We start from the raw sequence: 72,089 nt of genomic DNA on the forward strand, positions 1-72,089 counted from the left end.
AGCTTTTGTTTTTATTACTTAGTGTTTTGATTTCTATCATCTTTTTATTCCGCACAATTATTAATCAAACATTGTTATATTTTATCAAGTTAGAACTGTTTTTAAAATCTGGAAAAGTAGCCAGAATTACATTCAACCCCCCTTCTGTAATTCTTGTTGTATTGTTAGGGAATAACTTATTTAAAAGTTAATAATTATAGTTATTAAGCAAGAATACAGATTAGTATTTTCAGATTTAAGAAGTTATCAAAACATGCTTTTAAATAATTAAATTCAAATGAGGACTAATAAGACTTAAATTAATAATTAGAACAATATAAAACTATATCGTTTTAATTATATTCGTGTATAACCAAAGTGATCCCATTTGGTTATATTTTATATAGTATTATATATTCATAGACATATTATACATATATAATATATTTATAATTTAAATCTTACGATTGATATAGTTTTAATTGATAGGGAATAAATAAATCATGATTACATAGTTAATGTTGCACTAATTGCATATGAATTGGGCTGCAAGGCCCAATAAGAAGATGTATGATATTCAGACCCAAGGGGTAACACATTGATCAGGCCTGATGGATCAGATCAGGCCTGATGGAACAAAGAAGGCCCAAAACCCTGATTATTAATTAATTTCACAATTAATTAATAAGGGAGAAAAACAGCTATTAAGATAAGTCCTGGTGGGGATATAAATCCTTGTAGATTGGCCTCCAAGGAACCTCATGGGATAAGGAATTAGCTTCCTACTTCCTAGGACTCCAAAGTCCATCATAATTCAGAGACTTGACCACCAAGTCTCCTATACCAAGTCCAACTCAAGGACTCCCAACATCTATATAAGGGGCCTCACCCCACAGATCAGAACTATGTTTTAGGCTTAGTCCTTGGAGGACATGAAAGTCACTACGTCCTTGGTGAGCCCTCGCCGCTATAGCCCCGGGGGCAAGTATCACCAAGAACTGAAAGGAATATGTCCTAAGTCCAATCATGTATTAGGATTTAGGAATAACTTTTTATGTAATCTGTTTTGATTTCATTGCTATTAATAAAAGACTTGTTTTATTTTTATTACGGGCTTTATCTATTTAAGTGTTTAAATAAGATATACCATAGTTTAGAGTAAAGCTTTTTATGGATTATGATGAGATCATAATAGTGAGACCTAAAAGATGATAACTCTAAACTTAAATAGTTCCTGGTTGTAGGATTACTAACTGGTAACTAATAATCCGCAAAGATCGGTACATACTATGCTTGCTTCATTATGAAATATGTCTGTTCTCATAGACATTTGTGTGGTGACACTATAGCTAGTATGTAGGTGCTTATTAAAGAATAAGTTCACTGAACATGACTCGCCCAGCTGAACAACTGATGGAGTTCACTCACGTGTCAGCAGTTGTTCACATAGTGATAGTTGTACAAGTATCCTTAGACTTGAGGTCATCATAGTCATCTTGTGTACACTGAACTATGCTTTGGTTTAGTTCTTAGTCTCCAGGGACAATTATTAGGGCTCTACTGGGTATAGGAATTTGTACACGAAGATAGTGTATGATCAATAAAGGATCTACCCCTTCCAGTGTAGGAAGCGAATGTTCAAGGCTGATCCACTTATGCTAGTTCAGGAATCTCTGGCCAGAGTGAATAAAATTAGAAAGGAGTTTCTAATTTGCATAGAACTACGCATAGTAAATGGTTAGCAAGTGATTAAATTAGATAGGCTTGACACGAGATCCATGCCTTGTATTTAATCGGGACATTGTAGGGTAGAAGGAGTTTATTGTACGGTAACTATTCACTGAATAGGTTCTTGGTATTCTAAGCAGTGAATTCATATTATCCGGATAGTCGCGATATGCTGAGAAGTATCCCTCACGATGTAGAATAAATGTGATTAATTAATTAATCATATTTAATAAATTAGAGAATTTATAAAAATAATGATAAAATAGTTTTATTATTATTTATTTCTACTACCGGCTTAATATTGAACCTACAGGGTCACACCATAAAAAGAGAACGATTTAATGGTGGAGGAATTAATTAATAATGGCTGATAATTATTTATTTATGAAATAAATAATTAATTGGAAAATTTAATAATTGATTAAATGAGATTTAATTGATTATAAATTAATTAAGAAAAGTTCTTAATATTATTAATTAAAGGATTTAATTTTTGGAAATTAAATCAAGAGAGAGAATTATTTCTAAAGTGTTTAGAAAAAAGGATTAATAATTAAAAGGTGTTTTAATTATTAATGAGAATAATAAATGGGATAATAATAATATTATTTATGGGAAAATTTCAGCTGAAAATTTTGCCTATAAATACACTATTATAAACCCTATTTTTATTCCAACCCCAAAAACCCAAAAAGTTTGGAAAACCCAATTCTCTCCTCCTCCTTCCTCCTCCTTAACATCGTTTTCTTGGTGGATACCGGTGGAGTGCTTCACACTTGAGGAGCAACTGCTAAGGATCTCTGATCGTTGTCTCCGAATTATTTTAAAGGTTAGATTCGATCCCCTCATTTTTACCACGATTTATATGCTTTTATTTGGATTTTATATGTGTAAAAGTGTTTTGCCATGCCCCCGCTGCGATTAAAATCCAACAATGGTATCAGAGCATGGGTTGTATGCATATAGATCTGTGGTAAAAATTTCAGAATTTTATGTGCTTGTATGAATTAATTATGATTTTTACAAGTTATATTATGGATTAATTTTGTCTGATGAGAAATCGTTTCTCAGAATAATTTTGAATGTTGACCTGGGTTCTACAAGTGTTGTAGATCGTCTGGGTATTTTTTTCATAATTTTATGATGTATAGATTTTTTATTATGAATTTTTGAAGTTGTTACAATTAAAATTCGTAATTAAATAATCATATATATATATGAATTATAAATTGTATATATATATATCTGCTATATACATCTGCTGTTGTTGTACTGCTGCTGCACGGAGAAAGAAGAAAGACACGTCAGAGGTCTGACAAGGTACGGCGGCACACTAATCGAGAAAAGGCGGCTGCTGTAAAAGAAATGAAAACTAAAAGGGTGTCGCGCATTCCGGGAATGCGTTACACCCTGTGGCGCATTCACGGAATGCGTTACACCTTTTAATGGCTTAAAAGGGTTGTAACGCATCACCGGAATGCGTTACAGGGCTTGTAACGCGTTCCTGTAATGCGTTACAGCCCGACTGTCCATATTAAAATTGATTTTCTGGGAGTTTCGTAACTCCGTTTTGGGCGTGCAATATACCGTTGGATTCGTTTTTCCGAGACGGATCTAATGGAGTGATTAATTTTAGTTTATATAAAAGTTTTGAACTGTTTATATTTCTGAAAGTGTTTTAAAGCTGTTTTTAACTGTTTTAACTGCTTTTAAATGCTTCATGTGATACATAGAGATGTATAATGCTTAGACTAATGTGCTAGATGATATAACATGCCTACCTTGATGTTTATTCATGTTTATATATGTGATATATGCTTAGTTTATCATGCGATGATAGATTTAGGTGAACTTAAATGAACATAAGGCGTTTGTTAGACAACCTAGTATAGTGAAATTGTTTCATAACCTTAATAATAATATTATGAATACAATCATGAGATTCTTGTGTTTATGAAACACGTAATTGAATATGAATTTTCGATATGAGAGAAAGGAAGATTCTGTCAACAACAGATTTCTATCTGTAAGAAAGGGTTATTAAGTGATGCCTCTTGACAATGCTCCACCCGATCTGAGAATCATCTGATTAGTGATTATTGATTTGAAATATTTAATTTAAAAGGAAAAATCTCTTTATAATATGATTATGATTGTAACGTAATATAATCCCTCTAAAATTAAATAATATCAAGTAGTAATTGGCCAATGACACAACGGGCTTGTGTCGGTCATAGCCTTCCAAAATGATAGAAAGTAGTTCTTATTTTTGAATCATTGTCGGTTCGTGCTACAGCCGAGGGCTTTGATTTCGAAATAAGAAATACTTGTCTATTACATAGAGATGTGTACATTGAATAAGAATCTAAAGGTCGGTACGTGCTACAGCCGTGGGCCTTTGGGGACTGATTCAACTGTACGGAATGTTGGGTTTGACTTGACTTAGAATATTGAGTTTGTCGTGCCACAGCCGAGACTCAATTATTCAAGAGGCTAAAGTTTGATTAGGGAATAACATAAGATGTAATTGACAAGAGTTGTCTGCCTATTGAAAATTACATGGTTGTTCGTGCTACAGCCGGGGTTGTGTAATGGAATGTAGGATCCCTATTCCCACTAGCATTATGAATGCTTAATTTTTCACGTAGGGGGTTGAATAAATTAGGTAAACTAGTGGGAGCCACTTATGAATAAAGACCCGATTCATATAGTGTTTTAAAATGAAATCAAATATTTGCTAAGTGTTGTTATGTGTTTATCATATACAGATTTACAATATACATTATGTCTTCTGCACTATCACTAATGAGCATACTGGATGCTCACAAATTGACTAGTCCTAATTATGCTGACTGGCTTCGAAACTTGAGAATTGTTCTCAGGATTGAGAAGCTGAAATACGTGATTGACTCACCTAAGCCTACTAAACCTGCTAGTGATGCACATAATGATGAACATGTTGTGTATCGTAAGTGGATAGATGATGCAAATGTTGATCAATGTATCATGCTAGCTTCCATGAACATTGAGCTACCGAAGCAACATGAGCATATGGATGCTCACACTATCCTCATGCATCTACAAGAGTTGTATGATGTGGTGGGGAGGACAGCTCGATATGAGATATCGAAGGAGCTGTTCGGTTGTAGGATGTCTGAGGGATCATCTGTGAATGACCATGTACTTAAGATGATCAATTTGATTGAACGTCTTGGACAACTTGGTTTTGCCATGGATGGGGAGCTGAGCCAAGACTTGGTCTTGCAATCGCTTCCGAGTTCGTTCTCGCAGTTTGTTGTGAACTTTCACATGAATAAGTTGGATGTCAGCCTGCCTGAACTCCACAACATGTTGAAGACTGCGGAATCGAATTTTCCCCCTAAGAAGAGTTCTGTTCTTCTAATTGGTGAAGGTTCCAATCCTAAGAAAAGGAAGAGGAACTCTTCCAAGAAGAAGAAAGTAGGTGAAGAAAAGCCGGTTCCACCAAAAGCTGAAGACCCCAAGAGCAAAGTTGTTTGCTTTCACTGTAATAAGGCGGGGCACTGGAAGAGGAACTGCAAGGTTTACCTTGCAGAATTGAAGAAGAAGAAGGGTAGTGAGACTACCGCTTCTGATTCAGGTATGTTCATGATAGAAGTGAATATGTCATTAAATCAAATTTCTACTTGGGTATTAGATACCGCCTGTGGTTCTCATATCTGCAATTTGTTGCAGGGACCAAGGAGAAGTAGGACTCTTGAGGAAGAGGAGGTGATTCTACTGATGGAAATGGAGCAAGAGTTGTTGCTGTAGATGTAGAATCATTTCATTTACATAGGCCTACGGGCAAGACTATTGTTTTAAATAATTGTTATTTTGTTCCCTCGATTGTGAGGAATATTATTCCCATGTCAGACTTGGCTGGATTTTGATTTATTATTGAGAATAATGAATGTTCTATTCTTAGAGATAATATTCTTTATGAACGTGGTGCTTTAAATAATGGTCTGTATATATGTGACATAATTTACTTCAGATTGAACAAACTAATAAAAGAAAAGGGATGATGAAAATCTCACTTTATAGTGGCACTGCAGTCTCCATTTAGTAGACATGGAGAGAGGACTGCAAATTTGCTAGGAATGGTACACACAGATGTATGTGGACCAATGTCTACGCAAGCCATGGGTGGATTTTCATACTTCATTACTTTCATAGATGATAGATCTAGATTCGGATATGTGTTTGATGAAACACAAGTCTGAGGCCTTTGAAAAGTTCAAAGAATATAAGTATGAAGTGGAGAAACAACCAAACATAGTATTATAACTCTTCGATCAGATCGAGGTGGTGAATACTTTAATGGAGTGTTTCCAGATTATCTCAAAGTAAATGGTATAATCTCCCAGTGGACGCCTCCAGATTGGTATCTGAAAGGAGAAATCGAACTCTGTTAGACATGGTTCGGTCCATGATGAGCTATGCAAATCTTCCAGTATTCCTATGGGGTTATGCATTGGAAACCTCAGCATATTTACTGAATAAGGTGCCTTCCAAAATCTGTTCCTCAAACTCCGTATGAGATATGGAAAGAAAGGAAACTGAGTCTTAAACACGTTAAGATTTGGGGATGTCCAGCTTATGTCAAGAAAGTTGACCCAGATAAGCTGGAATATCGATCCGTAAAATGTAGTTTTGTGGGATATCCTAAAGAGACTTTAGGGTATTAGTTTTACACCGATCATCGGGTGTTTGTCTCCAGACATGCTACCTTCTTGGAAAAGGAGTTTATCCTTGAAGGAAACAGTGGGAGCAAAATTGAACTTGATGAAGTTCAAGAAGCACAAACTACTACGGATCAAGTGGAAACACCTGTTCTGACTAAACAACCTTTTATGGAACAGCCCACTCATAGATCAGGGAGAGTGTCTCGCCAACCTGAGAGGAAATATGGCCTTGTCATTGAGAATGACAATGAGTTGTCGATCATTGATGATGACGACCCTGTGACCTATAATGAGGCTATGAGTAGTGTTGACTCAGAGAAATGGCATAGTGCCATGAAATCTGTAACACCCCCAAATCCGGGGTCGGGGATCCGGGTTGTCACGAGTTCCATTTCCCTTAATAACACCCAATATTAATACACAATCAACTACTCTGTACTGTGACCCCACAATAAACACACACACCACAAGTTATAGTCTCAGAGATGAATATCCAAAAATAATCACAAGTCATTTTATTCCACAATTATATGTCAATACACCTTAAAAAGGTTTCTGAATAAATTTACATTTCTTTGCCATTATTATAATTCATAATTATACATAAGTCTGGTACATCATAAGTTGAAAGCCTAGCCTATTGGTAGTTCCTACCTCAGCTACAGCGACATCAACGCCTATAGGAAACTGCGGAACGTTTCCTAATCGCTTGCGAATCGGGAGCTTGGTCATGTTCATCTTTTCTATCTGTTGTTGTGTGATGAAAGAAGAATGCAAGGGTGAGCAACAAGCCCACCAAAATAATATGTATAATGATTAACAATATATGAGCCTTCTCATAGTACTCATGAAAGTCTTGGTCAAAAGAAATGAACCAAGTTTGATATCTTAATGCGATGAAGTCGTAAAATATTCAGTATATATACATATATACTTTTCAAAATCTTGGAAGTCCTCTTCCATACATAATATACACAGAGTTCCAGTTTGTAACTGTATAAAACTATCGTTGCAAGGTGATCTCATATATTTAACCTTGACTCAACATTTTTCTGAAAATCTTTGACATGCATAAGATAATCATTTACTAGATATAAGTTTTTAAAAGATGAAGTTACAAGATACTCCAATATACTTATATCTTTTCCAAATACTACTTGAACTACCACCGTTCAAGTTATAATTAGTTCAACAGTTCATCACATAGATGAGACTACAAGATAATACTTGAATAGATTCAATCTTTAAAATATCATCAAAATAAAATGAAGTTATGAGATACTTCATTTGATGCAAACATGATTTTGAAAACTTGACCCTGCCAACACTCAACAATCGCCCAACCGTAGCCTTTCTATCGAAGTGCTCTGGGTAGTGTTGCAGAAATATCCAATTGGATGATGAACTCATTACGGGAGTTTGTCGCGCCAGGAAGACCACTTACGATGATCAGTCGTAGTAGTACAACCCCACCATTTTCTACATGTAGAGGAGAACCTGTCGGATTTACTTGTCAACCGAACACTGAACTCCTAAGGAATGGACCGCCTTAGCGGAACTTCCAAGCCATTTAGGCCAATAATATAAGGCTGGGCCGGCGCTACTCGGCCACTTACGCCACTCCTAGTTTAGATGAAATCCATGACTCTGAAACGTAAAGCTCGTCCCCACTTTCCCCAAGTAGAAACTTGTTGATACGGCTCCATCAAGAAGTCGTATCTAGTTGGAAAGGAAAACTCACCGATATTTCCCAGGCGATGCTTGTTAATGGATTAACTTGTTCCAAGAATTTTATTTCCCGAGTGTTGGGTAAGTAATCAAAATTCTTTTATCGAGACAGCAACCTTGTTGCGAATATAATACACACCACAGAGCCGGATCCCTCAGGTTTTGAGCGAGTATTTAAATCCCTTTTTTTTAAAAAGGAAGATCTTAAATATAAAAATGAGTTTTGGGATCCGCTCTAACTTTTGAAAATCATTTTAAAGACTTGAAAACACTTTAAAGAGTGTTTGGAATGATGCTGATTTAATGAAGTAAATCAGTCTCAATATAAAAGAAATAACTGAATATTATTATTTAAATAATATTCCCATAAAGAATAATCTTTATAAAATAATTGAAGTAGAAGTTTTAAAACTCTTACTTGAATGAAAATTAAATAATCAAAGATATACTTTATACAAAAGTACTATCTTTATTTGAATAATCGAAAATAAGTTTGATTATCGAAACATTATTCTTTAATAAATTAAAGAATATTATTAAATAATAAGCGGAGTCATAATACCTTGAATGAATATTATAAATAATATTCATTAAATAAAATAACTGAGTCATACATCCTCAAATGAATATTCAAGTAATATTCAATAAATAATATAAAGGAGTCATAAGTCCTCGAATAAATATTCAAGATAATATTCATTAATAAAATAAAGATAAAGTTATCAAATAAACCTTATTCGATTAATAGTTTTGAAAACTATGACCGTATATATATAAAAATATATATATTATACTCGGGAACATCGACTCCCGGTTTAGAAATATGTTCAGCTTTTATCCCCTTTACTAAGGGTAAACTCAAATACCGCTTATCTCTAGCATAGGTATTATGCAACTATAAGCATTTGAACCAACAGATATATAAACCAAGAATATAAATCAGGCATGCATATATACCATATCACATGCTACAATATATCGCAAGAATTTGCTAATATAACCATCATGCATCTATTACAAGATAATGCATATACAAGTATATACATCACAACAACAGTATAACGGGTAGAAAACTTGCCTGAGCGACTGGGGGTGATAAAAGGCTCGGGACGAGTTTGGTAACCTATAAACAACAAGTAAGTTGGAATTAAACCAAAGTCACTTGTAAATCTATACTTTAACTAACTTAGACTCTAACGCTTGTTTTGCGCTTACTGATTCTCTTAAGTTACTCGAGTACCCTCGGCTCCACCATTTTTAATAATTTAACCATTACGAGTTTTAAGGCAATTCCTTCGCGAGTGTCTTACCAACTGCCTAACATACTTAACATAATTGTTTCATACATTAATTAACCCTTTAAGGTCTTTAACCTATGTTTCAAAGTAAGGCGAGGGGAAATGTTTTGTTCGCGAAACGCCGTTACTTAAAACGGTCGTTTTTCCTAAACCGTACATCGGAACCAAACGAACTACATATCAAAATGAAGCTCGTAACATGAATTATCTAAACATGGCAATGGTCAAAATCTAGCAGGGGGTTCTCGGGTCCTAATGTTATGAACAAAAGCAGTCTAAAGTAAATCGGACATTACGACGGCTATGTTTACGCGATTTCCCAATTTTATACCCTTCCAATTCAACCCATAATCAAGCCACAATCACATCCCAATCCAAACTCCATCCATACCACATCCTAACAGCCCCAATCAATTCAATATTAACATTTATACTTATGCTTAAGCTTGAATTTAACTATACTTAAGTTCTTTTAACCAAAATAACAAGATTCACCATCCATTTCACTACCACTCCAACCCAAATTCTAAACCAACAAGCATTAAGCTACTATATCACCATAACAACTAGAATCATCCTATTTAACAAAGTAAAGCTAGGGTTTGGAGATGATATACCTTCCTTGAAGTGGTGTGAGTAGCTAGGAAGCCTTAAGAAGTCTTGAGATGACTTAGGGATGCTTGGATCTTAAAGGAAAAACAAGAAAATCAAGTTAAAATTCTTGAAGTCACTATTCATTGTCTTCTTCATTGATATCTTGAAGAAGATTGTGAATGATTTGGAGGCTTAAACTCATAGAATAGCCATAACTATATATAAGGAATACTAGGGAATTATCTTACCAATTTAGGAAGCCTTGAACTTGAATTTTGAAAATTGTTTTCTTTGAAAATGGCAAAAGCCGAGAGCAAAGGGAGGATGAAGGAGAATTTTGTGTTTTTGTTTTGATGAAAATGAATATTTTCTTGGTTGGTTGAATTAGTTTTGTTTTGTTTTAGGTCAATTACCCATTTACCCTTGATTTTGTGTAGTTAATATTCCACCACATTTCCTTCCCTCTTATGTCATGCTTGCATCACTTTATGATGTCATCACCCCTCCTTTGTCCTCTTTCTATTGGTTGGATGACACCATCCTCTCTTATCCCTTTGATTAACTTCCTAATTGTTTGCCTAATGACTGCTGATCTGTTATACGGTTCGCTTAACTTTCGTTTTCGTTTATCGTTTGAGGGATCATACCCGGGATCTTATTACTTAGGTTCCCTTAACCTTTCTCAATATATTATATTCCTTTTATGATCCTCTCTTATAATCCTTTAATTTAAATCCTTTTTATCCTGTTACCTTTTACTTAATTCTTTCCGTATCTAGTGGATTTCCGGGAAAAACCAAAGTGTTCGGAATTGGATTCTGACGATCTTTACATACACTTATATACCATATAGAGTACTAATAAAATCTCAGAATATCCATAACAGAACCCCTACATAGTGTGGCATGAAAAGTTTTCTCATTCAGCTAAAACACTATTCATAAGGGTTACAAAAAGTTCAAAATTTTGGGGTTATTACAAAATCCAGAATGGAATCTATGTATACGGTATACAAAAGATAGATTATAGCAGATGGCCAGGTGGAGACCTATAAGGCCAGGCTTTTGGCAAAAGGATTCAAACAAAGGCAATGGATTGACTTTGATGAAACCTTTTACCTGTAGCCCTGTTATAATCAGTTCAGATTTTGCTTGCGATTGCTGCTTACTACGACTATGAGATCTGGCAAATAGCCAGATGGTTTTCTTTCCAAGAGAAATGAAAACCTAGTGTGTAAGCTGCTGCGAACCATATGTGGTTTAAAGCAAGCTTCTCGAAAGATGGAACATTCGTTTTGATGAGACAATCAAAGAGTTTGATTTTATCAAAAACGAAGATGAACCATGCGTCTACAAAAGGGTTAGTGGGAGCGCGGTAACATTTCTTGTATTGTATTGAATTAGAGTTGACACACATAACAACATAGCAGACCCACTCACAAAGCTACTTTATGAAAGTCACTTTGATCGTCATAAGACAAGATGGGTATTAGATACCAGAGTGATAGGTTTTAGTACAAGTGGGAGATTGAAAGGAATATGTCCTAAGTCCAATCATGTATTAGGATTTAGGAATAACTTTTTATGTAATATGTTTTGATTTCATTGATATTAATAAAAGACTTGTTTTGTTTTTATTACGGGCTTTATCTATTTAAGTGTTTAAATAAGATATACCATAGTTTAGAGTAAAGCTTTTTATGGATTATGATGAGATCATAATAGTGAGACCTAAAAGATGATAACTCTAAACTTAAATAGTTCCTGGTTGTAGGATTACTAACTGGTAATTAATAATCCGCAAAGATCGGTACATACTATGCTTGCTTCATTATGAAGGATGTCTGTTCTCATAGACATTTGTGTGGTGACACTATAGCTAGTATGTAGGTGCTTATTAAAGAATAAGTTCACTGAACATGACTCGCCCAGCTGAACAACTGATGGAGTTCACTCACGTGTCAGCATTTGTTCACATAGTGATAGTTGTACAAGTATCATTAGACTTGAGGTCATCATAGTCATCTTGTGTACACTGAACTATGCTTTGGTTTAGTTCTTAGTCTCCAGGGACAATTATTAGGGCTCTACTGGGTATAGGAATTTGTACACGAAGATAGTGTATGATCAATAAAGGATCTACCCCTTCCAGTGTAGGAAGCGAATGTTCAAGGCTGATCCACTTATGCTAGTTCAGGAATCTCTGGCCAGAGTGAATGAAATTAGAAAGGAGTTTCTAATTTGCATAGAACTACGCATAGTAAATGGTAAGCAAGTGATTAAATTAGATAGGCTTGACACGAGATCCATGCCTTGTATTTAATCGGGACATTGTAGGGTAGAAGGAGTTTATTGTACGGTAATTATTCACTGAATAGGTTCTTGGTATTCTAAGCAGTGAATTCATATTATCCGGATAGTCGCGATATGCTGAGAAGTATCCCTCACGATGTAGAATAAATTTGATTAATTAATTAATCATATTTAATAAATTAGAGAATTTATATAAATAATGTTAAAATAGTTTTATTATTATTTATTTCTACTACCGGCTTAATATTGAACCTACAGGGTCACACCATAAAAAGAGAATGATTTAATGGTGGAGGAATTAATTAATAATGGCTGATAATTATTTATTTATGAAATAAATAATTAATTGGCAAATTTAATAATTGATTAAATGAGATTTAATTGATTATAAATTAATTAAGAAAAGTTCTTAATATTATTAATTAAAAGATTTAATTTTTGGAAATTAAATCAAGAGAGAGAATTATTTCTAAAGTGTTTAGAAAAAAGGATTAATAATTAAAAGGTGTTTTAATTATTAATGAGAATAATAAATGGGATAATAATAATATTATTTATGGGAAAATTTCAGCTGAAAATTTTGCCTATAAATACACTATTATAAACCCTATTTTTATTCCAACCCCAAAAACCCAAAAATTTTGGAAAACCCAATTCTCTCCACCTCCTTCCTCCTCCTTAACATCGTTTTCTTGGTGAATACCGGTGGAGTGCTTCACACTTGAGGAGCAACTGCTAAGGATCTCTGATCGTTGTCTCCGAATTATTTTAAAGGTTAGATTCGATCCCCTCGTTTTTACCACGATTTATATGCTTTTATTTGGATTTTATATGTGTAAAAGTGTTTTGCCATGCCCCCGCTGCGATTAAAATCCAACAAGAACTACGTTTTTTGACTTGATCCTTGGCAATCAGCAAGGTACGTAGGCATCTTGTTAAGGCAGATTGAGTCACGAAACACAAGAGCAGTCCAATCGAGCCTTAAAGCTCATGTTCCTTAATAATAAATACAGCAATCATATATATTAGTTTTTATTCCATAACATTTGGCGCCGTCTGTGGGAAAGCACAACAACAACCATGGCGAGAACACGGAGAACAACTAGAGCTCTGGAGGAAGGAACACCATCGGGGACAACCCAGGTGATTTTGTCAATCGTGGAGATACCCCCTCACTCAACTTATGCACCTACCCAAGGGGAAGCCCGGATAGGGGCAACTCAACCTCAGCTACAAGGGACGATTCCCCCGGCTATTCAAGGTACGAATCCCCAAGTTCAACAACTACATGCACCTGCGAACTCTCGACCCATTGGGTACGAGTATTCAACTGTTGTGACCACTAACCCCCTTATGGGATGCCCCTTCACCCTGAGGTTGGAGGAAGTGGACATGCCGGACGGAGTGAAGCACGAGGGCGATCACCCCCTACATATGAGGTTTGGCTCCTATCCCTGAGGATCAGGAATTTTCTAATCCTATTTTAAATGTATGATAACCCCAAGAAGGGAGGATCTGGGCAAAAGTTCACTGAATACGCTAAGCTGAATGCTCGTGGAAGCCAGATCCTGATGGAAATCAAAAAAGATCGAGATATTCGTTGGCCTAAGCCCTTGAAGGCCGGTCCTGCTAAGCTAGATAAGAGCAAGTATTGCAAATTTCACAAAGATGTTGGTCATGACACCGATGAGTGTAGACCGCTGAAAGATGAAATAGAGTTCCTCATTCGAAAAGGAAGATTGAACAAATACACTGGAGAGGGAGGGGATAGGAATAACAATGGAAGGAAGAACTTTGAAGATCGTAGGAGGGACCAAGACGATCAGGGGCGGAATCCCCAGCCTAGAGGACCGGTTATAAACACAATTTATGGAGGGCCGCGACCTCGAGGGCCTGTGATAAACACAATCTTTGGAGGACCAACTGCTGCTGGATTATCCAAAAACTCCAGAAAAGCATATACTCATGAGGTTATGCATATTGTTGGAGAAGCCCCGAAGAGGGCCAGGACAGAAGTAACATTGGCTTTTGATGATTCTGACCTAGAGGGTGTGAAATTTCCTCATGACGACCCGCTGGTCATAACACCGATAATAGGAAATAGCCCGGTCAAGAGGGTCCTTGTGGATAATGGTGCTTCAGTGGATATCTTGCTCCATGACACCTTTCTAAGGATTGGATATAACGACTCCCAATTGACCCCAACCGACATGCCGATATATGGATTTGCGGGAGTAGAATGTCCCGTGGAAGGAATAATCAAGTTGCCAACCACCATAGGTCAGGAACCAAGTCAAGCAACACAGATGTTGGACTTTGTGGTGGTAAAGGCCAGTTTAACTTATAATGCTATCATGGGGAGAACAGGGATACATGCCTTCAAGGCAGTCCCTTCTTCCTACCATTCAGTTATGAAGTTTCCCACCTGGAATGGGATTGGAGAAGAGAGAGGAGATCAAAAAATGGATAGAAGCTGTTATGTAGCCTCCTTGAGGGCAGATGGAGTTGGGGGGCAGGTTCTTCTATTGAAGATATGGATATCCAAGAGAATGATGAGAAAAGAGGAAATCCAGCAGAAGACTTGGTTTCGATTTCTTTAGCCCCCGAGAATCCTGAGAGGATGACTTTCATTGGAGCCACACTTGAGGAGCCCCTTAGAGGGAAGTTGGTGAGATTTTTGCAAGAAAATAGTGATGTGTTTGCATGGTCAGCAGCTGATATGCCAGGCATAGACCCGAAGCTGATTACTCACAAGTTAAACGTGGACCCAAACCGGAAGACAGTGAAACAAAAGAAAAGAAACTTTGCCCCGGAAAGATAAGAGGCTATAAAATAGGAAGTAGAGAAGCTCTTAGAGGCTGGTTTCATTGAGGAGATTCAATTTCCAGAATGGTTAGAAAACCCTGTAATGGTGAAGAAGGCCAATGGAAAGTAGAGGATGTGTATAGACTTCACTGATCTGAATGATGCATGCCCTAAAGACAGTTTTCCGTTGCCAAGAATTGATACTTTGATTGATGCCACTGTTGGGCATGAGATGCTGAGCTTCATGGATGGATTTAGCGGACATAATCAGATTAAGATGCACAAGGATGACATTCCAAAGGTATCATTCATCACTGACTTTGGTGTTTATTGTTATCTTGTTATGGCATTTGGTCTTAAGAATGCATGAGCCACCTATCAAAGGTTGGTAAATAAAATCTTTAAGGATCTTATTGGTAAGACTATGGAAGTCTATGTTGATGACATGTTAGTCAAGAGTCTAGTAAAGACTGATCATATAAACCATTTGAAGGAAGCTTTTGAGGTCCTAAGGTACCACAAGATGATGTTAAATCCTACAAAGTGTGCTTTTGGAGTAGGATTTGGAAACTTTTTGGGATTGATGGTCTCCAAGAGAGGGATCGAGGCTAACCCCGATAAAATAAAGGCAATCCTGGACATGGAACCACCAAAAACTATCAAGGATGTTCAGAAGCTCACGGGAAGGGTTGCTGCGCTGGGACGATTCATCTTCAAGTTAGGAGACAAGTACTTGTCATTCTTCAAGTCACTAAACAACATTAAGGACTTTGTATGGAATGAGGAAAACCAGAAGGCATTCGAAGAATTAAAGAAATATATGGCCCAGGCCCCGTTGTTGGCCAAGCCAGCTTTGAATGAAGTTTTATTCTTGTACTTAGCTATTTCAGAAAGTGCCTTGAGTGCTGTATTGGTTAAGGAGGAACTGAAAATCCAGAAATCCGTATACTATGTCAGCAAAATTCTGCATGGTCGTAAGTTGAATTATTCAATTATTGAGAAATTTGCTCTAGCCTTGGTGATGGTTTCAAGAAAGTTACGTCCTTACTTTCAGGCTCATCAAATTGAGGTGCTAACAAATCAGCCCCTGAGAAGTATCATTCATAGTCCTAAGGCTAGTGGGAGGTTGATCAAGTGGGAAATAGAGCTGGGAGAGTTCGACATTAAGTACAAGCCGCGGACAGCAATAAAAACCCAGGCATTAGCTGACTTCGTGGTGGAATGTACCATAGCCAACCAAGAAGTCGGGGGGCAGGAAGATACCATACCTCAAGACAAGGATGTTGATAATAGGGACAAAGAGAAGGATGATAAGGAGAAAGAATATTGGGTTCTCTATTTTGATGGAGCATCAAAAACAAACTCAAGTGGAGCAGGATTGGTTTTACAAAGCCCTGATGGGTTCTTGATTGAGTATTCCATGAAGTTAGACTTCCCAACCACAAAGAATGAGGTAGAATATGAAGCCCCGATAGCTGGCCTCGGCCTAGCAGGGACACTTAGAGTCAAGAACTTAAAAGTCCGTGAAGACTCGAAGCTGGTCATATCCCAGGTAAAGGGAGAGTTTGAGGCAAGGGATGATACGATGGCTAAGTATGTCCGCCTAGTAAGGGCTGTGATGACCCAATTAAATGAATGCCATATTGAGCACATTCCAAGGGAGGAAAATGCTAAGGCAGATGCATTATCAAAGTTTACTTCATCCGAGATAGAAGAAAGTTCAAGAAGTGTGTACTTCCGCGTTTTGAAGACACGGAGCATAGATGTTAAGCTTGTAGCTCCTGTAGGCCTGGGGACATAATGGATAGATCCCATTAAGGCCCACATTCAAACCGGTTGGTTTCCAAACGATGCTACTGAAGCACGAAAGTTAGCTGTTCGGGCACCAAGGTACTCTTTGATAGATGGGATTTTGTACAAAAGATCTTTCGTGGTTCCTTACTTAAGGTGTCTCAGGCCCGATGAGGCACGCTTGGCTCTTGAGGAAGTGCATGAAGGTATTTGTTGGTAACACTTGGGGGGGCAGGGCCTTGGCTCATAAGATAACCCGTTTAGGCTTCTATTGGCCGGAAATGATGGTTGATGCCAAAGAATATGCGAAGAAGTGTGACCGTTGTCAGAAGCATGCACTGGTTGTTAGACAACCCCCCGAGATGCTGACCTCTATCAACTCGCCCATCCCCTTTGCTATGTGGGGAATGGATATTCTGGGACCTTTCCCCATGGCCACGGCACAAAGGAAGTTCCTGATTGTAGCCATTGATTATTTCACTAAGTGGATTGAAGCCAAACCCTTGGCCAAAATCATAACTAAGCAGGTTGCACAATTCCTGTGGGAAAATATTATGTGCCGGTATGGAATTCCCCGTATCCTAGTCATCGACAACGTAACACAATTCAACAACGAGGAATTCAAGAAGTACTGTGAAGAAACTGAAATTGAGTTACGGTTCACCTCTGTGGCTCACCCACAAGCCAATGGGCAAGCGGAGGTAGCAAATCGAATAATCCTGGATGGACTAAAGAAGAGGATCGAGAAATCGAGGAATAATTGGGTGGATGAGATACTTCCAATACTATGGGCCTATAGGACTACCTGTAGAGTCACGACTGGGGCAACTCCCTTCATGTTAGCATATGGGGCAGAAGCAGTTGTTCCCGTGGAGATATCATATTCCTCTCCCAGGATTCAAGCTTTCAATGCTGAGGAGAATGAGGAAGGACAAAGGTTAGCCCTGGACTTAATTGTGAAGTGCGAGATGAGGCACATGCGAAGATAGTGGAATATCAGAAAAAGGCTTTATTTTACTACAACCTAAGGGTTAAAGAAAGGTTTTTCAAGCAAGGTGACCTAGTCTTGAGAAAGATAGAAGCTTCCAGTGTGGGACAGAAAGGGAAGCTTGCCCCGAATTGGGAAGGGCCATACAAAGTCAAGAGTGTTCAAGGTAGAGGAACCTACAAGCTGCAGACTATGGATGGTTTTGAAGTCCCGAGAACTTGGCATGCACAAAACCTGAAGGTTTACTATGTGTAGGGCAACTGAATACGATTCTCACTTATCAAGATGACAAGTAGATTGAAAAGCACCTTGAAGCTTTGCTTGCTTAGGATTTATATGTTCTAGTTTTATTTTGAGGTTTATTAAGACTCGTGTAAGGGATGAATCCCAAATAATTTATGAAAATTCATAAAGTTTTCGAAATATGTTTGAATGTCTATGGCAAGGCAAGTAAAACCAAATGTGTGAAATGCAAGCATAAAATCTGATAAATAAAATAGATCAAATAAATATTACAAGAGTTTGATAAATAAAGTCTCGAAAGTAAGATAAAGTAAACAAGCCACGCAGGGCTGGAAAAGCTCTAAGGAGCTTAGGTGCCCTCGACATCCATATCGTCATCCCCTCCGCTCTCGCTAGATGTCTCTGTCGTCTCGGAGGAGGACGAAGAGCTGTCATCCTCAGCAGGTCTGGAAGAAGACTCGGGAGGAGGAAGAAGCGGGTCCTGAGGGACGTGATCCGAGACAATTACTCGAGTGTGAAACCTCTGCAGCAAAGCCTCGTCATCAGGGCAGACATAGTCCGCCGGGTTAATGTCAGGACAAGCCTCGTTCACGGTCCCAAGGGCCGTGTCCCAACCAGTCCAAAAAAACCCGGGGAAGACTGAGTCATCCCTTATCCTCATAGACTGGGCAAACTCCTCCGAGTCCATATAGTTATCTATAGCTTTATCCTTCTCTGCCCGAAGCACCACCAGCTCGGCGTTAGATTCTCCGAGTTCTTCCTCCTTGCGCTTGAACTTCTTCTCTAGAGCAGCATACTTCTTCTGCTGCCTCCTGAGGGCATTGTCGGCCTTGTCAAAAGCCCGCTTCCATGACTCGGCTTGCCTCACAGCGCCTTGAAAATATATGTTAGACTGAAATAAAACAATTAACAAAGTGTAAGGCAGGAAAATGCTACAAGTAAGAAAGATAAGTTCAAAAAAAGAAGAGGCATACTGAAGCCAGATACTGAGCTCCCATGAGCTTTATCATCTCAAGATCAGGGGTGGCCACCACATCAGTAAAATCCTTGGGAGTCACGCCATGGTAGGACAAATCCCAAGCATGCTTCGTGGATCCAACCACGGTATCCCCTCGGCGGAATCCCCAGAAAGGCTGGAAGGCGCCTGTAGCAGCAGTAGAAGGAGCAGCAACAATAATAGGAGCACTGTGGCCCTCAGCTCCTTCAGCTGAAGCCTCCCCCATGGGCTTCTTGTGCTTTCTCAAGAAGATAGGCTCCGTGGCCTTTCCTCGAGTGTCCAGGCCCGCAAGGCGAGCTTTCTTCATTCTAGCAGTTTCCTCAACGAGGGGCACATTTTCCTCATTGATCTCCTTGACAGCTGCAAGACAAGACAAAAAACAAAATAAGTGGTGTCAATAATGCATGAAATGAAATAAAATGGAGAAGGGAAGAAAAATACCCTGTTGAGAAACAGATGATAGTCCCATATGAATGAGGGAAAATTCCTCTAAGAGAGTCCAGCTGGTAGTAGTGCCGTCATCCCGAGTTAGCTCATTATAAATATTAGTTTCCTCGGGAGTTAAGTGAATGGATTTGAGGCTACCATCATTAACCTTCCCGAAGGAAGATCTGAATAGCGTGTCCCAGTTGTCGTTCTCCCAACGTAACCCGACGAAACTATTCCTCCAATTTTGGTTATTATCAGGAATGGAGGCGCCGTTAAAGATATGCTTACATTTGGGTCTTTGTTTGACATAAACCCAACCACAATTACCAGAAGCGCTATTGTAACATTGAAAAACCTTCCTAAAAACAGCTACAGAAAGGGGAAAACCTTCCCTAAGGCAGCAAACCATAAAACATAAAATGTTCCTCCAAGCGTTTGGAGGAAGCTGACATGGGTTGATTTATAAATAAGCCAGAAGATGAGGAATGAAGGGATGAAAAGGGAACCTAAGCCCAGCATCGAGGGCATCTGTATAAATAAAAAGTGTGTCGGGTTTCTAGTGGCAAGTACGGTCACCCCCAGAAACTGGAACTAATCTAAGAGGAGGAAGGACGTTATAACGTGCATTTAATTTATAGAAATCTATGTTGTGCCAGGTGTTACAATGGTTAAAAGAATCGAGATGTGCAGTAGAGGGATATTCATCCCCTCTAGTGTTAATCATATCGATTAAAGATATGTATGAAGAACGGATCTCGATATCCTTACCTCGTTTTAAAGCCGAGGCTATCTTGGCCGCCCTCTCGGAATTCTTGTCAGCCATGAGTAAAGCTGGGAAAAACCTGGAAACCTTGGAAGGAAAGGTGGCTGGAAAACTAAAGGAAGAGAAATGATTGAGAATTGAAGATTGTGTGAAGAGGTGAAATGAGAGGTGTGAGGAAATCACACTCTCATCCCACCTTTATATAGCCAAGAAGGAGGTGATTTGGGCCTTGAAAAGCCCATTTGGGCCCAAAAATGAGAAGGTTCTGGAATTATCCAGGAAATTCAGGGAAAAATCAAGAGAAAAACTTGAATTTTTGAAGATTCTGGAAGAATCCAGAAAAACCTTAGAAGAGTTTGGAATTTGGGCTCAGAAATGAGGCCCAATTCTAGAAAAATCTTAAAAAACCCAAGGCCCAGTACCAAGGCCCAAATACAAAAAGCCCTATTTGAGGCCCAAATGATTTTTTAGAAAAAAGGGGTGGAGCCCGGTTAAAACAATGGGCCAATTGCAAAACCTAGATGGACCTAGAAAAATGGGCCCAAAATTTTGCTATTGAAGCCCAGAAAAAAGGCTGCTAAAAACAGGCCCAAAAAAGGGGTTGGCCCAAAAGAATCCAGCCCAGGTTTAAGGGCCCAAATCCAAATTACAAAAATATATGTAAAAAATTAATATATTCAAGACCCATTCGACCAGGAAATATAAGGAAATCCTGATCGAAGCTCCTGAGGTCGAAATCCTGTCGATCAAAGCTAAAAAACAGGCTTAATTCGACTAGAATTTGGACCCATTCGACCAGGAAACACGAAGGATTCCTGATCAAAATCATTAAGGTCGAAATTTTGTCGACCTGGGCAACCAAGGGAAGTTAATTCGGTCAAAACTAGGGCTCCTGACCGAGAATCCTAACCGAAATTAATTTCTTACTCGAAGATTTCTGCTCTAAAAAAAAGGAGAAAATCCTGGCCGAAATTCGACCAGAATTCCTGATCGAAAGAGCCCTCCTCGAAATACCGTCGACCAGGGCTGAATGAAGGATAATTCGACCAGGATCCTGGTCGAATGAGATTTCTTGTCGAAATATGTAAAAAAAAAAAGAGGAAAAAGGGGGAAAAAGAAGAAAAATTCCTGGAAAAATCCAGAAAATTAAGGAAATTCCTTAAAATGTTTTCTGAAAAATGTTAATATTTTCAGAAAATAAGGAATAAATCCAGAAAATTCAGGATAAATCCCAGAATTAAGGGAAAAATCCAGAAAATTAAGGATAAATCCCAGAATTAAGGGGAAAATCCAGAAAATTAGGGAAAATCCTAGAATTGAGGGAAAAATCCAGAAAATTAAGGAAAAATCCCAGAATTAAAGGAAAAATTCCTGAAAATTAAGATAATTCCTGAATAAAAGGAATACAAGGAAATCTTTGTAAATGTGTAGGTCGCTCCACACATTACGCAAAAATGATACCCTGTAAGGGAACGAATGAACTTAACTTCTGTGAAACGTAGTCAATGTTTCCCAAAAGTTGGGGGGCAAATGATAGGGAATAAATAAATCATGATTACGTAGTTAATGTTGCATTAATTGCATATGAATTGGGCTGCAAGGCCCAATAAGAAGATGTATGATATTCAGATCCAAGGGGTAACATATTGATCAGGCCTGATGGATCAGATCAGGCCTGATGGATCATATCAAGCCTGATGGAACAAAGAAGGCCCAAAACCCTGATTATTAATTAATTTCATAATTAATTAATAAGAGAGAAAATAGCTATTAAGATAAGTCATAGTGGGGATATAAATCCTTGTAGATTGGCCTCCAAGGAACCTCATGGGATAAGGAATCAGCTTCCTACTTCCTAGGACTCCAAAGTCCATTCTAATTCAGAGACTTGACTATCAAGTCTCCTATACCAAGTCCAACTCAAGGACTCCCAACATCTATATAAGGGGCCTCACATGTGGCGCCCCAAAACCAGGGGTCAGGAGTCTCGGAAGCCACGCTATCTAAACTTACAAAACTCACACTACGATATATAAATACTCACGCTTCACGACCCCACACTTAACACACACACACTACAGGTTATTGTCTTGGAAACGAACCATCATTACTAGAGAAATTTTATTACAACCCAAATATAATTAGTCTTACCGGGGGTGACCTTTAAGTAAGGTTAATCCGCCGGCCGAATATACGTTTCTTATTTCTTATCTTACATAAACCATACTTATAAATAAGCCGAACTATAAACAACTGAAAACTAATCCAGCTTATTCCGACTACCTGAGGTACTGCACCAAACAATCTACGGAACAGCTGGCCATTTCCTACCCATTTCCTGGCTGTGGTTCTCATGGCAGGCATCTTGATTCACTGTTGTGTTGTGTCAATTTAAGAAAACAAGTGTGAGCTAAGATGCTCAACATAATAATGTACAGTATGAAAATGACTGTATAATAACATCATATATTATATATATGTTTTATTTAAAAGTAGATTTCTTGGTGTCCCGCACCTTCTTATGAAAACAATTCTTTTAAGGGGGTTTTATAACCTCCGAATACCTTAATAGTAATCCCAGCACCTAGGCTTGGGTTACGGTATTGCATATCAATTCCAATTGGAAGAGTTTGGACATCTCACAGGAGCCACCGTATACGATGATCAGTCGTCCTATGGAAGTAACCTTCTTTACTAGTAAAAGGACGAATACCGTCATCTCTCGGGTATCACCCTGGCCGCATTCGGGCTACGTGTCCCATTTTCGGGTATGCACATACTTCACAAGTTCCTGAGTACACAAAGTACCTTCGCCTGTGGTACCTTTGGTAGCCCATCCAGCACACATAGTACCAGAGTCTACCCCTCCATTGTCCTTCAACATAATTCTATCAATCTCGGGAACTTGAACCACATCGAAGTTCCCCAAGCGTTTTGCTTGTTGATAGAGATAGTTTATCTTTTTAAATATAAGTGTACATATATGTATATACGTACTTCCGAGAATTTCGGAGGAAGTACTAGGGATGTGAGTTGACCGTTGTCAACAGATAATTAATAAGGGGAAAAGTTTCTTCTTGAAACTATATTTAATATAACAATAAGTCGGAATAATATTCACCGATGATCTGAAATTATTCGAATAACACTTCTAAATCAGAAGGTATATCAGGATCTATGATCTTTCAACCAATAACAATCCTTAATAAATAATCATTACTTAAATAGTAGTCTATAAATAATTTAAATGATAATTGATATTAATCATACCTCGAATGAGTTATTCTCTAAAAGATTTATTTAAATAGTATTCCTCAACTAGTTTGTGTTTACATAATTAATAATCTATCATGATTAATCGGGTTTGAAATAAATAAACGTTGTAGTATACTACTCCTATAATAAAGGAATACGTATATAATATTTAATATCCGAATCAATAAAATATAGTTGAGGGAATATGCTCGTTGGGAAATCATTTTAAAAGTTCGAGGTGTTTTAATGTTTCGTAAGTGGACGATGAGTCCCTTTAAAATGTACTATTATCGACTTATATCCGCCCTATAATATCTCCGGAATGATTCCCGGGTTTTATCTTAAATCCCGACCGACCCTCGGTCTTATATAATACATTACGCTTAAAGCGAAATAACATTTCACGATATATACTTAGCGTACAACATCGCTATATTATGCGAAAATTCAAAAACTACGTATCATGGCAAACATGGTATTTAAGCGATGATAGTAAAACAATCCTTTCACAACACAACAGTAAAAATGGAGTTGGGTTTGTAAACTTGCCTGGGTATCTCGAGGTGGAGGATACTCTAGGTTCCGCTCAAAAATCTATAACCATAAACATATTTCATTTCGTTAGGTTCCGTCCTAACTTATGGTAACTCGCACTCATGTGCTACTCATTATACACCCTCTCAATTCATACTACCCTTAACATTTTTTTTAAGACATAAACACTTTATGGTCACTTCATTTTCCTAAGTATCTTAGTTCATTCTCAATATCGACGTCGGCTCCGCTTAAGGATTCTTACGGTATCTACTCGCGCGGTCTCGACTCCGACATTTTTATAAAATTGAGAAATCATTATTTTCACTTGAAATTTTATGACAGTTAGGAAACTCCATATGTTACTATCTGTAAAAAATTCATGATTTATTAATACTTTTAAGCCTATCCTTTATATTTTCAAAGTTCGTGATTCGTAGCAGTTTTTGTCGCGTAAAACACTTTTACTAAAACGATCATAACTTTTGATCCGTAAATCGGAATTAAGCGATTCAAGCGCCTAAACGATCCTGATAACATTTTCTATCTTACACAAAGGTTATTTCTCAAGAATCTACAGTTTAAAACTTCGAGACTTTCTGCAGAAACCTAAAGTTACGGTTTGTTGGTTTTAACGAAGTTACGTTTACGATCGGGGTTTCGTTTACGCCTTAACTATCAACACAACCACCAACAATCATCATATCATCATCAACACACAAACTCCTCTCAAGAACATCATGTTCTTGAGGCAACAATAACCAACCTTAATCTACTTAGCTTAATCATCAAGGTTTCATCAACAACACTTAGTAAGCTAGGTTTACTAACACCCACTAAATGGATCTTAAACATGAACCTTAAATAAAGTTAGGCCAAAGATTTTTACCTTTCTTGAAAGCTTGAGATGTGTTCTTGAAGATGGTGGAGGCTTGTAAGTGCTTGGTATGATTTTTGGAACCTAAAACCACCATTAAAATCAAGAAACCAAAGAGAGGTTACTATTCACACTATTCACTAATGAGTTTCTTGAATTTATTCCAGCCATCAAACGTTGATAAAAAGAGATGAAAGATTTTTCTTACCTTAATTTAGTTGCTAGGAGGCTTGGGAAATAATTTTGGGATTTTAAAAGAACTAGAGCTTGGAGTTTTGAATTGCAATTTCCCTATTTTCTTCAAAATAGCCGAATGGGAGCAAATGGGGGTGGGGGGTATTTATAGCACTTGGTTGCTTCTCTTGGATGATTTCTAGGTTGCTTCTTGGAAGGTGACTTGATATCTTTGCAAGTTGATCTTTATTCTTCCTAGGATAGCTTAGGTTTATTCCTTGTCTCCAAATCCATGGACATATCTTTGTAGCTTGCTAGCTTACAAGCTAAACTACAAGGTTAGCTCCTTAGCACACTATTTGCTAGCTAGCTTGGTCATCCTAGGGTTAGCTCACTATTTGATGAAGTAACCATGGTTAATTCCTTACCATGGTTTAGTTAGTGCGTTACGTTTAATTAATCGTTTACGCGTTCTCTCGGTTACTTAAACGTTCTCCACAATACTTATTCGTAAATGGTTCGCAATGTAATTCTTTTCGTATTTATTCCTTATATTTTTATTTCTCCTAATTGAATATAAATCCGTAGGATTTTAATCACGTAATTATATTGTGATTCCCGTAGTCCTTGATAAGTCGTAATTACGGTCGTTTTTCAAAGTTCGTTTTCTTCGAAAACTAATAGCGTTTACATACACTCATTTGGTACGTATAGTTGTAATATCGATTCCGAAACTCATTTTTTTATGCACTATATAGTGTGGGCTCAAAAGTTTTTCCCGTCTGTCAGGGTTACTATTCATTAAACATTTTACAGGGTCTCAAAAATTTGAGTTATTACATCACCCCACAGATCAGATCTACGTTTTAGACTTAGTCCTTGGAGGACATGGAAGTCACTACGTCCTTGATGAGCCCTCGCCGCCATATCCCCAAGGGCAAGTATCACCAAGAACTATGTCTTTTGACTTGATCCTTGGCAATCAGCAAGGTACGTATGCATATTGTTAAGGCAGATTGAGCCACGAAACACAAGAGCAGTCAAATCGAGCCTCGAAGCTCACGTTCCTTAGTAATAAATACAGCAATCATATATCTTAGTTTTTAATCCATAACATTAATTTTTAAATTTTATAAAATAAATTTATATTTTGATATATTTATTGGCTTATGTACTTTTGTTATTTTTTCTTATTTGTAAATTGCATTATTGGATTTTCAAGATGGGTGTCTCCCTTTCAGGTAGTAAAACCTTATTATTTAAATTCCCACGGTCATTCATGCATGGCCCAATAATAATTTTTTTAAATATAAGAACTCCTTATTGTAACATCCAGGACATAGCGTGTAATTATTTTAACAATAAATGATTATTATATGATTGTTATGTGAATTTTAGTGAATTATCTGATGATTGATAATAATATTTGGATGTTATATGTTAGGTCACACACATTGTAGAAGGGGGTTGAATACAGTGTTTACTACAATCAAATCGAATATAAGAACTCAAGTAACAGAAAACAGATTTTATTCAACACAATAAACTCTGTTACAAAGAACCTTCCTCTCTCATTGATGAACAAATTATCACGAGAGCTACTAGGGTTACAATGAATAATAAACTCGATTATGATAACACATATAGTGTAAACCCTATGCCTGTGTTTATATACTACACAGTTACAAGATAATCTTCTAATTGATATCGAATACAACTATGCTTCTTAATATATATCAATCAGTTATCTTTTCTTCCAAGTATTCTATTTTTCATAGAATTCTTCTCCATGCATATTTCTTCTTATGTTTGTCTCGATCTTTTTTCTTTTCAATCAGCCACCTTCCTTATCTGAACGTCTCCTTAAGTCCTAATATTATCTCCTGATAAATATCTCCTGATAACTTAAGTTCTGACAACTTAAGTTCTGATATCTTAAGTCCTGACTTCAGTATAAGTACTGATTTCCAGTTAAGTACTAATTTGTCCTGTTAAGTAAGATCTGAAAACTAAACACAAATCATATTAGACATGACATCTCAAATATATCTAACAATCTCCCCTAACTTATAAATTAGCATAATATACAATTTTAACAGATATTTGATGATGTCAAAAACATTAAGTGCAAATGCATGAGAATTTGACTAGATAACTACAACTTACAGTCCTTACAGCTTTACCATCCTCAAGGTTTGATAACAGCTTCAGTCTGTATATACTTCAGAATTTAAGCAGTTGTAGATCTTTGACTTGGCTTCAATTTCTGATCTCTTTGATGTCAGGAGTTGTTCTGAGATAGTTCTTCAACAAACATCTCTCAGCATATTCAATTTCATTGATCATTCTCCTTTTAGCATTCTTCAGTTCAACTGTATCTTCACCAGTTTGAAAAATAGCTGCCCTGAGATCATTTATCTTAGCTTTCCTTATATCCTGATCTAGTCTGATGATGTAGGCTTTATCAGACTTAAGATTGAATTCAAGTCCCTTAATCACAGAAAATGTAGTGATGATTTTAGCAGTATTAGGCTTCATTTCAACAATTTCTCCACTGTGAGATCTGTACTTGGGACAGTATGGGCTGTCAGACTTTACAGAATAAAGCTTCTTCTATCTCTGAATATTTGACTTTAAACACCCTGCAGCACCATCTGTTGATCTGTTTTTAACTTGAAGCAAAAATAGAACATGTTCCAGTTCTTCAAAATACTTCAATGAAATTGCATTCTCCCGGATCTGGAATACCCTCCCATCTGTCATAAAGTATAACATGATGTCTTCTTTCAAAATAGAATGGTAAACCATTTGTACAGATTCAAGTTGATTCAATCTCTCAGGAGTTGCTCCTACACCTGGTTCACTTAAGGAAGTTGGATCATTGGTAGTATTATGTACTCTCTTCTCTTTAGAACTACCCAATCCAGATTTGTCTCTTGCTTCAAAACCATTTAATGTAGTCTTCAAAGATTGAGTCTGTTGAGCTTAGGTGAATCCTGGTAGTAGCATCTTTGAAGATTTAACATGAGCAATATTAGAGGTTTCCTTATCTTCTGATATCAAGCCAACTTGAGCTATGTCAGAGGTTGCTTGCTTCACTATCATATCAGAACTTGCTACTTCTTGACTCTGATCAACTTGAGCTATGTCAGAGGTTGGTTGAGAACTCTTCCTTTTCATTAGAGTAAGACTAGCATCTTCTTCAAATATTTCTTCATCCATGACTGGCACATATACCTTTACAGGTTCATCAACTTTTTCTTTGCCCTTGGATCTTGGATCTACCTCCACTTGTGATTTGGATTTAGCTGCCTCAGAATTTGTCCTTTCTTTAATCACAAAACCCTTAGGTTTTGGAAGTTTCTTTTCAACAACTAAAGCTTTAGATTTTGAATTAACTTTTTCTGCTTTAAGTCTAGCTTCCTCTTCCTTTAGACTTTCAAAGTCCATTCCAGGATTTTCTTTAAGAAATAATCTCTTTGAAATTTCTTCATCAAGCTTCAGATGTCCAGTAGAACTTATCCTTTTATCAGTATCAGAACTTATTCTTCTCCCAGTATCAGAACTTGTTCTTTGTGTAGAAATTTCAGTTGTCTTTGATGAAGAACCTTTACCACCTTTTCTTTGACCATGACCTCTACCCATTCCAGAGTTTCCCTGGTCATCTTTTCCATCATCATTACCCTTCAGTGATTTAATAGATTTGCATTTGGACTTAATTACTTTCTCCCCCTTTTTGGCATCAGCAGGTAAAAGAAGAGAGACAAGCAATTCCACTGAGGATTGGATCTCATTGAGTTAAGTTTGCTGAGAAGCTTGATTCTTTAGAATTCAGAATCTTGTTGCTTCTCCTGAGTCTTTTCAATAGACCCAATTCGGTCAAAGGCTGGCTTGAAGAATCTGTTCTTTTCCAATTTTATGTTCATATCTTGCTGGATCAGAGATTCTTGAATTTTATTCACCTTGGCATGAGTAATTGAATGTTGACCTTGAAGGTGTCTAGTACTCATTGCAGTAACTCTCAGCTGTGCCTTGAAATCATCATGTATCAGCATTTCATCAGCTTTGGCAAGGTGCTCAGCAAGAATTTTTTCAGAAGGAACAAAACTAACTGTGTTCCATTCCTTAGTCCACTCCTTTCCTCTAGGAGTTTCACTCCAAGGTCTGGTGTATCCCCTCTAACAAACTTCTTGACTAAATCAGCTTTGCATGGAGCTTGTTGAGGTGCATGTCCAGATGGACCAGCTGCATCTAGTGGTGGCCAAGCGAGTGTGCCGGACGTGCCGTGCCGGCTTTTCAGCGGGCCGAATTCCTTTACACATGACTCGTAAACGGCACGTTTGACTGTACGATCCGTGCCGGGTTAGTGCCGGTCCAGCAAAGTCGAGCTCGCGTGCAGCTCGTGAATTTTACGAGCTACACGGGTCAGGTTGATGTATGACAGTAGTGTAGAAATTAGCTGCTGGTTGGCGGGGCGGGGTGAGTCAAGCGGGGTGAGACGGGTTAGTGAACTCAAAAGTGAAGGCTGTTCCTGTTTCAAAGCGTGTTAATTTTTTATTATTTAAACAATATATGTATGCTTGCCAGTTGCCACTTTCCAGTTGCATATATCATTGATTAAAGATAAAGATTATATTTATCGTTTATATTGAATGAGCATGAGTGCATGACCAAGATAAATGTTAGCTTAGAGAAAACTTGTGGTCTGAGTTGTTCTTTTTAATTGGCAGGTTTTGTCCAGAAGTATATATTAACGAGAAAAGACATTTAATACAGACTTGTGTTGTGATGGTTATAGACAATCAACAACATGAATGGGTTCAGGCGGGTTAGCGGGTTAATGCGGGTTGCCGTGCCGTGCTGCTCGCACGTGCCGGTTTAATCTCGTGTCGTGCCGCTTTCCCGAGCTGTGCCGTGCCGGTCCACGGTTAGTAAAAACTGAAACCGTATTCGCTTCGTTACTTTACCCGGTCTGTGCCGAGTTAAACTCGTCCCGTTACGAGTTGAATTTACACGATTAATAAAGCGAGCCGGGGCGAGTTCGGGCGGGTTGAACCACCCGTGTGGCCACCTCTAGCTGCATCAACATCTAAATTTGTATCAGCTTCACCAGTAAGTTCAGCATTATCAGCATCAGAACTTACAGAGCCTGCAGCATCAGCATCCTCTGATAGAATAACAGTATGTGAGGCTATAGATGCTTCAACATCATCCTCTAAGTTCTGATCTACAGCTAAATTCTGATCAACAGCCAAATCTTGATGCCCACCTAGAATCTAATTTTCAACATCCAGATTCAGAATTGGTGTGGTTGGAATATCTTCAGTAAAATCAGCATCATGAATTGGTATTTTTGGTGGAGTGAGTTGAGTTGGTGGAGCTTCCAAGTACAGAACCTCAGGTACAATCAAGTTATGAATATCAATTTCAGCACTTGTACCTGGGTCTTCAGTATGTACTTGATCAATTATTGGAGACACGGGAGGTGTAGGCACTTGCTCTGGAATATCCTCTTATTCTTGAATAGAAGACTTGTGAGCTGATTTAGCAATAGGAAGTAATTCAATTATTATAGGTTCTGTTGGGATCAGAGATTCCTGACCCCCTTCCTTAGCTGCTTCTTCCAGGGTTTCTTCAGAGTGTGATGATACACTTACATCCCTCCTGGCTCTCTGCTTTTTAAGTCTCTTTGCAGAATTAGAGACTTTGGAAGCTTCATCATCAGAATTTAGCTTTCTAAGCCTTTTGAGGGGCCTAGAACTCCCAATTTCAGTATCTTTCTGAGAAGAGATCTTCTCAGCTTCTACAACAACAGGTTCTGATATGGGAACCTGTTCCTCATTATCTGACTCATCTCTCAGAACAATTCTCCTTCTCTTCTGTTGAGTCTGAGGTACTATCTTAGTCCTCTTGGGTTTGGAAGATGATGGCTTCACAGGATGTGCTGATGGTTGAGATTGAGATGACTGTGATGGCTTGAAATATGTCCTGATAGATGGTTGAGTAGGTTGAGGTTGAGAAGTTTGAGGTTGTTGTGTAGTTGTGGTATGTTCTGATGGATGTTGTGTTGGCTGTGATGTGTTGGTGGGTTGGAGATCAGAGTAAACAGATATGTATATTTGTGGGTCAGCATTTACCAGAATTTGTTTTACTAACTGAAGAATTTGTAAGGGTCTCTGCACTTGTTTCTTAATGTTAGCATTTAACAAATCATTAAAGGCCCTTTTTGCAAGCTTAAAGGGTGGAATTAAATCACTGGTAGGTTGGGGTTCATCAGCACAACCGAAAGTATATATAAGCTGACAAAATCTAGCAAAGTATACTACATTTCTATCCTCTGTCATCCTATCCCCTATGAAACCTGGCACAGCACTTGCAAAACCAAAATGAGTTTGATGAATAAGGGCATACCCGATTTGTTGAATCATGATGGGAATAGCATCAAAGTTGGATCACTTGTTGATGAATGCCTTAGTGATACAATCAAAGAAAAAATTCCATTCCTTTCTAATATTTGCTCTTTTCAGTTGACCCAGCTTTCCCAAACTTTTCTCATAGCCCAAACTGGCCTTGAGCTGCTATAAGACAGGATCCTCCACTGTTGAGAATGTACAACCTTCAGGTAAGTGGAGAGCTTTACGAACTGCTCCAGGAGTAACCACATGCTCGACAACTCCTTATGTGAAAACAATGCTTGGAGTACCAGTAGCACCACCATCATCAAAAAGCCCAGTTCTCCAAAATGTCAGCACTTGTTGGCTTGAAATTCTTTGAGATTGGGTCTAATAAATCTCACTATGAGCAAATAAATCTTGCACAAAGTACAGATCTGATGGAGCTTCAGCCTTATTCAAGATTGCAGCATAGTTATTTGGTACAAATTTGGCTCCATCAACAATTAAATCCTTGGGTGCCATCAGAAATAAGTGAGAAGTTAGAGTGCCTGTAAGGTGTTTGAGAAAATGTCTATAAAGAAAACCGTCAGAAAATTTGAGAGAGAATAAGAAAAGAAAGAGAGGAGAATAAAAATGAAAATAAAAGATTTGAAAATCTTTTATCTCTTTTACTTAGACACCCCACGTGACAGCAATTAATAAGAAGTGGAACAGACGTTTACACCTGTCAGGCATGCAGCAGTTAAGGCAAAAGTTAATGGGCACGATAAATAAGTAATAATTATATTGCACGTTCAGATTTTTAAAAAAAAAACGGTTCCCACTAAACAAATGATTATGACTGCTTTATCTCACATAAACCAATATTCTGAGAAAATATGACCGTTCAAGTATGACTTAAAAAATAAACCAAGTAAATTAATACTGCCACGTCAGCAACAAAACTTGATTTTTATCAGGATTTAAAAGTCATCAGAATATGGCACCTTTACTCGAAAAGTGAATGTTTATTCCTGTAATTCTTCACACAAATACTGATATGGGTACATCAGAATTTAATCATCAGAACTTTTATCAGAACTTGTCCTCAGAATTTATGCAACTGACACTATATTGTTCATCTAAAACAACATTTATCACCACAGTAATTTTCATCATTCATATGGAGTGTATGTGTGTGCAATAAGCTAAATATCAGACAAAGAGTAAAGTCTGATTCACTTTAGTACATCTTAGAAGTAAGGTATAACTAAGAACTTTGCTCAAAATCTGTCATTATTCTGAAGTCAACTGTAGAATGAGTTCATGCATGAGTCCACCTCAACTGTTTTGTGCTCATTTTATGCATCTTTTGAAATTCTTTTTACAATGGCTTCTCAGTGTAAGTGAGTTATAACTGCTTATCAGAATTTATGCTATTATCAGAGTATTTTTCCAGTAATCAGAGAATGTGAAAAGTCACCAAGAAAATTTTATTTTGCTTTTCTAATGCATATTACTTAATACCAGCAATGCACTTAGGTCTTCCCTTCTACATTTTTACTCTAGATCTCAAAAGAGTACCTGATATTTATTTCTTTTCTTTTCTTTTTCTTTTTCTTTTGATAAGTGAGGCTTATCAGCACTTAGTACATCCATCAGATTTACTAACATCAGAACTTAACAGATAAGAAGCACTATTCTAGTTTTTGACTTAGTAATAAGATACACAAAGTAAACTTCAACTAAGCTCAGTATCAGAATTTGCTAGTGTTAAAAGATTTCCACATAAACAATTACTTCATACATGGGATCGTTAGTATATTAAAGACTACTAGGTCAGCATCTAGCACAGTTATCCTCATTGGATTGAATAGTCACAGAAACATTCATATCACAATCAGAGTTTAGAAATTCACATCAGACAACAATCAGCACTTAGAAAGTTTCAAATTAAGCACAGAATACATAAAGATAGTAATATCTGTAAATACTGATCATAAAGTCTGATGTATCAGAACATAAACTAAGCAGATTTAGAGAAAGAACCTGAAACCATTCCAAGTTCATTTACCAATCTTGTAAAAGTAGCTTCATACAGTGGTTTTGTGAAGATATCTACTAGTTGTTGATCTGTTGGGACAAAATGCAATTCTACTGTACCTTCATCCACATGTTCCCTTATGAAGTGGTACCTAATGCTGATGTGCTTTGTCATTGAGTGTTGAACTGGATTACCTGTCATAGCAATAGCACTTTGATTATTACAGTAAATAGGGATTTTAGAATATGTTAACCCATAATCCAGTAACTGATTCTTCATCCAAAGAATCTGTGCACAACAGCTTCCTGCAGCAATGTACTCTGCTTCTGCAGTTGATGTGGAAATTAACTTCTGTTTCTTGCTAAACCAAGAAACCAATCTGCCTCCAAGACATTGGCAGCTTCCACTTGTGCTTTTCCTGTCAATTTTGCATCCTGCAAAATCTGCATCTGAGTAACCTATTAGCTTAAAGTCTGATTCTCTAGGATACCACAATACCAGATCAGTTGTACCCTTAAGGTGCTTGAAAATTCTTTTCACAGCTGTTAAGTGAGGTTCTCTTGGATCTGCTTAAAATCTTGCACAACGACAGGTAGCATACATTATATCAGGTCTACTTGCAGTTAGATAGAGTAGTGAGCCAATCATACCTCTGTAATCAGTAATATCTACTGATGTACCAGTATCTTTATCCAATTTTATTGCAGTGGCCATAGGAGTGGATGCACTTGAACAATCTTGCATTCCAAATTTCTTCAACAAATTTCTGGTGTACTTAGATTGACAAATAAAAGTTCCTTCTTTATTCTGCTTGACTTGAAGGCCTAGAAAATAGCTAAGTTCTCCCATCATACTTATTTGATATCTTGACTGCATTAGCTTGGAAAACCTTTTACAAAGTCTGTCATTTGTAGAACCAAAAATGATATCATCAACATATATCTACACCAAAAGTAAGTCCTTTCCATGGTTGAGATAGAACAATATTTTTTTAATAGTGCCTCTGTTAAATCCACTTTCAAGAAGAAACTGAGCTAATGTCTCATACCATGCTCTTGGAGCTTGCTTAAGGCCATAAAGTGATTTATCAAGTCTGTAGACATGATAAGGAAATTTTGAATCTACAAAACCTGGAGGTTGTTCAACATATACTTCTTCTTCTAATTCTCCATTAAGAAAAGCACTTTTTACATCCATTTGAAAGACTGTAAACTTTTTGTGAGCAGCATAAGCCAAAAATATCCTTATGGCTTCCAATCTAGCAACTGGTGCCAATGTTTCATCATAGTTAATTCCATCATGTTGAGAATATCCTTTTGCAACCAGCCTTGCTTTATTCCTTATAATTATGCCATCACTATCAGTTTTGTTTCTGAACACCCACTTTGTACCAACAACAGATCTGTTCTTTGGTCTTGGCACTAGGGTCCAGACTTTATTTCTTTCAAGTTCATTTAACTCTTCCTGCATTGCTTGCACCCAATCAGCATCTTGAAGAGCTTCTTCCACTTTCTTTGGTTCAGTTTGAGAAAGAAAAGAGTGATAGAGACATTCATTTGATGTTATTGTTCTAGTTCTTATACATGCTTCGGGATCTCCAATAATCAAGTCAGGTGTATGTGCTTTAGTCCACTTCCTTGCAGATGGAAGGTTATCTCTAGAACTGGATGCTCCCCCATAATTCATGCTATCTCCATCAACATTTTCTGATGCTCCCCCTGAAATTATGCTCTCTGAGTTGGATCCTTCAGAATTTGAGTTTCTAGAATTATCAGAACTTAAGTTTCCAGAATTATCAAAACTTGGCTCATCAGAACTTGATGAATCAGAACTTGAAGAGCCTGTTCTAGATTCTGATACTTCTTGAGATGTGGTTGGATCTTCTACATGCTCCCCCTGTACAGGTGCACTTTCATTTGGCATAGTCACCACAGTTTCAATAACATCAGAGTTTAATCCATCAGAGTTTGTAATATCAGGATTTAGACTGTCAGGATTTACAGAATCAGAATTTAAAACTTTATTCTCAAATCTCAGCTGATCATGATCATTGAAATCTTCAAGTCCAATAATCTTCTTATCATCAAAAGAGACATTGATAGATTCCATGACAACCCTTGTTCTTAAATTGTAGACTCTGAAGGCTTTTGTGGAAAGTGGATATCCAACAAAAATTCTCTCATCAGCTTTTAGATCAAATTTGGATAGCTGTTCAGGATGAGTCTTAAGAATAAAACACTTACATCTAAATACATGAAAATACTTCAGATTTGGCTTCTTTTTCTTCACCATCTCATATGGTGTCTTTCCATGCTTGTTAATAAGTGTTGCATTCTGAGTAAAACAAGCAGTTTGCACAGCTTCAGCCCAAAAGTAGGTTGGTAACTTTGCTTCGTCAAGCATAGTTCATGCAGCTTCAATAAGAGTTCTATTCTTTCTTTTAACAACTCCATTTTGTTGTGGAGTTCCAGGAGCATAGAATTCTTGCTTGATTCCATGGTCTTTGCAGAACTCTTCCATGATCAAATTCTTGAACTCAGTGCCATTATCACTTCTTATGATTTTCACAGAGTCTTTGACCAATTTATTTAGTTGTTTGACATGATCAATCAAGATAGATGCAGTTTCACTTTATGGTGCAAGAAATACACCCATGTGTATCTGGTGAACTCATCCACTATGACCATAGCATATTTCTTTTTTGCAATAGACATGACATTCACTGGACCAAATAGATCAACATGTAGTAGGTGATAAGGCTCAAGAATTGAAGATTCGGTCTTGCTCTTGAATGAAGATTTCCTTTATTTTGCCTTTTGACAGGAATCGCAAAGGCCATCAGGAGCAAATACTGATTTTGGCAGTTCTCTCACAAGATCTTTCTTGACTAGTTCATTTATATTGTTGAAATTTAAATGAGAGAGTTTCTTGTGCCAATTCCAGCTTTCTTCAATTGATGCTCTACTTAACAGACAGATTGCAGAACCATCAGTATTTGTTGAAAGCCTGGCTTCATAAATGTTACCATGCCTATATCCTTTCAGAACAACTTTGCCTTTAGATTTGCTAACAACTTCACAGTGTTCTTCAAAGAAATCCACATGATAACCTCTGTCACAGATTTGACTAACACTCAGCAAATTGTGTTTAAGTCCTGAGACTAGAGCTACTTTTTTAATGATGACATTCCCAAGATTGATATTACCATATCCCAGAGTTTTTCCCATATTGTCATCTCCATAAGAAACACCTAGGCCAGCTTTCTCCACAAAGTCTGATAGCAGGGCTTTATTTCCAGTCATATGTCCTGAACATCCACTGTCCAGAACTAGGATGTTTTTCCTGTTGCCCTGCAATCACAAAGACCACTAATGATTAGTTTTAAGGACCCAGACTTGCTTGGATCCTTTGGCCTTATTAAGTTTGTTAACATTTGCAGCGGATTTAACATCAGAGTTTATGTTAACAGTTTTCTTATCAGAATCTACAATATTAGACTTTGCATCAGAACTTACACTAGAAGGAATAATGCTAACTTTCTTTAAAGAAGGTTTTATTTGATAATAATCATAGTACAAACTATGATATTCCTTACAAGTATAAATGGAATGCCATAAGCTACCACAATGAAAACAAGGATTTTGTGGCCTATATCTAACAGACTGACTCTTAACTCCTGATTTTGAAGGTAAGGAGTTTATATTCTTATTTTTCCTGCAAAAAGAAGCCAGCTGGTTAGAATTTCCACAGTTATAATATTTATTTCTAGGAGCATTAGGAACAGGCTTATAATCATTGCTTTTATTCACACCTTCCTTTCCATTCCTATTTTTCCTAGGTGGCTTTACCTTGTTTACATTCTTAACATCTTTCAGCTTATGCTTAAGCTGCTTCTTTGTCATTAAGCCTATGTTAACTTCAGTTGGCTTATCCTGTTTTGGTTTGTCAGAAGTTAATTTCTCTTTAACTTCTGATTTATCAATATCAGACTTTACAGCTACAAACTTAACAGGATTTACCTTTGGCTTTTGTTTAACAACTATAGGCTCAATTTCTACAGTTCTTTTATCATTCTTATCATCTCCATAACCTAAGCCCTCTTTCCAGTTTCCACTACTTAACAAATTTTGAGTTGTTCTGCCAGAGTTAGTCCAAGTCCTGATAATCTCTCTTTCCTTTTCTAACTCTGTTTTTAGAGATTCATTCATTTTAAGCACTTCATCTCTAACATAGAAAGCATCATCTTTATCTTTCTGAGTTTGATGGAACATAACTAACTCTTTTTCTAAATAATCATTCCTCTTTTTATCAGTAAGATTTTCAAAAGTTAATCTTTCACATGTTAAATTTTGATCTCTATAACTAATGAACATGGTTTTAAGATATCTTCTCAACTCAGTTATATCATTAGTATGAAAAGCATAAGTTGTTTGAGGTACCTTTAACTCAGCAGCTTCAGAGCTGCTATCAGCATTTGCCATCAAGGCATAGTTCACCTCACTTTCAGAATCTGAAGTGTCTGACCAGCTTTTCTTCTTTGTGACAAGAGCCTTGCCTTTGTCATTCTTCACTTTCTTGCAATCAGGAGATATGTGGCCTTTCTCACCACAGTTGTAGCATTTAACATTTGAGTAATCTCCTCTGTCAGACTTTCCTCCTTTGCCTTCAGATTTTCTGAAACCTTTCTTTTCAAAACTTGCACCTTTCCTGGAAAACTTCTTTCCCCTTCTGAATTTCCTGTATGCAATCTTTGTGATTTCTTTCACCATAAGAGCACACAGCTTCATCATCTCTTCATCAGGGTCCATCTCAGATAGACTTTCTGTTTCTGAATTCTCATCACTATTAGAACTTGGTGACTCAGTATCAGACTTTGTGATGAGAGCCTTTCCTTTGCCTTTCTTTGAGACAGCCATTTTAGGGGATTCCTCATCAGCCTTAAGAGCAACTGTCCTTGACTTTCTCCCATGCCTCTTGCTTCTTTGATCCATCTCAAGTTCATAAGTCTTGAGTATACCATAAATTTCATCAAGAGCATAGTTGTCTCTTATAGTTGTGGCCTTCAAATACCAACTTTCAGGAAGAGCTAAAAGGAATTTCAGATTATTATCTTCAAGATCATATTCCTTATCCACCAGTGACAGATCATTCAAGAGTTTGACAAATCTATCATATAAACCAGTCAATGACTCATCAGGTTTTGAGTCAAAGTGCTCATACTCTTGAGTGAGTATAGTCCTCCCGTTCTTCTTAATTGAGTCAGTTCCCTGGCATCTTGTCTCCAAGGCATCCCATATCACCTTTGCAGTCTTGCAGTTAATTACCTTGTTTGATATGACATTATCAATGGCACTGTGCAGCAAATGTCTTACCTTTGCATCCTTTGTAATAGATGAGATATCTTCAGCTGTATATTCACTTTTCTCCTTTGGTACAGTCTGTGATGGCTGATCTGCAACTACAACAGAGAGCTTGGTTGGCTTGTGTGGTCCTTCATTAATTCTGTCAAGGTATTCTGGATCTATAGCTTCCAGAAACATAGACATCCTCACCTTCCATATAGAATACTAAGAAGGTTTCAGTATGGGAACTCTAATAGTCTCATATCAATTATGAATTTGAGTCTTTGGAGTTTTTTCAGTTTTGGTGGGCTTGGTTGGAGTTTGTGCTTCTTCAGACATGATTGTTTTTGGATCTTTACTGTATGTATATTGTTTCGTTTCTCTTTGGATACTGTTAGTTGTTAGATGGCGTTGGTTCTTTGCAGTTGTTTGCCTTTGGTTACTGATACGTGTCTTGTAAGTAATACATGGTAAGATCTAAATCATGCAGTGGCACTGAATGAGAAAGAATGTGTCTATTTACAAGAGCCAAGCTTCGGTTCTTGATAAGTATGCAGCTGCAAACTGCAAGGTAACGAAATTCCTTCCTATCGTTATAATCTGTAACTTAAATCTCAGTGAAACCAAAAAAAAGTTGTTTGTGAACTACTATTTGTATTTAAATCTAGAGATGAAAGGTCCTGTTATTTATTAAATATAATTCTCCTGCTTCCACTCCAGACATGCTTCAGATGCTTATGGACACAAATATGGATGCTTTAGATTGGCCCAATATAAACGATTCTAATACATCAAAATAATTTCCATAATTAATTAGTCATGATCATACATAGATTTATTTTATTTTTTTTACTTAACTTTGTGATTTTTTTTCTATAATTGTAAAAATTGTAGTTTACAGAAAATAAATGACACATCTAATATCTCATGTCAAGTATAGTCTATGAATAATAACAAGACTTTTGAATTTTGTCATTTAAAACACCCATGACAAACTATGCAGATTGTCGGTGTCTAACAACTCATATCTTCTGAACAAGAAAATTAGGTCAAAGCTTTTGGTGTTTTTTAGTTGGATAAGATTAACAACTCACACCTAATTTTTCATTTTGTTGTATCACAAGATCCTCTCATGACAATATATAGTTCAAGAGTAAAAATGATATTCTATTTTTTGCTGCAGTTTGATACGATTGTGTCCAACAACATATATGGTGATATATTATCAGACGAGGCTTCGATGATGACTGGTGCATTGGGATTGCAAGTACAAGACTAATGCATCACTTCCTAGCCAGATATTTATGATTTATAAATATATTAGTTCTCACATTTGTACTAATAAGGTGTTTAACGAGCATTTTAGGTTAGATGAATGTTTGTTATATGTGTTATTGATGTAATGGTTGCTTGATTGTAATTAAATTGAAAAAACATGTTTCTTATTTTTGGGAAATTTAAAAATAAATCAAATAATTCCTATCAATTTTTCATTATTAAAGTATTGTCGGTGAGGCCCACTGGTGAGGCCCACAATATTCTACTAATTGTCAAACACCTATTGCAACACTGGTCAACACCTATTGCAATCCCGGTAACGTTACAGTAGCATGTTTCTATAACAGATAATCAGGCGTTGCAATAGGATGTGTCGGGGTTGTAATAAATTGTTTTCCCAACGGCTAAAATTGCAATCCCCTAAAAGCGTTGCAATAGTTTTTTTTGCACCTATATCAACGGTTTTTTGGTTTTTAGCAACGCTGATTGAAAGTTGCAGTATGTAAACTATGGCGTAGTGCGTGTTTTTTTGATAAAAGAAGTTGTTTCTCGTTTGCATGAAACTTTTATATCAAAGTTTCGGATAACAAAATTTTTTTTAGTTCAACAAATAATTGGTAAATTGTCACATAAAATTTTGTTTTTGTTTACATTAATCTTACAAGAATTCAGAAATTTAAAAACAAATTATTAAATTATAAATTTCAATGGGTGTGTGTGCTTTTTCAAAATCAGTTTCACTATTGTCAGTATCCCCTCCATCCTAATATATATTAGTTTGTTTGAATAGCACGATTTTTAATAAATTAAAACTTGACTTCAATATTAATCACACAAATGAGGTAATGGGTGTTAAAATAAGTGTGTTATATGAACGAGTGATTGTGATAATTTTAATAAGCGTTATAAAGAAAAGATTCATTCTTTTTGGGATATTCAAGAAAGAAAAAAAGGTCTTACAAAATGAAGGATAAATTTTCAGAATAATTATTTTAACTACCATTGAAATACTTAACTGATAATGGAGTATTTAATCGGTTAAAATTGTCCATTTTTTTTAAATAATTATTTTAATTAATTTTTTAAAAAAATAACGATTATTTTAATCATTTTTTCTATATAAAAATTGGACGGAGGGAGTAATTATTAAAAATAAATCTGAGACGTTAGTTCCGACAGAGTTGTGAAGAACTGAGACTCCCCTCCAGACAGCCCCAAAATCACCGTCATAACGGCAAGGGTAATACCCAGAGCAGGCTCTTTCCTTTTGTGTCGAAAGTGATGTATACACACAAATAATATTACAAAACATAATAATCCTACGAAATATCATCTCTCCCTCCTTAAAAAACATACATGGTCTCCCTTTGATTATAAATCTATCCTCAGCTCTTTCATTTTATCAAACAAAACGCGTCCCTCTTTCTCTCAATAACCCCACAATTTATATAGTTGCGTATGTATGTATATGTCAAACTGATAACATTGACAAGTTGAAAGAAGGGAAAAATATGATGAAGAGTGTTGTCAAGATTACTGAAAGTCCTAATCTTTGTGGATCTTTAGTTGTTCAAGCTTATCCTAAAAGGTATTCTTCCAAGATCCCATCTGATTTAGTCCTTTTCTTGGGTCTTGGCTTCATTGATTGGTAGATTTTTAACCCTCTTTTAGTACTGATTATCATTTTTTTTTGCTATCGAGTTTCTTTTGATTTTTTAAGTAAGCCCTTTTGTTTGATTGTTGTTTCGATGACTATGGATTTGATTCAGCATGTTTCTGTCTTTGGAGCACTTTATATGCAGATACTTAAGATGGGTTTTGATATACACCTTTTCTAGTGTGTCTTTTCCCCTATTGGGTTTTCGGGATTTTGTCGAATTCTGTTTGATTCTTACTGTAGAGTTCTAGGTATAAGTATTTTGGTGTGTTTGGGGATAATTGAGAAATTGAGGGGATAATATGATTAAATCTGTAAGTATTTTGATTATATTTGTGTTGAGATGAAATTTTTGGAATCACAACTAGGATTAGCCCTCCGACGAAGGGAGACCTTCTGAGATGGGAGATTCTCTTCTCACTGCTTTGTCTTTAGAAAATCATTACCCGTCAACCCTTTTATCCATGGATTCAAGTGCATCTTCGTCACATGACGAATTAGACCTAGAAATGAGTCGTCACGTTGTTCTCCCCCGTCCACCTGATATTAATTTACCCCTTTCGGCTGAACGAAGCCCCCCTCTTCAACCATGGAATTTGGAAGTCTGTGATGGTCTTGATGTTGGACTTGGGACCCAAATGTATGAGGCTGAAACTTTTCTCACTGTGCCTAAGGTTGGACGAAAATGCGCTAAAAGGGTAGATAGCATATGGGGTGCGTGGCTCTTCTTTAGTTTTTATTTTAAGCCTGTTTTTAATGATAAATCCAAGGCTAAGCTTATCAGAGACAGCAATGGGCTATCTGGATTTGATAAATCAGATCTTCAGCTTGATGTTTTTTTGGTTCAGCATGATATGGAAAATATGTATATGTGGGTTTTTAAGGAAAGGCCTGAAAATGCATTGGGCAAGATGCAACTGCGAAGCTACATGAATGGGCATTCACGACAAGGAGAGCGTCCCTTTCCCTTCAGTGCTGATAAAGGCTTTGTTCGTTCTCACCGCATGCAACGAAAGCACTACAGGGGACTTTCTAACCCGCAGTGTGTCCATGGCATTGAGGTGGTTTCATTACCCAGTCTAATGGGTCTCGATGATGATGAGCGCAGAAGGTGGATGGAACTCACAGGTCGAGATTTAAACTTCTGCATCCCACCTGAAGCGAGTGATTTTGGGTCATGGAGAACACTACCAAACACCGAGTTTGAATTGGAGAGGCTGGCTCCTGTAAAGAATAACAACACACACTCCAGCTCAAAGAAGTTGCTTAATGGAGCAGGGCTTAACCTTTCAACACAACCATCCAACCACACTAATGGAGATGTCATGGATGTGTCTCCTCCTAGCAGCAAAAGGAAAAAAGATTTTTTCCCACATGGAAACGATGATGAATGCTATTTAACTGTTAATCCTCCCGAGCAAGTGCCAAATTTGGAGATTCATTCCAATGAACCACACTGGACGAATGAATTTACTGGTGTAATGAGTAATGTTGTTGGACCGGTTACAGCTGCGAAATCGATTTATGAGGATCCAGAAGGATACTTGATCATCATCAGCTTGCCTTTTGTAGATCTTCAAAGGGTTAAAGTTTCTTGGCGGAACACACCCACTCATGGTATAATCAAGCTATCCTGTCTCAGCACATCGCGTATGCCATTTATTAAAAGGCGTGACAGGACCTTCAAGCTCGCAGATCCATTTCCAGAACATTGCCCCCCTGGAGAATTTGTAAGAGAAATCCCTCTGTCGACCAGAATTCCAGAAGATGCAACTATAGAAGCATATTATGATGGACCAGGAACATCTCTTGAGATATTGGTTCCGAAACTACGTGAAGGACCAGAAGAACATGAGGTGCGTGTTTGCCTCCGCCCTCACCTTGGTGGTAATGATCTTATGTTAAAGTGAGACGTGATGTAGCAATATGTAATCAGTAGTTAATCGTAGTGGGTGGTGCTTTATTATTAACAAACTCTGCACCGCACAATCTAAACTATGCATGTATCTCACAATTATCCTGTAAGCTATTATGATATTTTGCTATTTTATCATCTGGTTTAGCATGTTTTTGCTACTGCTCGTTATGCATCATGAATTTATGGGCTTAATCATGCAGATGATTCATATGATAATCACATTCAGTCATGAAAGTGATAACCGATGATTTGTCCTTATGGTAAGATACACGAACTCCAAACCGCTCGTGAAAGTATTATTTCTCCCGTCGGTGAACAATATTTCTGAACATTTTGGGAAGCCGCGTAGTACATAGGATAGTCTAATAAGAAGATACGAGAAAATTTGGGGATCAAAATATAACATTTTTTGGTTAAATGTTTTGACCAATTTAGTCCAAGTTTTTCATTTTGTGACGTGCGGTGTGGGTTAATTACCTATCCAAAATTTTTGTTTTGGTTTCAGTGAACAAATATTAACTGAAACAAATATTAATTGAAATGGGATGAAATTTGTTTGTTCGTAATTTTTATTTTTTTTTCATTTGATGTAGATAAATATTTTAAGGCATTCCTCATTCAAATTCAAAGTCCGGGCTCAAGACAAATAGCTCATTTCTCCCTGAAACGTCATTTCTATCTAATAGTTCTTACAATGTACAAAACCAGTTTGAGAATCTCATCAAAACCTTAAACTACTCGATTACACAGCGTCGGCGTGGCGTAGCTCTGTCTAAAATTATAAATTGGGTGTTAATGTCTGTACACTGATGAAAGGGTCAGAATTTAAAAGGAGTAAGAAACATAAACCATCTTATTGTATGAAGCTTAAAAGTACACATCGCTCCTCAAACAAGTTATCAAAAGATAGAGGTATAAATCGCTGCTCACAACTAATATCTTTGACCGTTCAAACCTTTGTCAAAGACTGTACAAATTATCAAAAAATAGAGGTGGCACAAAAACACCAACTAATCCTTATAGGTATTTGAAAACATAAAGAACCTGCAGTAATTGGATTTTAAAATATGAGACAATAATATAAATAGATCTATCTTTAACCAGAAATTAAATACTTAATAATTCTCAACTTACAAAAGGAACATCCTAACAGAAAAACAAAAGGAACTTGCCTTTACCAATCAATTTGATAAAAACTCTGGGTTTCTGTCAAAAAGGGGTTCCAACATTATGGGACTGCAAACTGTCAATACCACTCAGTCCCACAATTGTGAGATATTAATTCTATTTAGATTCTATGCATTTTAAATATATCCGTAACTCACTGCAAGGAATCAATTGCTCAAACCAGTAGTCTTGAATAAATCCAGAAATTCCAACAAAGTTTCTTCTTTATATCATCAAATATAAAGAACCCGGTTGACATAATATTGGAGATGGATATCAAAACAGATCCATCTCAAAACCAAAAAATAGAAGTTCGTTAAACTGTCTAGAACCAACAAAAGTAAATTCAGAAAGTAGATTAAAACACTGGACTATAAATTTAGTCGACCTCCTCGATCTTGGGACCAGCACTGCTGCCGCCACCTGAAGGAATGTCTTCATCGTCCATGGGAACTCCACCTTCACCACCCTGGTACATCTTTGCTATGATTGGGTTGCAAATGCTCTCCAACTCCTTCATCTTGTCTTCAAACTCATCTGCCTCAGCTAGCTGGTTGCTGTCCAGCCATTGGATGGTTCCTTCAATGGCATCCTCAACTTTCTTCTTATCATCTGCAGAAAGCTTGGAAGCAATCTTCTCATCCTTCACTGTATTCCTCATGTTGTAAGAGTAATTTTCCAAGGCATTCTTTGCCTCAACCTTCTTCTTGTGCTCTTCATCTTCTGACTTGTACTTCTCAGCTTCCTGAACCATCTTCTCAATATCCTCCTTTGATAGTCTACCCTTGTCATTGGTAATTGTAATCTTATTCTTTTGGCCAGTTGTCTTATCCTCAGCGGAGACATTCAGAATACCATTGGCATCAATATCGAAGCAGACAGTGATCTGGGGCACACCTCTGGGAGCTGGAGGGATGCCAGAGAGCTCGAACTTTCCAAGCAAGTTATTGTCCCTTGTCCTTGTCCTCTCACCTTCAAAAACTTGAATCAAAACACCAGGCTGGTTGTCAGAGTAAGTAGAGAATACCTGCTCTTTTTTGGTGGGGATAGTGGTGTTTCTTTGGATCAAGGTAGTCATGACACCTCCAGCAGTCTCCAAACCAAGGGAAAGAGGGGTGACATCTAACAGAAGAAGATCTTGCACCTTCTCATTGCCCTCACCACTCAAGATGGCCGCTTGAACAGCAGCACCATACGCCACAGCTTCATCAGGGTTAATGCTTTTGCACAGCTCCTTCCCATTGAAGAAATCCTGCAATAGCTGCTGAACTTTGGGAATCCTAGTAGAACCACCAACCAGTACGACATCATGAACAGTGCTTTTATCCATCTTGGCATCCCTCAAACACTTCTCCACGGGCTCCATGCACTTTCTAAACAGATCCATGTTCAATTCTTCAAATCTAGCACGGGTAATGGTTGAATAGAAATCAATACCTTCAAAAAGGGAATCAATCTCAATAGTGGTCTGAGCAGTAGATGAAAGAGTTCTCTTTGCTCTTTCACAAGATGTCCTCAACCTCCTAAGAGCCCTGGGATTTCCAGTGATATCCTTCTTGTTCTTTCTCTTGAATTCCTGAACAAAATGGTTGACCATTCTGTTGTCAAAATCTTCACCACCAAGATGAGTGTCACCAGCAGTTGCCTTGACCTCAAAAATACCCTCCTCAATAGTTAGAAGGGACACATCAAAGGTACCACCACCAAGATCAAAAATCAATACATTCTTCTCCCCAACACTTGTAGCCTTCTTGTCCAGACCATAAGCAATTGCAGCAGCAGTAGGCTCATTAATGATACGCAGGACATTAATACCAGCAATGACACCAGCATCCTTGGTAGCCTGACGTTGTGAATCATTAAAGTATGCAGGGACAGTGACCACTGCATTCTTAATAGTAATACCCAGAAAGGCCTCAGCAATCTCACGCATTTTAATCAGAACCATGGAAGAAATCTCCTCTGCTGCAAATTGCTTATCCTCACCCTTGTAGGATACAGTAATCATGGGCTTTTCAGCAGGTCCAGGGGTGACTTTGAAGGGCCACAACTTGATGTCACTTTGAACTGAGGCATCAGAAAACCTCCTACCGATCAACCTCTTAGCATCTATTAGCATCACAAGACAACATGTTAGAACTTTAAAAAAATCAGATTATCTACATACGTAAAGAATTTCTAACCAAATTTTAACTTTGTCAGTATGACAAATATATAAAATACATACATATATGACTTAATGACCTTTTAAACCTCAAAGTTTGCACCAATATACCCATCAGCTGTAGTTCATTACCCCTTTTTGCCCCTCAGGTATCATTTTAACATGCACATATGAATATATTACTAACATTGATTCTGTTATACACTACAAATAATAGATGAACAGATGAAGGTTTCAAAAAGAAACAAGAGTAGCATAAAGGTTTCAACAAGTGGGATTACGTTACATATACAACCTTTCAAAACTTTTAAAGAAGTTGAGAACAAATTTGATCAAAAAACAAAAAAGTTGTAAAAAAAGCTTCAGTCTTAAGCTGCAAGATGATTACTTTAATAAAAAATAATAATTAACTTTTGACCATTTAAATCCCAAACACGTATATTTTTATTTTTGGACAATTCAGATTTCTGCACCAGCATCATAACTGCAATGTTATAAAACGAAATCATATCTATAAATTCCTCAACTATTTATCAAAAGGGCCAGCTAATTTCTCATTACGCTAATAAGACAGGATTTGATAAGACAGCATAACTCTAATCCGAGACCAAAAAGGTCTAAAGAACACCCACAGACATTATATCTGACCAAGTTAAAATTACACTAGTACTAAACAACAGTAAATGTGGTTATCACATCACATCCACATCAATAACAACAATTAGAGCATAAACAATACGATATTTAGATTTAGCAAAAAAAAAAAAAAAAAAACAATACGATATTTAGACACAGTTGACCAAGTCAAACAATGCTACACATGCATCCACGAAAACAGGTTATCAAGCTTCATAGATCTACATTACATTACATGCCTCAAATACATCTAAAACAACAGATGTATACATACAAATACACGCACAAAATCATACATTTAAAGGGCTAATGAGCTTACCAAAAACAGTGTTGATGGGATTCATAGCGACCTGATTCTTGGCAGCATCACCAATCAAACGCTCAGAATCAGTAAACGCAACATAAGACGGCGTCGTTCTGTTCCCCTGGTCATTGGCTATGATTTCAACGCGGTCGTGTTGCCAAACACCAACACAAGAGTAAGTGGTTCCCAGATCTATTCCGATCGCCGGACCCTCTCCTTTTCCGGCCATCTCTAACTCAGAGTATTAGGGTTGCGGCGATTGTTTTAGTTAGGAGGAGGGAAAAGATATAGGCTAGGGTTTGTAATAAGAGTGAAAAGACAGGGTGTTAAGGTTGTTTATATAGGTAAGGTGTTTGTGTTGGGGTTACGTTGGGGGGTTCCAGAATGTTCGATGACTTGTGTTCACAGCCGTTGGATTGTTTTGTTAAGATTCTACGGTTTCAAATTGGAGTGTAGGTCAGACCAAAGAATATACAACACCAACTTAAAACCCATGCGAATTTATTAATATTTTCTATTTTTTATTCTTTATGGTTTTACTACAAGCACTGTTCTAAAAAGCGGGAATCAGAATTGTTCGGTGGAGGAGTGGAGGAACCTTTCGGTGATTAATCGGATTGATTAATCGGAACATTAATCGTAATAAATTTATTTAATAAATAATAAAAAATAATTCTATTTAAATGTCATTAACCTTCCATAAGATTTACAAAAATAAAATCACATATCATTAATTCAGTATTGATGTTTTAATAGTAAGATTTATAAAAAAAACTACCATCACGAGTTCATAATTGATATTTAAGTAATTTATACTAATTAATTACTCTGACTACTCACTAATATTACTTGATAATTAGAAATTACTATGTACAAATTCAAATCTTAAGATTTTAAATTACTACCTTCTTGCTATTTAAGTGTTAATTATTGAATAAATTTAGAATACCTCAAAATTGTGAATCTATCGAGCAAACAAGTTGAGTATTGAGATTTGAGAATAATTCATTACGAATTTGTATAGAGGATTTAGGGATATAAGAATATACGATTGTTTATGTGTGTAAAAGAGTCAATATGTTAATATATTATTATTAATATTAATTATTAAATGTTAATGATTATTTAAAAAAACTTTATTTTTTTTAAAAAAATTATTTTTTTATTAATTTCAAACTTTGACCGATTCGGCCGATTTTTGACCCAATTCGGCCGATTTTTTCAGAACTGCCCGACTTTTGACCGATTTTTCAAAAAACCGTACTTTGACCTGATTAACGATTAGTCGAGACGGGACCCGTCCGAACTCCGATTAATCAGCCGATTAATCAGTCGATTAATCCGTTAATCGGCCGATTTTTAGAACACTGACTATAAGCAGTGTTGTCAAAAGCGCATTAAGCGGACGCTTAACCGAGGTAAAAGCACTTGGATTAATGTAAAATCGGATATTCAAGCGTTTAGTAAAATTTAAGCGGGTTTAAGCGCCTCTAAGCGGAATTAAGCGGATTTTGACCGCTTAAGCGGTTTTGACCAATTAAATGGGTGATTAAAAATGATTAGAAAAAGTTAAATATTATTTTTTTAAAAAGTGTAATTTGATATTTTTAAATATTATTTGTATTTTTTAAGTTGATCGTGACTTTGTGAATGATTATTTTATTGATTTATTATAATACGTGAATGTTATCTCTGTATTCAAAAAGATATTCATTATTTTAATGTATTTATATATAAATACACATATTTTTTTTATTATCAGATTAATTGTCCACTTTTAAAACTGCTTAAGCGTCTGCTTAAGCGCTAGAAGGTGAACTCACCGCTTAGATTCGATTTGCGCATTTTACAACACTGACTATAACTAGCTTTATAACCCGTGTAATGCACGGGCATGCTTTAGATTGTACTATTTGAATCTGTTTTCGCTGTAATTGTTGATTATATATTTATGTTGTTATAAATAATTTATTTGCTTATGCATATGAGCATGGGTGATTGAGATATGTTTGTATTGGTGCATTAGCAAAAGGTAATAAATTATGTTAGTATACATTTTTTGTCAATTCATAATTAATGGTATTTGTAATATGTTAATGCTTAAAAAGTAAAATAAATACAAGTGAGTAAGTGTGCATGATTATATCAATCACTCTAAATTATTAATTTGTTTTTTTTTTAATTTTTTAATGTGTTTATATGTTATAAATGTGATTAACGAGCCATACTATATAGGCAATTGGCGTCAGTATTGTAAGTTTACTCACAGAATTACATGTGATACTCTCCGTCCCCATAACTTTCTATTTTGGGATGTTACAACAAATTGTTAACATTTTCTAAAATAACATATAATTTTTATATGGCTCCAAAATTTACCCTTGATTACTTAACTTTTCTTTAACATAATTTATTTTTTAAATATCCGTGTCTAACAATGATGTTAACAACTTATGGGACGGTGAGAGTATATGATATATATTATAGAATGATTAATAGTGAAGTATAAATCGTACATATCTGTATAATAGTTTATTTTTTATGTCTTTGAATTTAATATATATTTTATCATTTCATGACGATGTTAGATTGATGACAAATAAGAATATACGATTATGTATGTGTGTATGTCCCTATATCAATATATATAGAGAGTTGTATCTTTATTAAGTTATTTGTGATGGTCTTCTTAATTTTGTGTGTTGTCAGGAATTGTTGTCGGCAATACTTTTGTAACTTATGATCGCAAGCATGAGAAAATTGGCTTTTGGAAAACCAATTGTTCTGAATTATGGGAAAACCTTAATATTACCGGTGCTCCTTCTCCAAAACTTTCAGTTGAGAGCAAACCAAATTCTACTATAGTAGTGCCACCTGCAATGGCTCTGATGGGACCTTCACATAATATTATTCCAGGTAAAATAAGCTTCTAATTTTGTGTCCTTGTGCTTCCAGATCTATTAATGATATTATGCTAAATACAAACAGAATATGAGATTGGAGGGTGATAATGTATAAGTTCATTTAAGTTTCAATCCTAGGGATGGTAATTTATAATGATCTGATGGATATCCGATCCGTACCGTTCCAATTGGATTTTTCTGAACACGAATTTTTCGGGTTTAGGTTTGATTTTTAAACCTAAAATAATTTCGGGTCAGGTTTGGGTTTAGGTCATACCATTTTGACCCTGACCCAAAAACCCGTTTCTAACACACCCGAACCCAAAACCCGTATTAAAACATAAATAATATATTATATATTATATTTTAAAATATGAGTATGTATCTATGTATGTAATGTGTGTATGTGTGTGAATATGTATGCATGTATATATGTATATATGTATGTATATGTATATATGTATGTATGAGGATGATGTTAAATTGATGACAAATAAAAATATATGAGTATGTATGTGTGTGTATATGAGTATGCATGCATATATATATATATGTATATATATGTATTTATTAATTTATGTTTGTATGTATGCATATACGTATTTATTAATGTATTTATGTATGCATAAATTAATTATATGAGAATTTAATAATTTTTAATAAATAAATGATGAGATATAATAAATAGTATTATATATATATTAATGATTCGTCAATTAATATGTATATTAATTGTAAGCAATAAGTATTATATAAACTTTAATAGTCAACTAACAAATATTAATTGTGAGAATAAATGTAAAATAAATATTATATAGATATTAAATAGGGGCATAATCGTCATATGTAATAATATGTGAGTATGTATTTATGTATGTATGTGTGTATATATATGTGTATGTATGTATATATGTATGTATGTATATATGAGGACGATGTTAAATTGATGACAAATAATAATATATGAGTATGTATGTGTGTGTATGCATGTGTGTATATGTGTATGCATGCATGTATTAATATATATATATATATATATATTGTATGTATGCATCTACGTATTTATTAATGTATATATGTACGCACATATTAATTATAAAATAATTAATAATTTTTAATATATGAATGATGAGATAAAAGAAATGTTATATAGATATTAATGATGCGTCAATTAATATATATATATATATTTATATTAACTGTGAGCAATAAGTATTATATAGATATTAATAGTAACTAACAAATATTAATTGTGAGAATAAATGTAAAATAAATATTATATAGATATTAAATAAGGGCATAATCGTCATATGAATTAAATTGCTCATCAAACCCTCTGTTGTTGTATTATATATATAATAGATTTTAATTCATTCAATTAAATACTAATATTTATTTTATATAAAATTATAACATTATTTTGAGCATGTTTCATATTAAATGATCTATACTATACTATAATAACCGGAATGTGGTATAATTTGAGATGCCTTTTTTTGGTTAGTTTGGTTGTCCCCGTTTCAGATCTTTTTAATCAAGTGATCATGACCGTTACATTCAAATACTAAAAGAATATACACTACTCAAGCTCCCAAGTTCGAATCCCGCCAACAACAAATATTTTTATTATTATTTATACAATAGTAAAGCTCCCAAGTTCGAATCCCACAAACAGCAAATATTTATATTATTATTTATACACTACCCAAGATTCAGTTTCGAATCCGCCAACAACAAATATTCATATTATTATTTATAAATATACTAATTAAGTAATGATAAAAAACTTATTATAATTTTCAATATTATAAAAATATTAATGAAGACTCGTGCATCGCACGAGTTGTAAAGCTATTATAAAATAATAGGTGTTTGATGATGTATAATATGTACATGTGTTGTTATATTAATAAAATAATACAAATTTTTAATCTAATATGTTTTTGTTAGAGATTTCAAAGTTTTTATTATTTTCTTTAAAGGATATAACGGTTGTGATTGAGAGTGATAATCAAAATCAAAAATAGAAATAATTCAAATTACAAATTATAAATTTATCAGTTATTACTCCCTCCGTCCCACTGGATTCTTTACATACTTTTTCCTCGTATTTCGCACGCATTTTAAGGTTATTATTAAATATAGTTCTATAATTTATTTTTAGAATTTTCTTTTTCTATATAAAAGTTAAAACATTATATTTTATTTAAAATTTTTTAGGGAACCATGTTTTACAGGAACCTTAAAATGCGTGTCGATCCCCCGTCCTCCAATGTAAAGAATCCAGTGGGACGGAGGAAGTATTATTTAGTATAGTTTTAAACCTGAAATCTTATTAATTTTTTTGTTGGGGATCTACATAATCGTAGATAAATTATACTAAAAACAATAGCCGCATCATGAAAATAATTTTTTTAAAAAAGTTTTTATCGTCTAACTAAAGGGTATGCAAAGATGTCCCCGAAAATTTAGACAACAAAAAATTAATGTCTGTAAAGGAAAACCTACTCCAAGTCATCCGATCACCTAAAAAAATAAAAAAATAAATATAGTATATATATTATGAGAAATTTAAAGTAAAATATACGAAAATAAAATGACAAAAAAGAAAATTCTCATTTAAATTAAAAATATATATTAAAATTCTAACCAAAGAGAAATCCTTTTGGTTAGACATGTAATTGAACTTTAACTACTAAAATTTACAGATATTACGATCGGCCACCTTAAGTGGTACTAGTTAATATATTCTCAAGATTATACATTGTTAGATATTAAGTTCAACAAAGAAGTTTACAATTTGTAAAGATATTATGTTAGTAGAATGAGAACAACAGGCACAACAAACACAAAATTTCAAAACTCACTTAATTTGTATTAATTAAGTTTGTCTTGCTATAAATTCTAAGTTCTTTAAAATAAAAGAACTCAACTTCTTTCTTGAGAGAGTATAAGAAATTTTAGATCTGTTTGTTATGTTTTTAAAAGCAAAGGACCAGTGTTTACTTTATAGATTAGCAAACACATGTTTACACGGCATGCAATAAGGTGTACCAAACCCTTTTATAAGTTATCTCCAATTCATTCTTTTTTGGCTCAGTAAATCCTTGCAAATCTTGTAGTTCTGTGACCTTCCTTTGTCAGTTAATCTTGGCCCTTGATCTTGCACATTTCAAGCTGCTTTTGTAGACTTTTCAATCTAAGTGATTAGATCGTTTGTTGATTAATAATCTTGAATATTTAACTTGTCTGCATTCTGTACCCGAGGTTCATATCGAGATCTCCAGTTTGTTCTATAGAGAAGTGACATCTCGATAAGTATAATGGCTTATCGAGATCTCTGAGTTCTCTATAAGTGTCTTTGACTTGTCGAGGTTTCTGAGTTCTCTATAAGTGAACTTGGCTTGTCGAGGTCTCCAAATCTCTGCATGCAGAAATGACTTGTCGATATCTCTGAGATCTATATATATATTTTGACTTGCATATATCTCTGAGATCTCTAAAGATAAATTGACTTGCCGATATCTCCAATCTTCACATCTTCATTTAACTTGTCGATATCTCTGAGGTCTTTATATGTAGAAATGACTTGTCGATATCTCTGAGATATATATATATATATTTTTTTTTTGACTTGTAGATATCTCTGAGATCTCTAGTAATAAATTGACTTGTCGATATCTCCAATCTTCACATCTTCATTTGACTTGTCGATATCTCTGAAACTTCTCTATAAGCCATTTTCGACTTCTCGATAAGTCATTCTGGAGTTCTCGAATGAATTCTCTATATGACTTGATCTGTGACTTGTAGATATCCTGACTTAGAACATTTTTCATAAAACAAATTTATTCAACTCCAAGCTTCTTCATCTTTTCTCTGAGGCATGATCTTTGTTTGATATTTTTCCAGAGTTTATTCTTAAGCTTGAGACTGTTTACATAAAAAATACTCTAGTCTAATCTTTAACCTTTTTATAGACTCAAGTAATACAATACATAATACAAATTTAGTCTATCATACAACTAAATCTTAGGGTTGTCAAAGTGACTTAATCTTGTTATTTGTATAGGCATGTCTTGCATAACATTCATTCTCGTTAATAATAATTCAGTATATACGGATTACAAGTCTTGGTCAACGAGTATAATATTTCCTTAAAATGAAAACAAATCATATCTTTATGATATTCTAATTTATCTCTTAATATCCTCATATTTTCCTATTATAATATATTATTGTTAATATATCTCTTAACATCTCCCCTCAAACTCACGATACTCAAATAGAGAGTTTGCCAAAATAAAAAAAAAACAAAATCGCTCTCTTCAATCAGTTACTTGAATTAGTTTTCTCTTTTTGAATCGCCCGCTTTAATCTATTATTTGAATCTGTTTTCTCATTATGGCACGATCTCCATCCTCATATTTGTCACATTGCCCTTGTCGTCATCTCTGTCATTGATGCCATTGTTAGTCCCAAAGTATCGTAGAAGTGGGGTTGAATATGATACATACAATTTCTTTCAATTCGTTTTAAGTTCTTCGTTTAAAATATGAAATCAAAAAGTGCACAAAATAATCCGAAAAATATATTATTTTATTAATATAAACCTTGAGTTTGCTACACTCTAATCGATTAAGATTAGCTCCAATAAATTCACCATCATAACAGTACATATACAAGCTTTTTAAAATAAATTGCCTTAAATGAGCTCTTGTATTTGTTGCAGTTGGTTGCTGAAGAAGATAATGAGCAGAGTTATTTCTATTGCTTATTTTATGTAGACTTTTCATAAAACTCAATTACGTGGCTTCGTTATAACCAAGTTAATTTGTTGTTTTGTTGTAATCAAAGAATTAACCAAAGGAATGTACTGGCGCCAATAGTGGACATTTTCACTTTTACTTGTGCCTTGAGGGGAAGAGGCATTACTTAGACTTATTTCTTCCACTAACGCCTAGAGTGCAAGGGTTAACATTTAGAATCATATCTCCTTCAGGCGCCTAGAGGAGAACCATTCTTGACTTAGGGATTTCCTCTTCTGGAGCCTAGAGGGGAGAACAAACTTTACTTAGAATCTTTCCTTCTTATGGGGCCTAGAGGGACAATAATCAATACTTACAATAATTTCCTTTTTGGCGCATAGAGGGAAAATCTTTCATAACTTAGAATATTTTCCTCTTCTTGCGCCTGGAGGGGAAAACTCAAGACTTATAATTTTTTTTGGTCTTCTTCGATACAGCTCAATTCGTTCCAGTCTTTGATCCACTCTATCCTGTATTAGCTTGATTTCTTCTGCATGATTAAGTTAATACTTTTCCGATGTGTTGATGCTTACTACACTGATCTGGTTCACAAACGACTAATACTGAATTGGATTTACTCAATCTATTTACAATTTTGAGTTGATATTGCCTGATGGTCATTCATGGCTTCATTCATTCACTGAAACCCTTTGATCTTCAATCTCAAATTAATACATTTTCTTGACACGTAGTCATTTGTTCTTTTATTCTTCATGAAGGCTTGAACATGTTAATGAACTTCTTTTCATTACCTGGTTACGGACTTAGTGCATTAATTCCATATTTTGATTCTTTGTCTTTATCCAGTCTTCATCTTCTGGATTCTTGTGCTTCACAGTTTATATTATTTATCTATTTCTATTTCATATTGAGTTATATTTACTCGATTATATATTATGTTACATTATGATTTACAATCTTCCCCTATTTATTTGTTAAAATTCGACAAGTGAATCCCTAAAGGATAATTCAAATAATATTAAGAAAAAGTACGTACTGAAAGCAGAAAATAATATTAAATACATTCTAGATTACATATACAATTTCAGATTTCTTAATTCAAGTACAAAGATAAGAAGTGTTCCTCTAGAGTGAACAAATAAACTATATCTTCTTGGTCCTTGACTTTTTCTGCTTCTTGCCTTGACTTCCTTCTCCTTCTTAAGTAGATTCAGTTTGAACAGACTTTTTTTAGCAGCTTTCTTCTTCGGGTCCGAGGCCTGTATCGAGTGATGGTGAGATTCTTCCTTTTCCTTTTCTTTCTTATTATTATGAAGTTTGTTGAGTCTTGATTGAACATAATCACAAACTTTAATTTTAAGTAAATTCTTTGGTGGTGGATCATTCGGTTCTTTGAGCATCAACTGAAGATACCTGATGTTACCAACTTTGTGAAGATGAATAATCAACAATGATAATTTCTTAGTTAGTACATAGACAGTTGTTCTCTTGGGTAAGTCTTGTACTCTTTTGATATTGTTGATAATCTCTTCCTCTAACACTTCTTCAAGTACTTTAATGATTGGAATCAAGGCGAGTTTGTCATTGTTTACATGTTGAAACTTTCACATCACACAAGGCTTGCCTAATTGGTTCTAAGTCGCTCAATTTGAAGTCTAAGAATTTGATCTTTCTACCATTAATCTTGAAGACTAGATCCTCTTCATCATCTTGTCTTTTAGTGTATCAATCTCAGCCACTCCATCAATAAACACTATCTCATGATATGCTCTAACCACTTTTCTCATGGACTTATCTGATCATTTTATCATTCAACCGATAAAAATATTAGACCTCAGTAGCTTTAAAATCTGCGTCTAATCTTTTCACTCCAGGAGATGTTAAATGAGCTCTTTTGCTTCTAATTTGACTTTCCAGAAAAGTGAGTTGAGGAAATGAAACTTGTCTCACGCTTTCATTAGTTGGTATCAAGTTTTGCATCATGTTGTCTATAAACATCTTAATCATGAATTGTTCATCAATAGCTTGAGGAGATACATCCATTATCATTTTGTAGAGCTTGTCTCTGAAGTATTCGTTTTAAAGTGAGTTCGTCCAGGGGATCTTTGTAGACATGACTGTTAGGTAATGAATACAACACAGGGGGGGTGAATGTGTTTTGGATAATTTTAAGGCTTTTTAAATGTTTGTTACTTGTTGAACAAAGAAAATTAGAAATGTGGTTATATTATGTTAACTGAAATTAAACAGTGCACACAATATTTCAAAACTCACTTAATTTTATATTAAAATCCAGTTAGTGTTTTGCTATAAATCCTGGGTTCTTTGTAAGTAAAGAACTCAACTTCTTCCTTAAGAGAGTTACAAGAAAAACTAGATCTTTTTAATACATTTAAAAGCAAAGGACCAATGTTTACTTTATAGATTAGTAAGCACGGTTTTACACAACATGCAATAAGATGTACTTAACCCTACTTTAAGTTACCTCTAAAGCTTTCCATTTCCGGATTAGTGTATCTTTGCAAATCCTATGGATCTGTGACTTTCCTTTTTCAGTTAATCTTGGCCTTGGATCTTGTACTCTTCAAGCTGCTTTTGTAGGCTTTTCAATCTAAGTGATTAGATCGTTTGTTGATTGATAATATTGGATATTTAACGTGTCTGCATTCCGTACTTGAGCTTTATATCGAGATCTCCAGTTTGATATATAGTGAGCTGATATCTCGATAAGTATAGTGGCTTATCGAGATCTCTGAGTTTTCAATAAGTGTATTTGACTTGTCAAGGTCTCTGAGTTCTCTATAAGTGAACTTGGCTTGTCGAGGTCTCCAAATTTCTGCATGTGGAAATGACTTGTCGATATCTCTAAGATCTCTGTAAGCATATTGACTTATCGATATCTCTGAGATCTCTAATTAGAAAATTTACTTGTCGATATTTCCAATCTTCATATCTTCATTTTAACTTGTCGATATCTCCGAGTTCTTTAATGCAGAAATGACTTGTCGATATCTCATAGATCTCTATATACATTTTGACTTATATATATCTCTGAGATCTCTAATGATAATTTGACTTGTCGATATCTCCAATCTTCATGTTTTCATTTGGCTTGTCGATACTTCTTAGACTTCTCTATAAGATGTTTTAGACTTCTCGATAAGTCATTATGGAGTTCTTGAATGACTTCTCTATATGACTTGATATATGACTTGTAGATATCTTGACTTAGAACATTTTTCCTAAAACAGATTTATTCAACTCCAAGCTTCTTCACAATTTCTCTGAGACATGATCTTCTTGATCTTCTTCCAGAGTTTATTCTTAGGCTCGAGACTGTTTACAGAAAAATACTCCAAACTAATCTTTGAAATTTTTACAGACTCAAGAAATATAGTACAAAATATAAATTTAGATTATCATATAACTAATTCTTAGGGCTGTCAATTTGACTTAGTATTATTATGATGCAGGCATGTCTTGCACAACAATCTCCCTCAATTTGTGAGAAGATTTCTTATCACAAATTCATGTCTGATAACAAGACTAATCCCAAGTTACAATGAAACAATAAATGTTACATAAAAAAATTGACAGAGATACAAGTACAACTTTTATACATTAATTGATTACATGAGTTTGACAGGTATATTCATTACATGAAATCCTCATAGCCTGGTTCCTTTCTAATAAGGTCTTTAAGATTTACTAGCACTTGAAGTTCTTCTATGATTTCAGTACCTCTTAGAGCTTCCACAAGCTTGAACAACTCATCTAATGAATAAATATTCAGGTAACCAGCTCTAAATCTTGAAAATCGGCCAACCTTTATATTTAGAAAGTGTCCATCCTTATAAATTCTATTCATTCCCTTTTCCTTGAGCTCATTTGATATTTTTTCAAGTCTTTCAAGTTCTTTTGCATACTTTTTATCCTTTTCTTCCTATTCATCCTTTGCTCTTGCATTTCTTTCATCCCTTTCTCTCACTACACCATAGAATATCTATGGCAACCACAAAAATATATTGCCTTATGGGCTATTTGTGTTGCAGTATAATTTATGGCAACAAATATGCAAAATTTTGGCGTTGCATCCGGTGGTGATGCAATAGAGGTCCTATAGCAACATTTTAAGCCATGTATAGCAACAAAAAATATTATTGCAATAAATCGTATGTAGCAACGAAATGTTTTTTTACAGCAACGCAGTTTAATCATTGCAATAACTATTTTTGTCAGCTAAATAGCCACCTTAAACCAACATTAATTGGTCCAATTGCAATGAAATTTAAGGTCAAATTTGACAAATATTGCAACAATTTTGAGCTAATTGCAATATTTTATAGTTTATGTAATGGTAAATGGCAACATATTTGGTCTCAATTGCAACATATTTTTTTTAAAAAATCAGTAAGATCTTATTGAAATTAGAGCAAACAAGTCATTTTTTATGCCACAAAAGCAAACATTAACATTTTATAACCATTAACAACCATTCAAAATCTCTGCTTGTTCCAACATTGTCATACAAACAATTCAGAATATAAGCCAATACAAAATGGCTAATAGCTATACAAAATTAAGTAATAAATAAAATTAATAGTAACTTCATTGAGTTTTTTCACTGCCAAATATCATTCATCCACAAAACTTATCCATTTCCATAACTATTTAAATGATGGTGCTTAACATAGGATGAAAGGTACTGGAGATGCCCATATAAATATGGCTGCTTGCCAGTTGCATGTCTGTCATATATTCCACACTATTATTTGCCAGAAGAATGCAATGCTTTTACCATCAACTACCTATGTGGATTAGATGGCTCAGGTGCTCAACCCTCCTCAGCAACCACTTGCAATATCCGAGCAAATTGAGTCTTTGAGAAATGTGCAAATCCAATGTCAAATGAGGTACCTTATCTGCTAGTCACCAATGGTTTCAGAATCACTAGAGAGAATATTGGAATATCATGAAAATAAACATCGCAGATTATTGGATAACTTCCGAATTCCGTTTTCAGCTTGAGCTTCACATATACGACATGTTTGCATAGGAACCAGCATAGGGGAATCTACATTATATGTAGATGGCCTAGTGATAAGACATAAAGCACCAATAAGATAATTTCATGATAAAAAAATGATAACATACTTGATTTCAAGTTTTCTTTACATGCCCTTCTCTCTACTTGTATCTGTTCTACATAATATATATTAACATAATCAGCGTATATGAAGGGATTAACATGCTGATCAACAGATCCAAGCATCACTGACAATGTTGGGTTGCTATTTTAAGCAACAACAAATGTCGAATGCCTAAACTGTAAGTCAGGCTTCTTACTAAATTAAATTTTTGCTTTATTTTTCTTTGTTATTTAGATCGCATGTGTAACATACATATATTTCCTGTGTAGTGTTCGATAGGTTGTGGAACTATTGGTATATATGGATTGCGATAGATGTGAAAAAAGAATACGAAGAGTAATCGCCAAAATAAATGGCAAGGGTGCCATTCTTTTTTTTGAACCATCAAATATTGGCATAATGCTAGTGCAAAAACACAATTCTACACTTTATCATATTCTCTTTACTAAAAAACATTTAGTAATCTACTAAGAATATCAACAAATTTAGCATGTTTTCAGGTGTAGATACCTTGGAAATTGACATGGATAAGCAAAAGGTTACAATTAAAGGATATGCGGACTGGAGGCGGGTGTTGAAAATTTTAAGAACAGGAAGAGAGGCCGAGTTTTGGCCATACCCATACCATGATGAGTACTATCCTTATGCATCTCAGTACTTGGATGAATCAAATTTTACATGTAGCTATAATTACTATATGCATTGCTACAACAAAGTATTCATGGATACTTACCTGCTGGCCTTCCTTACTCCACAATCATTGAAGACGAAGTTACTGATCTTTTCTTTGGCGCCATCTATAGTCGTTTACTTTTTAGTTCTGTTTGATCTCTTTATGGAGCAACTTAGCTTTCTATCAGAGGTGACAAGGAGGCAGAAAAATAATTTAATGTTAGACAGCATGGTAACATTCAAGTTGTGTATGAAACCTTAGACTCGTAGCAGTTCTATAATTTAACGAAGATAGGACTTTCAATTAGACTTTGGAACCAAAGAATTTCTTCTTTAAATAGTTATGTGCTTCAAAGGAATGACCATCGGCATCCTTGGAATCAAGTCTCTTGCACCAGGATATAAATGGTTGGGAATGATATATATTTCACCCTGGAGAGAATTAGTGACACTCCAAGTTTAGAGTATTTACAATCACCATTAAACGACGACCAACTTGCTAGGATAATGTTTAAGAAATAAGAGAATTGGTAAATCTCTTAAATTTGGAATCAGAAAATGATATTTTTCAGAAAATGATATTTGGTACATGCTTTACAGTACCTAAATTTATAATTCCACATTCTGGAGTTGGATAACACCAAAGACTGTACCTTGCAAACTAATTTGTATACTTTTGGTATTGTTTAAATTGAAAATTACCTTTCAAGTAAGTGTAGGCTTTTAAATCAAAAGAAAACAAACCTGTATTACATCTAAGCTTTTATGCTGATTAAATTAATAAACAATAAACGTTATATGTTTGACAGAATCATGACACATATGTTTTCTTATAAAAGAGTAGTACAAATGGTCAGGATTTGGTACTGAAAATTATAGCTGGTTAAAAATTGAAAACAATAAATAAGAAAACACTTGCACATATCAATATCAATTCCAATTCAAAAGGTAAAGACTATGAACCATATATTTTATCTTCATCTTAATAAATAAAATAAATACAATCCAAATGTTTCCAACTAAGCATTAGCCCCCTGTTGTACATAATATTTAATCACCATCCTCCTAAGAATTTGGTTTTTGAAAGACTAAGTGACATAGTCCTACTCAAATTAACAACAAAGTGAACACAAGTAACTAATTAAAAATTAACAAGATCAAGAACAAACACCTAAAAGTAAAAATAAGAACAGTAAGAACCCAGAAAACAAGATTAGAATTTGAAAAGAAAAACAAGCATACTCGATTAAACCCAAACTTATAATCGATTTAGGGGAGAACATATAGGGTCGATGCTTTACCTTTTTGTAGCTTTAAGCTTCTTCCACCTTGATTTCTTCTACTTCAAGCTTCAATCGATTTAAACTTTGAGCTTCAATCTCCGTCTCTCTCGTGTGGCGCTGTGTTTGTGTGAATATGTTCTGTCTGAGTGAATTATTGTCCTAGAGTGTGTGTTTTTACTTTTATATTTTTTGTTTTCTTTTTGTTTTATTATTTTTGGTAAGCCCGGCAAGATACCCGCTCATACATTTCAGAAGCCCGCCTAAAATTTGGCCCAAATTTTGGATATATTGCAACAATTTAAAATAAATATTGCAATAGAACATAACTTTTTAACTTCATCCAATTTTTTTCCTCCTATTGCAATACTTTTAAAAGTTCTTGCAATATATATATTTTGCCCACCCAATTGCAACAGTTTTTGACACTTTTTTTAAAAAGTGGATGCCATAGCCATTCTATGGTGTAGTGTCTCACCCATACACATAATACAACCTTCCAAGCCCTTGTAATAGTATCTTTATCCTTCATCATGATGATCACTCTTTTTAATTCTATGGTTGAAAGTGTGTCCATTAAGTTGATGCCAAGTAGAGTGACGGTGCCATCATCATAATATATCCTGATTTCTGTATAGGATACAACCTAGACTCTGATTATTTCTTCAGCCAACTATTGAAAGTACTCATCATTTGTGATGCACCAATTCAGTGGCAGAAAGTCAGATAGTTCAAAACAGTTCCAGATGGCCCTTTTAGTAACTTGCAGTTTTTTTGGTTTTCTTCTAACATATTTGAAATGAATTTTGGTTGGTGGCTTGAATGGGGGTAGGTTTCTGATTTTCTTCAGGGTGGATTGGCTAGATGTGATTGGTATTTTGAGTAGGATGTTTGTAGTTAGTTTGTACAAGAATTTTGGCTTAGAATTTAAAGATAGTTGATTGTTTGAGCTTGTAGGTTTAGTGGTTTGAGCATGTTGGATTTGAATTGACTGGACATTTGTATTTGGTTCTGAACCATCCTTCTTCTTCTTTCTTCTTCTCTCATCACCTCTTTTCTTATCATCTTCCTTCTTCTCATCTTGCTTCTTTTCTTTGCTACCAGTTGCTATAGAAGATTGACTTGGATTTGAGCCAGAAGGTTTTTGATCATCTTGCTTCTGCTCATCATCATCCTTGTCATCTTTTAAGTTGAATTTTGAATTTGGCAACATGGTGTCTGCATTTTAAAGATATCTTCCCAAGATTCTGATCATCTCCTCATCTTCAATTTTATTTTTTTCTTGGACTTTAGATCAGTTTCAAGAGACATTATCAATCTCACATTTCCTCTTACACAATTCTTTGGAACTGTGAAGAACTTGCACTTTCCAGATTATGAACAGATGTAGGCCACCCCTTGCTTGGATGAAGATAGGCTTCAAGAAAAGCAGCTATCTGAGCTTTCTTGAGTTTATTTAGCAGTTGGGTGTCCTCTGGAATTACTGGATTAACTCTATCAATAATTACATCCAGCTCAGATGCTCTCATAGTTTGAAGATTTGAGAGAGACACATGTAGACATCTGTCCAAGCCACAGTCATTTACATTTGCAATAATTCTTTTCTCTAGAAAGTTATCAACATTGACAATCACAACTTTAATAAAATTGATGTTGTTAGCCAATGCTCTTTTGTAGGTGATGTAGTTGTTGTGAAGAGACACCCTTAAGACTGTTAACAATTCATTGAATTCCTGGTCTTGACATGGTCTTTTTGCAGCTTTTAGAAGTCTGTCTTTTCCAACATTTTTAGATAGTTGAGCTATTGAAGAGATTTGACCAATGTGAGTGGATGTCAATTTTCCAGTCTCTTTAGATTTACCAGCTTCCTTAGATTGCTGAATTCTAGCTTCTATCTCCCCCTTAGTCTTGTTGGCAGGAAGAAGTAGTGGAATTGAAATTTCTAGCCTCACAACTTCAGGAAGAGCATGTAAAGGAACATTCAAGGCACCCATGATAGCTCCCAAATGAACTGAGTTCTGCACTTGAAGATGTTTATGGGAGTCCACCATGCTCCTGATGTCATTTTGTTGACTCTGCACTAGAGAAGTGAGAGCTTGTACCTGAGCTGTGAGTGAATCATTAGAGGACTGTAGAGTTGAAACTTGTTGTTGGAGAGATTGAAGTTGGAGATTTGATGATATTAATGATTGTGACTGGGAGCTTGCAGATATTGAAGTGCCAAATGTAGCTTGTACAACTTCCTTGATTCCTTCCATCAATAGAGCTGAAGTATCATATCTGCTTTGATGAAGTTAATTCAACTTGAGTCTGGTGTCATTTGAATTTGCAATGTGCTGTTGAACCACCTCATGCAGAGCCATAAAAGATTTCCTTAGATTTTTGATGTTGGCATCCATTACAGTTATATTAAATCTTGCCATCTTTTCTGCAAAGGTTTTGAATTTGGATTTGATCTCAACTTATGAAGGGATAATTTCATCCATCTTTCCCCTTACCATCTTCTTAATTTTGTCATGATGACCAGTTAAAGTCACTTGTAGTGCTTTACCAAAGAGGTGAAAAGCCTTAATTTGAGCCCTGTAGACTTCGTTGACTACATCATAGACTTCTTGTGGAGTGAGGATCTTGGCATTACTCCCCAAAATGGTGACATATTCCTCTCTGAACCTTGCCAAGACCTATCAATCTCCAATGTAAAGTCCTTAGAAAGCCAAGCATCCACATTGCCATCATGCTCAACTTCATTCACTATCTTCTTCCTTTTCTTTTCAACATCTTCATTATAATTATCTAATAGTCTTGATTTGACATATCTGTAGTGAGCAGATATTGTGTGATGTTTGCAAGGCCCGAGAGTTGATCAACTAGAAGGTCATTCACAGTGTTTGGTTGGGATTGAGCATTTTGTAACCATTGTTGGATTAGGTGAGAGGGTTATTTTAAAGGGTTGGATGTTGAAGGAATGTCTATAGGTTTTGAAGTGGAGAGTTGATCTTCAATAGAACCACCTGTGACAGATGTCACAGTTTGACTCACAGGCTGAACTGTGGTTATGACAGTTTATTATTCTTCACTTGTGGTGGGAACCTCCATTGAAATTGGAGGAGAGTTAACTAGGTTACTGTCATGTACTCTAGTTTTAAACCCTTGCTCATTTTGCAGTAAGATTGCAATTGAATGTGCTAAACTTGCCTCACCCATAACAGGATCATTGGCAATTGAACTCCTAGCTTCAATTGTGAGTGTAATCTCAACTAGGGTTTTGAGGGGAGTTGTTCCTGCAAGAGGAACATCCAATTGAATCAGAGAGGATTTAGATAGCTCCCCCTCAGGAGTACTACCCACAAACCTTACAACTTGTGAAGGTTGATTTGCACATGAAGGTGTATTGGAAACTACCACAGGGTCTTCAGTAAAAACTGATGAAACCCCTGTGTTAGGTCCCAATGTGTTTGTAGAAGGGGGGGTTGAATACAAACAGTACCAAATAATTGAATTAAATGCGGAATAAAAAATGTGAAACAAAATTCAAGTTAAATAAAAATATTATTAAACTTGAAAGGTGTTACAACAACTGTATCGATTACAAGGAATTAATCTCAAATTAATTATCACAAATTTAGAATAAATTCGACATGAACTTTTTCTATTTTTGCAATAATTAGAATCAAATGCTAAACGCGATTTGAGATTAAGTTCTAGGGATTTTAATCCGCTAGATTGTTACACAAGAGCAAGATAAAGATTTCTAGTGGATTGGATTTAACTTTACAATCTAGAAATTTAATCTTGAAGTATGCAGATGAAAAGATGAAATATTTCTTCTTGTTTTTCTTTTCTGCTTTGTTCTTGACTTCTGTGTTTTTTTTTAATGACTTGGTCTTCTGCTTCTTTTATCAAACAGCCGAATGGAAAATTGATCTGGTATGACAATCCTTTGCTCAGTAAGACTTTCGGTGTGACAATCTTTAGAGCTAGCAAGACAATCAAAATGAACTAGCAAGACTTTCGGTATGACTATTGATTGTCATACCGATTGTCATATTAATTCAAATGAATTGTCTTGCTGAATTAATAAGTGATTTTAATCTAAATAATAATTCTATCAAGACACTCAACTGAATTAGCATGACTTTCAGTATGACTATCAATTGTCATACCGATTGTCATACTAGTACAATCAGTTGTCTTTTTAGAATTAAAACAGATTTTAACCAAATAAAAATTCTGAAAACCTTAATATTAATTCTGAATTAATTAATCAATTAATTCAATTAATCAATAAATTAATCTTTGCAGATATAATTTATTTTCTTAATTAAATTATATGACTTAATTAATTAATAGAAAATTAATACTAACCCTGAGCAACATCCATTCTTCTGACAATCTTCTGAAAATCACTGAGAATTATGAATCAATTCCACCACTTCAATGTTGACACTCGATGTACTGTCTGGTTCATGAGTGACTAACTTCCGTGATGTTTCTTCATGTCTTGACTTTGACACTTTGATTTTCTTCAGATTAAATCCTTGTAATTAATGATAATCTGACGAGATCTCTGTCACTTGATTAAATCCACGATCTTGATTTATATCACTGAGGCATGATCAACTTCTTGAACTTCTTCCAGTGAATTAACTCCTCAAGTCTGTAGATGAACCTTGTTTCTGAATCCTTTGACAGATATTACTTTGCGAGATCTCTCTGACGGTCGATCCACTATTTACTTATTACATTCTTATTTGAGTTGAGTTGAATCCTCGAATATACAAATAGGCTATGACATATGACTTACAATCTCCCCCTATTTGTTTGTTAGACAATAACACACAAATACCTAGAGGATAACTCAACTAACAAATAAGAAAAAGAGATAAACATACATGTAAAGTAAATAGCAGAAAAGTTCTGGATGAGATTTAACATTTTCCAGATTCCAAGTAGATGTTCCTCTAGATTGAACATATCTTCAAGTAGTTCCATCTTCATTTGTACAACCACATTTCCTGTTGAGAAGCACATATCTCTCTTGCTTCTCCCCCTATGAGAATTAACTGATTAAAGAAGATCACCTTCGTTTTACCACCTCTCCCGTACAATAGGATCCGCAGATAAAAACCAATGGTACTCCCCTAACTGCTTCTTCCCTTACTAGGAAATCACCTTGTGTTTACCACCTCTCCCGTACAATAGGATCCGTAGTTAGAAACAACAATGGTGTGGTGTAGTGTACATTTTTAGGATCTTTTTCTTCCTCCCTGCTATTTCTCCCCCTTAGTTGAGGAATCCTCCAAACTTTTACTTAAGCTTTTATCTCCCCCTTAAAGAAGGAATGTATGCCGTCGTCTGAAGGAGTTCTCATATTTCACTTGGTTGGAAAAGAAATAACAAGTAGTTTCTCTTTCTTCCTCACTGTGAGTGTGTGATTCTGTTTAGTGTACCTCACATGTGTTTCACTCTTCTCTCCACTCGTGTTTACACTCATTCTCACAAGTGTATCACTCTTCTCTCATAGCTCCATAATCCAGCTGTACCTGCAAGGAAAATCACCTTAGCCATCCTTAAAGGAGGTCACAGGTGGTGCAATGGGAGTTCACAAATCCCCATCCTTGTTAAACTCGTCAGATAAATCTGAGTCATAATCTACAAGTTTCTAGTTTCCCTTTTAGGGTTCCAGATTTGAATTCTGGGAAGGTAAACAATGATCCAACGATTTTAGCATAAAGATCAAAGTTCCCTTCTAATGTCTGTGAAGACACTTCCTTGTGACTTACAGGTAATATCTGAATCATTGTCAACAAGTTGCCGATCTGCACCTATGTCAGATCCACTATCCGCAGATGCATCCAGGGGATTTAAGCCTGGGGAGGTAGACACTGACCACTGACATATGGCTTTTGGATCAGTATCCTCTCCTAACACCTGTAAAGGCAATTGGTCCACTAACGAACCTTGAACAATCGAATCTGACCTTAAAATGGTCGAAACTCTTGTTTCCGTCAACTCATCCTTTGTGTGTGTAACCTCTCCTTGTGCATCAAGAATTGTTTATGTTTGAAGTGGTGACACTACATCGGATACCTTGGCCGACAGGCAAAATTTCAATAGACGCACCCTGTTGAGAGAATGAATCTAGTAACTGTTTTTGTGCCTTTTCAGCCATTACATCTTTTTGAGAAGATGTATGGGGGCTAGCAGTTGTCTCGGTTTAAATACTACTCATCTATGTAGGAGACAGAGCTACTGGGTTGACTACAGAACCTTCCTTATGTGGTGCACTAGGCACTATCTCCCTCACGCTCATTCATACTACTTTTAGTGGTAAGAGAGTGTTGGTTGGTTCTGTTTTTGTGTTTGTCTTTAGAGTCTGGGATAGATGTTGTGGGTTTTCAACCTCATGACTGTCAATTAAAGAAAGTCATTGGAGACTGAACCTGTAACACAGAATATATGGTAATAGAGAGAAAATGATTTACAATAGTGATTTCAAAAGATTTTACATGAAATAAGATATCACTAATGTAGAACGAAGTTTGATTTTGTTTTTCAATATGAATGAGTTTTTGATAAAACATTGATCACTTAGGGTAAAGTCTAAGTAATTCTCATTCATGTCAAAAGCTTACAAATATCTGCAACATAATGTTAACAAGATATCATTGACCGATACTTGTCAAGTACTTTTAGATACTAATTGTTATGTTGCATAATCAATATACCACTGCACATATAAAACAATATGATTGTGCCTAGTGATAAAATAGTTATAAATATGACGACTCTACTAGTTCATATAAAATTATAACTTCTGTTAGAGTGCCATACCATGTCCTTGACGATTGCTTGAGCAGTATACTAGTTCATACCAACCTGAAGTGAGATTGTGAAGAAGAAATTGCATAGTCCAATAGATCTGCAGCTGCAAAGTCCATGAACTGTGGTGCATTGACTTCCTCTTTTGACTCACCAAACAGGAGTACACTTGTACACATCTTACTAGAGTACAATTCCAAGTGTAATGTGCAGCAGGTGTCTGATATGTCGTAATATTCTCAAGTCTCGTCACTGGTGCTATATGTTAGATACTGCTTCCTGATAATAACCAAGCACAATATACAAAATTACAATAATAACATTCCCAGCTTGCAAACAGCCATATCCCTCAGATAAACCTTTGCTGTTATCTCCAAAGGTAACCAGGGGGCCAGCTTTCTCAATCCACATTTGATAGCAGGGCTCTATCTCCGGTCATATGTCTTGATGATCCATTGTCAAGAATTCACACTTCCGGTTTCACCTGTTTTAATGCCCTGCAACACAAATGGATTAACCCTTCTTCGGAACCCAAACTTGGTTGGGCCCGACATACTTGTAGAACTGTCCTTTGTCAGGCAAAATAACATTTTTAATCTTAATTGTCTCAACTTTCTCAATGACTGAACATTTGACCTTGTAAACAGCCTTAACAAATTTCTGTTTAAGCTTAGGCACAAATGTCTCCTTTCTAGCCTTAGAAGGACTGGCAGTCTTAGACCTATCATGCTTCTTGTTATTCACATGCTGACGAGGAGTAGTCTTATCATTAGACACATGCTTACCATTAAAATAAGCATACATCATATTAAAAGCACAAGACATACAATTAGCAACACCACATGCTTTATGAGAGTGATTAACAACAGGCAATTTATGCATGGTAGACATGGCATTATTGTTATCCAACTCATGTGTGTCTGAGTTAGTCTCAGTTGCTTTCACAACTTTGACTGGAACTTTCGACTCACTTGACTTGGAAACAATCTTCTCATTAGCATGATCCTCAGCACGTATTTCTTCTTGAATAACAGAAGAGGTCGCATCAAATGGTTCAGCAATTGATGCTTTATAGAGGGGTTCATCAACACCCTTAAGCACATGTGGTACTTCCCTCCCTTTAGCACAGACATGAGGAGGGGAGTTTATGCCTAATTCTCCAATAGCAGCATTGTAATCATAACCTATTCCAGATGTTTGATTAACAGCTTGCTTACTGTAGAACTCTTTAGCCTTCGAACAAGAATTGAAGTAGGCTCTAACCTTAGTCTCAAGACCGGTGATCTTGTCTTTGAGAATAGTTTCAAGTTTTTTATAACAGTCAACTCTATTCTCTAGAAAAGATACCTGTTCTTTTAATTTGTCTTGATTAATGTGCACAAGTCTTAATTCATTGACCTCTTTCTCAAGGTCTGTGATCTTTAAACTTAACAGTTCATTATCACGACGTGCACAATCTAAGTTACCTCTTAGATGATAAACCATTTCAGCATCAGAAAGTTTTACCTCTATTCTTGACGATGAAGCTTTTCCATCAACAGCCATAAGAGCAAGATTTCCTTCATCTTCATCTTCACTGTCAGTATCATCCCAGCTTCTTCCCTTTGCCAGATAAGCCCTTTCAGAGTTCTTTCTTACTTGCTTTGGCTTCCTATATTCTGTGGCAAAGTGTCCCAACTCATTGCAGTTATAGCATCTAATGGTGCTCCGATCAACCATCCCTGTTTTGTATCCACCACTGCTGGTGTTAGAGGATGAAGATCCACCTTTCTGGAATTTGTTGTAGTTGGACTTGTACTTAAGCTTGGGATTCCTCTTGAATCTGACATGGGAGAATCTCTTGACAATTTGGGCCATTGACTCGTCTTCCAATTGCTCCAGCTCTTCCAAGGAATAAAAATCATCACTTGATTGATTTGTAGTAGGAGGATCATATTCTGCTACTAACTCATTTTCCTCACCCTTGGAAAACTGTACCATTCTTTCTAACTGTTGAGATTGTTGTTGTTGTTGACCTTCAGCTACAAGTGCATTAGATGTGCTGACCATTCTATCCTTCCCGTAGACTTCCTTCTGTTGAATCTGCTCCAACTCATAAGTTTTTAACACTCCATAGAGCCTGTCCAAAGAAATCTCACTCAGATCTCTAGCTTCTCTAATGGCAGTGATTCTATGTTCAAGATGAGCTGGCAGTGTTAAAAGGAACTTTTTGTTGACCTCCCTGATTGAATAATACTTTCCATTGATGTTCAGGTTGTTGATCAACGCATTGTACCTCTCAAACACTTCAGTAATTCCTTCTCCTGGATTTGATTTGAAATGTTCATATTCAGAGGTTAGGATTTCCAACTTGTTCTCCCTAACTTCCTCTGTGCCTTCATTAATCACCTCAATAGTTTCCCACATGT

At 35.7% G+C, this 72,089-nt stretch overlaps 2 protein-coding genes across 2 annotated transcripts; one reads left to right on the top strand and one right to left on the bottom strand.

Moving 5' to 3' along the window:
* Positions 1-41,469: 41,469 nt before the first annotated feature.
* LOC141720601 (uncharacterized) lies at positions 41,470-43,949 on the top strand. The gene has a single exon (XM_074523102.1). It carries the CDS (start codon positions 42,298-42,300, stop codon positions 43,804-43,806), a length of 1,509 nt encoding a protein of 502 aa, XP_074379203.1. The 5' UTR covers positions 41,470-42,297; the 3' UTR covers positions 43,807-43,949.
* A 1,203-nt stretch (positions 43,950-45,152) lies between these two features.
* Positions 45,153-48,404, bottom strand: LOC141720602 (heat shock cognate 70 kDa protein 2-like). The gene is made up of 2 exons (XM_074523103.1): positions 48,101-48,404; positions 45,153-47,090 (listed from the first exon to the last, which is right to left on the bottom strand). Exons 1-2 carry the CDS (start codon positions 48,312-48,314, stop codon positions 45,361-45,363), a joined length of 1,944 nt encoding a protein of 647 aa, XP_074379204.1. The 5' UTR covers positions 48,315-48,404; the 3' UTR covers positions 45,153-45,360.
* Between the last annotated feature and the right edge of the window lie 23,685 nt (positions 48,405-72,089).

This window comes from Apium graveolens, chromosome 4 (assembly GCF_009905375.1).
Source record: "Apium graveolens cultivar Ventura chromosome 4, ASM990537v1, whole genome shotgun sequence".
In the NCBI taxonomy this organism is placed as follows: Eukaryota; Viridiplantae; Streptophyta; class Magnoliopsida; order Apiales; family Apiaceae; genus Apium; species Apium graveolens.

Bases quoted from the DNA above. Each gene is read 5' to 3' on its own strand.
- LOC141720601 (XM_074523102.1), top strand. From the start codon at position 42,298: ATGGGAGATTCTCTTCTCACTGCTTTGTCTTTAGAAAATCATTACCCG.
- LOC141720602 (XM_074523103.1), bottom strand. From the start codon at position 48,314: ATGGCCGGAAAAGGAGAGGGTCCGGCGATCGGAATAGATCTGGGAACC. The intron at 47,091-48,100 runs GTAAGCTCATTA...TGATGCTAATAG, and splicing joins TCCCATCAACACTGTTTTTG to ATGCTAAGAGGTTGATCGGT.